Source organism: Primulina tabacum, chromosome 5 (genome assembly GCF_025594145.1).
Source record: "Primulina tabacum isolate GXHZ01 chromosome 5, ASM2559414v2, whole genome shotgun sequence".
Lineage (NCBI taxonomy): Eukaryota > Viridiplantae > Streptophyta > Magnoliopsida > Lamiales > Gesneriaceae > Primulina > Primulina tabacum.
In genome coordinates, this window is record NC_134554.1 from 14,320,850 (window position 1) to 14,382,261 (window position 61,412).

The window sequence follows — 61,412 nt, forward strand, 5'->3', positions numbered from 1 at the left end:
GCTGCTTCGCATGACAGTGACTCCACGGTTTTTTTTTTTTCTCACAATATTTAAATATACTTTTCGTCTCAATTATATAATATATATCTATTTTTTTAATAATTAATAGTTTTTTTTACTAATATATCTGTATTTAATGTATATAATTATATTCAATTTTCATTCCCCAATATCATTAAATAAAGTTGTGTTAAGAATTTTACATGTGTAAAACGGATTAAGACGAAACAAATATATATATATATATATATATATATATATATGTCAAGACAAAAACTCGTGTGAGACGGTCTCACTGTTCGTATTTTGTGAGACGGATCTCTTATTTGGGTCATCCATGAAAAATTATTATTTTTTATGCTAAAAGTATTATTTTTTATTGTGAATATCAGTAGGATTGACCCGTTTCACAGATAATGATTCGTGAGACCGTCTCACAAGAGACATAGTCATAAATAAAACCCGAGTCGTTTAACCATACTCAATATTTCACAAGAAAGACATTACTGTTTAATTCTTGATTGATCAGCCAAAAGTTTGTATTTGTCCTATAATAATTTTGGGCCTTGCCCGTTTATATAAGTATTCTCTACCTCACCTATATCTACTTGTGTATTTGTCAAACTGGACCTTTTTCCATTGGCAATACATCAATAAACCTAGTCTGATACAATGTCATGTCTTTAAATTTCTCCTGTGAATTTAATGTGATGTAAAAAGACATGTATGGGTATATAATTGATATAAAAGACAATCATAAAACTTTAGACATCAGATTAGTCCCCTCACGCATTCTGATAGAAATGACTGAAATTCCGGAAGACAAAAGAGGCAGCATAAGTATTATATTTCTGCACCAAAAACAATGACATACGAGACGGTCCAGACCACAGAATCTGACTCCATTTTTGGTCCATTCCTTTTAAACTGTAGTTATAGTTATTGCCTTCTTTAGACAATGTATAAAGGAAATTTATTGTGAAAGCAACAGTTGTCGTTCGTGGCTCCCAAATTCTGCTTTTATGGTGAACGGATGAATTAAATGAAGATTACCCTTTTTGTAAAAATTTCATATACACTAACTAGCTAAATATGGTGAAATTAAATATATACTTGTAACCGCACATAAGTTGCAGAGTGGGTCGCCAAAAATAAAGAAAGAAATACTGACTTGGACAAGGATGTTTCAAAGCCTGTCATTATTGCATGCAAGTTTTATTTTTTCTCTAGCTTTTAAATGAAAGAATAAAACAAGGACAGTCTGAGAGGGAAAAAAAAACAGTCTTTTCCGACTATACGTATTTTATATGTGTATTTTATCAATCGATTTGTCTCCAAATTCTCAGAGTTTTTATTCTCATATGGACACAGAAAGGTACCTCTAAAGTGAAACATGTGATGTGATGCGTCTACGCAGAAAACAACGTCAGTGAAGACTGCAGTCTCACCTCAATTCCATTCAAACCATTCGGGAGGCATGGAAATAGACTTCTCAATGAGCACGAATGCAGTTTCGAAAAGGACACCTCGAGATAGGGGCACGGCCACACTCTAAATTTTTACATTATACACACACACACGCGCGAAAATACACACGATAGGCCCCACAGCCCACGAGCATGGGCGATAAGTGGATTCGAAGCCACTGGGTAAATATTATATACAAAGGTCGGATGAAAGATTATACAGTTGTAACCGCATCCAAATTCACCAAGAGGAGAAAAAGATTGTATATTATTAATCAGATGAAAAGACTGTGAAATTATATCATATGCATAATTAACTGCAGAATTGATTATTGATAATATATATATATATATATATATATATATATATGGAGAATAAACCATGCGTTTCTTCTATATATCCCAGCTAAGTGCTAAGTGTAGTTGAATGAATATTTTTGGTAAGTAGCCGACAAGCCAAGTGAAAGGTGAAACCAGACAAAAGTAAGAGCATGGCGAAGGGAGACAATTAATTCGGGCAATATGCGTCACTTCCCTAATCGCCTAGTGTCAACCTGCATAGCTATCTATCTATATGCATTTATTGTGAAACATGCCCCAAGTTAGGCCACGCCTCGCTTCCCAACAGAGCTTCCATTTATCGATTCCACGAGCAGCTATTATTAATAATATCATGATTTTAAAAAAAAATTGTACAAGATCTAATGTTAGACAATAATGCTAGCGTTAGGAGATGTTTGCTATATGATCCACTGCTACCGTGGAAGTGTCGCCAAAGTTTGGTAGCGTGGCGTAATGTTTGGTGTTAGTTTTAAGATTTTATAAAAAAAAAGTAATTAGGAAACATTTTGACAAAAACTTGTGTGAGACGGTCTCATGGGTCATATTTTGTGAGACAAATCTATTATTTGGGTCATCTATAAAAAAAATATTACGTTTTATGCTAAAAGTATTACTTTTTATTCTGAATATCGGTAGGATTGAGCCGTCTCGCAGATAAAGATTCGTGAGACCGTCTCACAAGAGACCTATTCAATATTTTTATCGGGAAATCTTAAAAGCGGATTATATATATTTTCATAAGTGGGAGTACATTAATGCAAAAATTATATTTAGTTAGTTAATCTGACCCAAAATCGAAATAGTTAAGTCCGACTCGGCGGATTGACCACTGGTTGAATCTCAGTAAGCTTGTTTTTGTTAATTTCTTGATTTATTTTTTGTTTTTATAGTTATTGATTTAATGTAGGAGAAAGAAATTATCGCGTTGCATTATTTTAAAGCGTTCTAAAATTTATTTTTTGTTGAAATATTCGAAAATATTATATTTATTTATTTTTAAAAGAACCCACCCTCAGGGAAAAGTCCCCTCCAGTAGCCAGATCAGGGTCAATCACGATAGGATTTCACAAATTGTGCTTACTCGAGCAGAACCGTGCTTCCACGTTTGTTGATCTTCACTGATAGCCCGGGGCTCATTTTACGAGCCCCGTTCCATTGGGCCAGGCTCAATCTTGACTCATTGGCATCATCAGCCTATTTCCTATATCCAAAGAGACTTGTAGCCCAAACAATGTGTCCAAGCCTTCTTTGCTCACAGAAATTGATAACAAAGCCTAAAAGTGAAAATACTTCAATTACAAATGAGCATGAAAATTGATTCCAACTGCTTAAGCTTCAGAACAGCAAGCCATGCTCCCGAGCAGAATCAGCAAGGGCCTCAATCCGCCCATGGTAGGGGTAACCACCCCGGTCAAAGGCTACCTTTGTTATTCCTTTTTCAAGACAAGATTTTGCTATAACTTCACCAATTTTTTTGGCAATTTCCTGACATCCCAAACCTTAATGTTAGTGCTTGTATCTTAAGTTAAAAAAAAATGTCATGATAAGGGATAAAACGAATGTAACCAGTGAAGAATGAACCCTGCTTAGAGTAAATATCATGCTCAGAGCCCACCAGATAGTTGCACACAAGGGTTCACGACTCCTGAATCGCCATTTCAGTTCAATAGCTAAAGCTAATTATTTGATCATACATTGACAAGGTGCATCATAAGGACACATTTGCTAGAGCAAGATACTTAAGCTTTTTCTATGTAATTCTCTAGCCATGGTTCCCTTGAACGTTTTTTCCATTTATTTCACTATGGGAGTAATGTCCTTAAGTTGTGTTCTCATATGCAAGTCACTGGCATCAAAATTTAAGAAATATTTACAAGTTGGATAACGATGGAATGAGGAAAGACAGTAATTTGCTAGCCAATGGAACTCTTGAACGGCAATAAATTTCTAAAATCCTTAATTAGATTAGAACATTATAAATATGCAGTGAACATATTTAGCAACACAGCTACTTTATTTTCTGATATGTGGAATTCACTTACAATGGTAGGACCAGAACTGTAGTCAAACTCCTCTGAGACGGGTTTCTGCACAGTAGAGGCAGAAGCAAGAGTATGCATCTTTGAATCGTCGATCACCTGAACATATATGTGCTTGTTGGAGCAAAATACGCATAATCTCGGTCTTTCTGTGGTCCCTTCAACCTGAGTAAAATGTGTATTTGCAAATTTAATAGAGTACAAAAGCTCCAAAATTCAAATAAAAAGTCGATGATCCCTCAAAAACTGCATATAGCTCAACTTATATTTCATATCATACAAGCTTTTTGTACAATGGTATAAATGTATATCTTACCTCAATAACAGGATAATAACATCTTACAAGCTCCAAGAGCGTATTTGCTCGAGAATTTAGCAACTTATATTAAGATCTAACATCTTTTTTCTTCAAAAACTAATCTGAGGAAACTCACAGCTTTAACCATAACAAAAGACGCTCTAAAACATCATTTCAAACCAATTTCCAAAGACTTTAAGTTTGCGTTTGGAACAATTTGATTTGGGTGGAAGAATTTGAAATGGGAAAGGATTTAAAGCATGGATGTCAAATACATCCATCTTGGTTGTCATTGTGCATGCTTGACATTTAAGATGCACAGTTTGTGAAATGATTATCATGGGTTGAGTCCAGGCCTAGTGATTGCTTCTCACTAGTTAGACGTATAAAATGACTATCAACATAAAGTTAACCATGGTTAGGAGCAACAATTGTTTGTATCGTCCTAGGTGAGACAACTATGAAATGTGGCGCCTGGATTTCTGCACAGCTTAAATTCAATAGCATATTTGCTGTTATAGTTATTACCAATAACTTTTGGTGTAATGGCTGATGTTCAATCCTACAGTTAATATCAAAACCAATATCACGTGTTCATAACTTGTAGTTGGACCCGTTGGTCGGAGATGGAATGTTAGTAGCAACAATTGCTTATATGGTTCTGAATGGCACAACTATTGAAATATAGCATGTGGGCTTAAAAACATTTGATTGGTAGTGTTGTTAATAACAATAACTTTTGATATAACATCATGTGCTTGATCCAACATGTTGCATATGGTGACAAGTGATCAGCACTAGTTTGGCAGCATGATACATAGTGAAATTGATTATTTAGAAGCGATAGCAGCAGTAGACTTGAACAGAAACAATATGAGCAAGTACAGCAGCAGAAGGCTAAGACTGCCACAACGTGAAACATACAAAATTTCACGTACAATCAATATATACGCAAAGTTTTCTTCTTTATTCCCATCTCTGGCTGAATAAGGATGAATTATGTAGAAGATCGCCCATGAGAAAACTATCCAAGGAAACAGCAATAAGATATAAGGACCGGTGGACATAATTCTTATCCTAAAGAGCTGGCCACCATTCACCATTACAAACCTTGCATACAACCTAGATAACAATTAGCCAAAATAACAGCACCAGTTCACTCAATTTTGCAAACCTCTGGGCCCTGGGGGTACAGGGAGACTTCTCAAAAGTCGTTTCATATCATTTCTTCACAACATTGCATTTAGGATTCCCATCTTAAACTTTCTTCCTCAATAATGTCACATACCTAGAAATCCTATTCTTATCAATCCTAAAACAAACAAAATAGTCAAGAAAGAAAAGGACAAAAAATTGCCTTCTTCCGGATACGAGAATGGCGAGCAGTTCTATCCTCTGTTCGGGTCGCGGACATGGCTTGAACAATCAGTGGCCGAGGTTGGAGGCTCCATAACGGCACCGAATTTGGGCGACACCCAATGCAAAGCTGCTGCTGTTTGGTACTGGCCAAAGTGGCATGCAGAAACGAGAGCGAGAGTGAAGTGCTGGACATTTCTTATCACTTAGAATTCTATCTCTAACGTTTCCTACAGCCTACAGGTAAAGAAATTCGGCGTTGGCCTCGGGATAAGGAGAGAAGAGCAAGGGAAACAATGTTTTGGTATTTACTCTTCGACCCATGAAGTTATCCATTTTCAGACTACACCCTTTTAAAAGATGAACATTATAATTTGCACCTCCCAAAATAGATTTTAACGTGTACCTCTTCTCCATTAAAACAATAAAATAATATATAATATGTAGTTAAAGTTAATTATCGTATATCTTCCTATAAACATCGTTCGTACGAAGGATGTTATACAATATAACCGTCATTTGATTCAAATATTACAATAATTAGAATTGAAAAAAATATTTTTGTTACTATTATTTTTCAATTTATCATCTCATCTCACGAATCAAACAACGTCACGATGTTTCAAAATAAAACAACATAAGTAAGATATTAATTGAATATTTGAATAGTTGATCAGTTAGAATGGATTTAAAATAATTTATATGATGAAGGATTTGAAATACTTCAAAAACAACTTGAAGTTCAGGGATTTGAAATTAGCTATTCATTAATTAGAATGAGTGGGTTTCTTGTGAGACGGTCTCACGAGAGTTTATATATCAGACGGGTCAACCCTACCGATATTCATAATAAAAAGTAATATTCTTAGCAAAAAAAGTAATATTTTTTTATTAATGATCCAAATAAGATATCTGTCTCACAAAATATGACCTGTGAGACCGTCTCACACAAGTTTTTGTCATTTAGAATTCCCCTACCCCTTATTTCTTTTTGGTTTCTGGAAGGTTTTGGCAATAGATAGACAATCGATGTTCAAAATGTTGATTATCATTCTCTCGATCTCATTTATTTTCTTTCTCCGATACGAGTAGGTCTTTTGTGAGACGGTCTCACGAATATTTATCTGTGAGACGAGTCAACCCTACCGATATTCACAATAAAAAGTAATACTCTTAGTATAAAAAGTAATATTTTTTCATTAATGACGCAAATAAGAGATGTGTCTCACAAAATACGATCCGTGAGATTGTCTTACACAAGTTTTTACCCTCGATACATATTTTCGTGGCTTTTTATATGCCCAACTAATTTTCATCACTTTTAACTAACTTTTCATCATTTTTCAAAATACTCTATTATTGTATTTATTTTATATTATCATAAAATATGAAATTTTATTTTATTTTAACGTAAAGGCCAAATACAATCTCTATTATTTAATTTCAGTTTTGTACATTAAAAAATAATAAATAATAATAAAACTACAGGGGAAGTTGATGAAAAATCCTCAATCAAAACATTTATTTGGGTTCACTCCCTACCCACAAAATTGTGGTAATATGTCATACAAATGTGGTACACTTCATGTGGAAATGTGGTACACTTCATGTGAAAATGTGGTACTAAAAAAGTACCCAGGGACTGAATACAAAAAAAAATCGACGACTGAGGACTGAAGGTCAATTTCCCGAAAACTAAACTGGGTTAACCCGAACCTAGCCCCAATCAAAAGCAATTGTTGACCCACTGGCACAAATGTGAAGGCTACCAGATCAAATAATAAAACGTGAAAATTCCCAACGGTCGAAAAGTAATTGACATAAAGCGAATTGATAACAAAAACCCTTCCCTCCAACGGTCCACTGTCTCAGAGATCTCCCTCCTCTCTTCTTTTATTCTCCAAGAAAAACTGTTTTCACAATCAATTTCTGATCTGGGATTTTACAGAAACACTTGGATTTTGAACTTTTTTATTTTTCGTCCGTATATATTAAATTATTTTTGCTTCTTTACAGAGATCAGACTAAATGGACGTTGCAATAATTGATTGGAAGAATATAGATTCAAGATTTGTGATAGACGAGATGTACGAGCTCATCAATGCTCCAAAATGGATCGATTTCTCGGCCTCCGACGACCCTGTTGATGATGAAGCCTGGTTCTGCCGCCACAGTAAGTTAAAAGAAACGCACAAACACAAACACAAACGAGTCTTTGTAGGTATAGATACAATGCAAGTGTATGTTTAGATGGAGGGTGACGCCCCGGGGTTTTGATTTTCTTGTTTTTCTCTTGCGCTGATATTTTTTTCGTGATCCTTTTTCGCTTATTAATGTGTATATGTATAGGCTGTAATCACCCCAGGACAGCTGAAGATTTCTTTAATGGGAAAGAGGGGACTCCCACTTTGAATTCTAAGGTCTGTTTTGCCTTATATCTCTTGTTCACTGCACCATTTCTGTTTGGTTTTCAAGAAATTTTATGTGATTCGGGCCTTCAAATTTGAAAAACTTGTTTACTATTCGTCGGAAATTTATTTTTAATGAATGTGAACAATTCCTTCGCGGGTAAATTTACCTTGCGATGTTTTTTTCCTGCGTTTGAGCTTGAATTTGATATTTTCAAAAGGAAGATTATGGTTGGAATATAGCGTGCTAATTAGTTTGTTTATATCAAAGTTGTGATAATTACACAAAACATGAAGTTGTTCTCCACATTCGGTTGTTGATTGTGTTACAATCTTGTATGATTTTCTCCTTTACTGTGTTTCCAGCTTCAGAGATCTACTAGAGTTTCTGAGATTCTTCCATTCGGTGAAGAAAAAACGAGGTATCTATGAAACTATTTTAGTTTTGGGCTTAGTGTGGTGGATCTAGGGATCGTCAACCACACAGGATATGAAATCATCTAAAATTTGCAGAGATACGAAGTTGAAGAAAAGGGGGACAAATACAACTTCTGTTTTGTTGTTGGACAAAAAAAATAATAAAATCCTTGAAGATGGTGAAAATCAAAATCCCAATTTCTCACCCCCTCCAACTCACAAAGCTAAACTCAGAAAAGAGGCAATTAAATCAAGCACGGAGAAGAAATCAAGGGATGACACTGCAATGAGAAAAGCCGATCAAATACCAAAGCTGAAAAGTACTTCATCTGCAAGAAATTTGTTCTCTGGTGGGGATATACTGAACAAGGTTGCAGAGTTCTGTAATGAATTGAAGAAACTAGCAACTAAGGTTAGAGAGAATAAAGATATTCAGGACATCGATTCTGGGGTTTTGAATGACAAAGAAAAGGAAAAGAAGCCATTGCTAGAGTTGAGCAGAGAAGACGTGAAAGTAATGGAAACCGGAATGTTCAAGGAAAAGCAGCTAAAGATCAGGTGAATTTTCTCTTCCACTCCAGGGGTGGATTCGACAAAAGAATTCTACGCCTATGCTTCCACACTTTATCTTTTTCTTCTCGACCTCTCCAGATCACAAAGCTTTCATGTCCGAATATATATTAACTTTTGAATCAGCTAGCTGTAAGAATCTTGAATCTATTCTTGCAGAAGAAAAGATGATGCAGAGAACACCCCTATATCCGTGGATGTGAAAAGTAGCAAGCTTAACAAGGATGGTTTACTAAAGATTCGAACTTCACCTCCTACTCCACAGTGTTTCTCTGCAAATCGTGGGACGTTGAAAGCTGAGATGACGCCTAAGACTTTCAGGTCCAAACCCATGGTATGTGCTCCACAATATCCAATTATGGATTGATTTCAAATTTGAAATTCGACAACAGTCTAGAAGCCAAAGAAAAACTAACACATATCGGTTATATTCTAAGTGTGTGTTCTGACCGAATATAGCGTGGCTTAAAAAACAGGGAAGAGGGATTCTGCAAGAGGTTAAGCGAATCAACAAAGAGGGCAACATGGCAGCCGAACATGAGAAGATCAACCCTGAAGGAGAAATTCCAATAGGGGCAGCTGAGAAAGAAGCAAGAACTTTGAATGCTTTCTGGTTCTTAAAGCCTTGCACTCTTTCAAGTCAATGAGTAACATTAAAATAGCTAAATAGAGATTTTTTTATATATAGCCATTCTTTTGTCCTTTTTCCATTTGTTTGAGAATAAATTCGAAACAAAATGTTGTAAAACATTAAAGTTACATAATCATGCTGTACTTGAAAACCAGATTTCAGTAAATAGATGAAAATTAGATTCTTTCCTACCACCAATTACTATCAATTTCTATCAAGATGGTGGAAATCATGAATAACCAATTTGTTTCTGTAAGACCCGGGGGCTTTAAATGGATATTAGCACATTAGCTCGTAACAATAATGAGGGTAGAAGACTTGCCATATTACATAAATATGGAACAGTAATCAACCACGGAGAGAATGCATCTTGAAATTTCTTGGCCAGATGTGATGAATGCCAGAAGAGTTGTAATCATATAGATATGGCAAAGTGATTAATGTATCTCGAAATGAACGCAAAGAATTCCATGGAGCACAAATGCTGCTGAGTGAATTTTGACATTGTATACAACATATCAAATTATCAATCAAAAAACTGGAGAAACAAATGAGAGATGCTCCTCAGATCCGACACACCAGCTCCTTTCTCAATCCAATTTCAGTCAAGATAATTGTTTTGGACACAAAGTAGAGAGCTTATGGGATAAAAGAGGATCAAGGGCTACGCAAAGCTACTTCACTCTTACTTCAGAAAGTCTCAACTCTTGAATAAAGGAATTCGATAATGGAAATACTATAGAGTTCAAGTAACAACAATCGAAAATTGGGTCTACAAACAACGATTCAGATTCCTCCCAAGTTGCCCATCCAATCCATTGAATTGAACCCCCTTCGTGCCACTCGCCACCTCGTTGCAAATCATAGGTCACCACCCCCTGGGAGGAAAGTCTAAGATAGAAGTCCACCAGGGGGTCGCAAAATTTACCAGGTTTTCAAGACTTGAACTTGAACTTGGTTTTTCAGTGATGTCCTTCTAGTGGCTCTAAATTGAAGAAGCTCCAGTGGCCAAAAAAAATGGCAACAAGCTCGTATTTAACAGTAATATATAACACCAAGTGGGGGAAATCCCAAATTGAAACCAGATTCATGAAAAGAAAACGTAATTAGATTTTATTATCCCAAAACACATCAACAATCAGCATCCCACAAGAACACTTCCACGAATCACAATTCCTCAACACTTTGATAGCATCGAAAACAGAGAAGAAAAAACGGGGGCCAATATTCACAAACTCTGTTTCGTAAAACCGGGATTCTAATCCCAGATCGTTCAAAATCAATCTACCTGGAATTGTTACAAAGTATACAGTTCAAGATCCTGGAACAAGCATACCTCAAACGAGGTAAAATTCTAACAGCATGAGAACTCGAGTCCCTCCAGATATCCTCCATCGTCTCCACAAACAGATTCAAGCTTCTGATAGGAGGGATGTACAGGGTCAAAGGCACGGCAGAAAACGCCACAGCGAAGAACAAATGCAGCATCTTTGAACCCAACCGCAGTTGACTAAGTGGGAACGTCAAAGAAACTATCTTTTTTTACAGGAGTACTCTTGATTTGTGTTAGAAACCGACACAGAGGGGTTTTTAGCGGGTGGTCGCTCCTTGATTTTGGAAATTTTGGAGTGGATGATTTAACAAGATAATAACACGCATTTATTAGGATTTATTTATGTGAAGATTTTATTTTATTTTAATTAAAAAATAATAGTAATGTGTGGATAAACTAACCATTTATCAGGATAACGATGGCCCTAGCTGGTAGGTTTACCTGTGAGCTCCAAAACCGCTGCTGCTTTCTGTAAAGTCAGCTGCTGACCAAATTGGGAGTTTTTCCGTTGAGGTCGTCAGATTCTTAAGTAAGAGTCCATAGCGTTCCATTGGCGAGAAAACTGGATATTCATGTCAGAGATAACGGGACAGACATTATTCCATTCGTGCCAGAATACCCAACTCACCGATTAATTATTTACGAGGTCTTCCGGATTATTATATGTTACATCTAGAACATTTATTCTTTTGTGATAGAATCAAATGTTAATTTTTAGATCATCAATATATATATCAAGTTTTATTAAAATGTTATGAACTCACATGATATAATATTCTTTTTCATAAGATATTATGATGACGAGTCAAACAATGTCTTAGTATCTCAACATAAACATGATATTTTATTTGAAAATGATGAGATATGAGATTCAAACATATTTATGAAAAAGTTTAATCAACAATAAAATCGTATTTTAAGAAAACATAATATTCTAATTATTTTTCTAATGTTCGTTCCATAAAGTATATACAAATCTTATTATTTGTTAATTCTGACATAACAGATCCAAAAGATTTGGTGTCATGGTTTTTTTTTATCTATTAATTCAAAATTTTTATTTAGTCCCTTAATGATTTTCGCAATTAAGATATGAGTTTTATTTAAATATAATCAAATCAAATTGTAATACGGAATTATTTCAAATTGTACTATGACTGTCCATAATTTTACAATTATGATACTATCTTTATTTTAATATAAATCAATTTAAATATAAAAAACTGTGTAAGCACGCATTGTGTACAAAAAATGCTAGTATTAATAAATCTATAGAATATAAAATAAATATAGTGATGGGATATATGTGCGTAGGGGGCTACATTTTTATATAAGATTTCAAAATTGCTGTTTAATCTCTCAGTATTTTTCATAATTATGATACGAGACTCATTTTAAAAAAATCGAATCAAATTGTAATATGTAATTAATTTCAAATTGTATTATGACTCATTATTAATTTTTATAATTATGATATTATCTTTATTTTAATAAAAATCAATTTAATTATAAAAAAAATATGTAAGTACACATCGCATGTAAAAATTACTAATATTAATAAATCTATAGGAGATAATATATGTTCGTGGGGTGCTATATTTTTATAAAGTAAAAAACTTATGTGAAACGATCTCATGGGTCATATTTTGTGAGACGGATATCTTATTTGGGTCATCTATGAAAAGATATTATTTTTTATGCTAAGAGTATTACTTTTTATTGTGAATATTGGTAGGGTTAACATGTTTTATAAATAAAGATTCGTGAGATCGTCTCACGAAAAACCTATTTTTTTATATAAAATTTGATGCAATAAACGATCCAATTTTAAAGTGATCTACAAAATGTCGTGTATGGCATAAAATGTATAGATTGGGACACTTGTCCGCCAGAATTCTCCAGTAGAGACTAGATACGTGCCAATCTGGACTTGTGTCATGGCACGTGACTCACGTGCAATTTGGTATTTCAATTACTTTTATTATTTACTTTAAATTCATTCTTCTTTAAAATAATTTGGTAGAAAAACAAATAAAAAAGAAAAGGGTATGGATAAAATATTATAGTTTTATTAGGGCTTATAATGAATTATAATAGATTTTTATAACAATTTGAGTTGATCATTTTCGTAAAATAAGGACGGATACGAGGTAATTGTCATCGGGGCTATTGAGCAATCGCACAAAGGCATCAGAGCCGGTTACCAGTAGAAACATCTTGAAAATAAGTATTATGCAATGCAAAGTGTTACATGTGAGAGTCACCTCTTGAACTCGTGGACAAAGTGTTATATCATGAGAGTCACTTTTTGAACATATATGAGTCTACTAGATTCCTGGTATTATTGAGAACATCACGTTCTAAATGAAGGGTGATTGTGACACCTCATCTCAAATATTAGAGTTTAAAAATGTTTATAATGAGCTACAATGCAATTATATGTTAACTTGTGTTAATCATTTTCGTAAAGTAAAGACGAATACGAAGTAGTTACGTAAACAAGAACGCATATTGAAACCACGGGGCAAAGTATTACATCACATGAGTCTTGAATTTGTAGGAATCATCTCCAGATTCCCGGTGTTGTTGAGGAAATCACATTCTGAATGAGATCATGTGATTGTGATACTTCATCCCAAATATGAAAGTTTAAAAATATTTATAATAAACTATAATATAATTCTTAATAATTTGTGTTAATCAATTTTACTAAGTAAAGACGAATACATAATAGTTTAAGGGAGGTTATGGGCTTTGGTGTGAGAATGGATGAACCGTCGAAAAAATTGTTAATTTTATACCAAAGAAGAATAATCGATCACGGCACATGAACCCGTCATATCTTTTCAGCACGGAGAGTAGATCTTTTTTGAGACGGTCTCACGAATCTTTAACTGTAAGACGAATTAATCCTACCGATATTCACAATAAAAAGTAATACTCTTAACATAAAAAGTAATATTTTTCATGGATGACCGAAATAAAAGATTTGTCTCACTTCATGGATGACCCAAATAAGAGATTTGTCTCATACAGACCGTCTCCCACAAGTTTTTGTCAAAATTTTATATGAAAGTCGAAAAAAAAATCCTAATGTTAACGTCACTTTTTTATACTTTGCATGATAATTTAAATTGACTTTTTAAGTTTGAACGGCGGGCTGCAATTATTCATTGGCTAATTAACTATGGAGAAGTTAGTGTAAAGCACACAGATGTAAAACTCAATATATATTATTTTTTACTCGAAATTTGTAATAAGTTATCAAAGATTTTTTTGGATAGTAAGATTATCTTAAGTGGTAGGTGATAATTAAATCTTTGTGTACAAACTATTCAATGTATTCAAATTTCAAGTCATAAATATACCTAATTTTCGATTTTGGAATATAAACATACATAAGTCAGGATTCTTAAAGATTCAAGAATCATACATGTATTTCGAATTTTATAGGTATAATTTCGAAATTTGATTAATAGATAGTGTAACCATATATTTATGGATATATATTTCGGAAATATATATCAAGAGGATTGAATAAAAGGTATAAGATAAGAAGTTTATGCATGGAAATTTCAAAAATTTCCTGTCAAGTGGACGGATAAAGAGCTTACGATCTACCTGTAAGGTCCTAAAATATATTATCCGGTAATTTGATATAATTAAAATAATTATTTAATTGTAAATTAAATAATTATTTATGCCAAATAAATTTAAATAAGTGTTTTAAAATATGTATTTTAAATTATCGAAATTAAACAATATAAAATACATATAGAATTTAAATAACACACGAGAACAAATAAATACAAATCGAGATAATTGAGCTTGAGTTACTATTTTAAGTAACCAATTAATATTAAATCCATATATATACATACAATACACACACACATACCATTTAAAGAAGAAAGAAGGAGGAAGAGAAGAGGAACCACATCTCTTTCCCCAAACAAATCCTGCAGCTACGGTAGCAGTTGCCGTAAAATCGTCGTATCTCCTCCGTCCGAAGTCAAAAATTAAATTTTTTGAAGGGTTGTGTTCTTAAATCATATGCTTCGATTCAAGCTATAAATTGAAAATTTAGGACAAGGATCCAGCTAGATCGAAGCTGGTGTTCGAGGCTCTGATACGCGCGAATTCTGGTCCAGTTTAGGTGAGCTGTTTCTCTTGTTGCTGCGATTTTTACAGCTAGAAAATTTGTAGAAATAACCTAAATAAATCTTGCATTATTTGTGTTGGCTATCATTGACCACTAAAATCATCAACTTCCAGTTAGTAATGGATTTGATATGAATTTTTTACCAAAATGTGTAAAAACTATATTATGTTTTGGAGTATGGATGGAAACCTGTTGTACTTTGGGCATATGACCTTTGTGTACTCGGATTTTGGAATTTTTATTCAAATGAAAATTGTAGATCAATTAGTTATCTTTGAAATGAAACCAAAATCGTTTAAATCTATAAGAATTGAGAGAGTTATGTGTTTTTTTTGTGAAACTGCTTTGCTATCAGAATCTGTTCGAGAACAGAATTAATATAGTGATTTCAATGAAATTATGGGCTAATGAATGAGAATTTGAATACAATTTCAACTAGACAAATTAGATAATTGAGTTTCTTTCATTTCCAATTATCGGATATTGATTTGAGTCAATATTGAGTGAAATATGAATTTTATGCTATTAAGTACTGAATCTGGAACTGTAACAGAATGTAGTTTTATGGTTTCTGTTTTTGGGCATTTAATCGTGTCGAGATGATCAAACTTCTTGTTAATTTCTTCGGTCAAATTGTGGTATTATTCGACTTATTGTTATGTGTTTTAGGTCGAAAAATTTTAAAGTTGCTCATCGGTCGTCGTTTGTTGGTAAAGATATATTACAGTTCGATAACATACAACGGTAACACTTAAACTATGTTTTAAGCATATTTATGTGTTGTTATTGTTGGTTATGTGATTATGTGAATTGTTTGAGTTGTTAATTGCCTTATTGAGCTATACGTTCAGTTATATGACATTTAGTCTATGTCATACTGTTATGACATATATCTTGAGCTCTATCGTTTTTGTTGACCAGTTACTGTTATTCATTGTTATTCGACACTGGTTGTTGTATAACTCGGGATCAGGGTGTGGCTGATAGGCCTATATTGATACACCTGAAATCGTAGTTAAGATTGATCAATCTCGTTGTTAGTGTAGCCCTCGAGGTGAGCGATGCGATTGTGATATCTAGTTCTGATTGTTTGTGTCATTACTGTTATATGTTACAGCTCCATGGAGGCCGAGTTGGCATAGCCTGACATACCTTACATACTTGGCATGGCAGTTTAGCTGCATGCCGATTCATCTCCCCTGTGTGTTGCTCGAGCATTATTCTTGTTGATCGTATCATTCGTTTGGCTCCGTTTATCCCGTTGATATTGAGTCATATTCATACATTTCACATTTCATCTACATATATGTTTATGCATGATTTATGTTATTATTATGTTTGTTGAACTATTTCATACCAGAATCCTAACCTCAGTTATTTACTGGGGCTACTGTGGTTGCTTTTGGGCACCATGGTAGATATCCGAAGTGGTTTTGCAGCACCAGGCGGAGGTTCCGCTGGCGAACCTCGTGGTTGAGGTTGGATTGTTTGGTTTTTGTTTGTTAGAGTCTCCCAGCTAGCTATATTTATATATTTTGAGTTGTGGTCATTTTATATCGCGTTTTATTTGTAACGCCCCAGATTTAACGACTGTCCTAACTGTACCAAGAAGAGTCTTAGCAGCGTGCTTATGTACTCACTCACACGCACCTTGAGAAACTTCCCAGGAGTTCATCCATCCCAAAATTGCCCCAAGTCAAGCACGCTTAACTTTGGGGTTCTTATGTGATGAGGTACCGAAAAAAAGATGCACCACCTTCTTGATATGAGTAGTACATATCAAATATTTTAAGCCATCTTCAACTGTACAGTCTCATACCTAAACTGTTTCGGAACCCTCTCCTTCCGGTGTAAAAATGGTTCATCCATGTTCCCTCCACCTAGAAGCCTGCCAGGAGCCGCTCATTGTCCGTGTCACCTCATGGCACCGGCGATCACCCCCCGCCCTCTTCGGCCCCGGGCCTCACATGCCCACTAGCTTCCGCTTGGTTCATCCCCAAACCACACCGTAATCAGAGAGGTCAGCTCTGATACCATTTGTAACGTTCCAGATTTGACGACTGTTCTCACTATACCAAGACGAGTCTTTCCAACGTGCTTATGTCATCACTCACACGCACCCTGGGAAACTTCCCAGGAGGTCACCCATCCAAAAATTGCCCCAAGTCAAGCACGCTTAACTTTAGAGTTCTTATGAAATGAGCTACCGAAAATAAGATGCACCTTCTTGATATGAGTAATACATATCAAATCTTTTAAGCCATCTTCAACTGTACAGTTTCATACCTGAACAGTTTCGGAACCATCTCCTTCTAGTTTAAGAACGGTTCATCCATGTTCCCTCCACCTAGAAGCCTTCCAGGAGCCGCTCATTGTCCGTGCCACCTCATGGCACCGGCGATCACCCCCCGCCCTCTTCGGCCCCGGACCTCACATTATTAATCGGGGAGATGCCTCGTGTATCTGTGTAAGCATTGGGGTTGATAGTTGCTTGTTTGGATTTAAGTCGCATTGTTTGGAAGCCTTGTTGGCGTAGCTGAACTGTTGTTTGTGATATTTATGTTTAGTGCCTGGTCGGTACTTGCATTGTTTGTTTATTAATATCGTAGCGTCGTCTTTGAGTCATTTTTCTTTTACATGTATTTAAAATTTTTAGTATGTCCTATTTATAGGTATGTCCATTTTAAAGTATTTTAAACCATTTTTTCGCTGTAGATTTAAATAAATCATTATTATTTGATAATTAAACGTAATTTAAGTTATTGGACCTCGCATTACCCAAAAATCAAGTATTGGATTACAATCTATTCCAAATTTGAACTTGAATTCAAAGTTTAAAAGTATGGATAATACGTGATCTGGATAGCATCTAAACTCATATAAATAGAACAACACCCCCATTGAAAACACACTCATCTCAAGCTCTTCAATATTCGAGTTTTGTTCTCTAATATTTTCGAAAATCCTCTCCCAAGTGCTACTGTTATCAAAGTGTTGTCCACGTTCGGAAAATTATTTCTATTGCTCCAATACTCAGAATCCAATCTCCATCATTTAGAATACACTATTATATGTCCGTAATAACATATCCAAAATCAGTAAACTCCAACGGTTAGCTTTTCGTATATAGCCTCCGCAATAAACATGCTCAAATTTTAGATGAGAATAATACACCTATTGTTTTTCGTCTATAACATGTTAAAACGACTATCAAACCTGATCTATACTGTTCACAATTTATTTGACTAACTTGTGGATGTACCGTGCAAGTTTATGCCCGATCCAACTGTTCAATAAGTCTCAAAGGATTGTGCAAAGTGACTTATTTTCCGACCAAAGTGAGACTGCGTTTTTGAAATGTCATTTGCATGATTCTTCTGTGGGTTTCGAGTTCTTCAAGCAAAACTAAGGTATGTGGATTTTTGTATATAATTTGACACTCTTGTTCATTTAAGTCGGCTTATGTTTTCAAATAATTCGTATATAAATTGTTTCAGGTTTTGTAAGTTTCGTTCAAGCATGAGTTTAAGTACCCTATTTTTTGGCACTGCGAAGATTCAACTGAATATGGGTGGAAATCTCAACACAAGATTATGGCCCTTACACGCGGGATTGTAGTCGTTATATGTTCTCGTCCCTTTAGAGAAGTAAAAATTAGAAATTGATATCAGTAAACTATGGAAAGTAGAGAAATCTCAGTGCCTAGGTCAAGTTATGCTAACATTTATGATTATGATATATTATACGAAATATGTTATTCATGAGATGTTATTTTTAAAACCATATGTATTTTTCATGTATGTGTTCAAACGGCTCTCAGTTGATGAGCGATGATCATATTACTCACCTCTTACTGTCCCTCCCAAAAGGTTGCACAGACAATGAGTGGCTCCTGGCAGGCTTCTATGCGAAGGAAACGTGAATGTACTGATATGACACCAGAATGAATTGCAATTTAGGATGTCTTAAAAAAATTGATAGATATTATTCATATCATCAATGTGCATCTTCTTTTTGGGAGTTCACCACATAAGAACTCCAAATTTAAGCGTACTTGACTTTGGGTAAGTTTGATATGAGTTACCCCTGAAAAATTTCATAAGATACGTGTGAATGAAGATCTAAAAACGTTGAAAAGATTCGTCTTAATACAATAGTGACCATTGTTGAATTTGAGGTGTTACAATTAGTCCTTGAATTGGATATATAGCAAATAATGTTATAGTGTTTTCATCCTTATCTGAATGCTTGTGTTGAACTGATAATTAATTATATCCTGGTTGAAACGTACCAGTCAGAGACGGATGTAATCTAGGGTTGTACTGGGCTGTAGGCCAGCCCTCGCTAATATTTGCGACGGTTTTAGTAAAACCGCCGCCGATGCGGATCGGCGACGGTTTTAATTACACCATCGCTACTAGTGACGGTTTATTCAAACAGTCGCTATTAGCGACTGTTTTTTGAAAAACCGTCGCTATTAACCGTCGTACATCAATGTCTTAGTCCAATCAAGTCCCGTCCATTTACAAGGATGAGACCAAATTTATCATCTGATCCGCCCCACCTTAATTCTACAAAATTTCTCTCCCAAGTCCCAAGCCCTTTAGCGACAGAATAGAATTGCGGACTCCCGAAGAAATCGAATTGCTCATCGGCAAGGCAACAATCCAGGTAAGAATCGGCTATATATTTTTTATTTTGTTTTTTATAGCTTCTCTGTGTGTGATTTGTGGTTTCTTGATTGTTTGTTGTTGAGTTGTTGATTGACTATTACTTGTTTATTTGTTTAATAATTATTTTATTCTTGTTTAGGATTATAAATTGAACTATTTCAAAATGCAATATCAATCTGCTGCAAAGAAAGGAAAAACATTGATATCCTCTTTCTTTAAGAAGAGAGATAGTTAAGCTAGTGAAGATACTTCAATTCCTACGGTCCTTACAATGTAACATCAATCCAGTGAAAGTTTTCTATTTCCCAATATCCAAATTCCTTCATGTTCCTCTCCTAGAGACGATCATCAGTCTTCGTCTACTTTTATTGAACGAGATCCGGGAAAAAGAAAACAGATATGTGAATATCATGTTAATGTACGAGATGAGATAAGACGTTCATATCTAAATATGGGGCCTTATCAACCAGATATGTTGGAGTATCCAAGTACAAAATTTGGAAGCCAGAATCGTCGTTTTCAGAAAAAATGGTTTCAGAAATTTTATTGGTTGGAGTATTCGCCTTCAACAAATAAGGCATATTGTTTCTATTGTTTTCTTTTCTTGAATGATGTTAATCCATCTAATATCTCGGCATTGGTCAATGAAGGATTTGACAATTGGAAAAGGGTAGACCAAGGAAAAACATGTGCTTTTCTTGCCCATATTGGTTCTGCAGCTTCTTCACCTCATACTATGTGTGAGAGAAGGGCTGAAAATTTGATGAGGCCCTCACAACATATTGATAAAGTGATGCATGCACAATCTAAAGAGGAAAAAGAGAAAAATCGTCTGCGTTTGAGCACCTCAATTGTAGATGTTCGTTGGCTAGCACTTCAAGGTTGTGCTTTTAGAGGTAACGATGAATCTCTATCTTCATCTAATCGTGGAAATTTTCTTGAATTGGTGAAGGCTTTTGCAAAAATGAATATAGAAATTGATGAAGTTGTGCTTGAGAATGCTCCAAAAAATGCCCAATATATCGCTCCAGAAATTCAGAAAGAGATTTTACATATTATGGCCAATAGAGTACGACAGATGGTTCGTGAAGAAGTTGGAGATAAATACTTCTGTATTCTTGTTGATGAAGCCCGAGATATATCTAAACGAGAGCAAATGGCCATTATATTGAGGTTTGTGAACAATCATGGGATTTTGACAGAAAGATTTTTTGCCATCAAAAGTGTTAGTGACACTACCTCAATGAATTTGAAAAATGAGATATCAAATGTTCTTGTTCATCATGATCTCCATGTTAAGAAAATCAGAGGCCAAGGATATGATGGTGCTAGCAATATACGTGGAGCGTGGAATGGACTTCAAGCATTATTTCTCAAAGATTGTCCCTATGCATACTATGTCCACTGTTTTGCACATCGTTTACAACTGACATTGGTTTCTGCAGCTAAGGATGTCAGTGTTATTTGGGAATTCTTTTCTCATTTGGACAATATTGTTAATATTGTCACTTCTTCTACTAAGCGCATTGCTGAATTACATACTGCACAAAGAAATGAAATTGAGTATATATTGTCAATTGGAGAACGTGATTCTGGAAGTGGTGCAAACCAGATTGGTAATTTGCAACGAGCAGGAGCTACTCGTTGGAGTTCTCACTATGATTCGGTAAAAATCTTGATAGGTATGTACACTGCAACTTGCAAAGTTTTTGAAGTTCTCAGTGATTATTCTCCAAATGGAAGAGTTAAGGCTGAAGTTCGGGGGATTTACAGAAACATGGCAAGCTTTGAATTTGTGTTTATTTTGCACTTAATGCATAAAATTATGAGAACAACAGATACTCTTTGTCAAATTCTTCAAAGAAAATCTCAAGACATTTTGACTGCTATCACATTTGCCACTACTACCAAAACTTGCCTTCAAGAATTTAGAGAATGTGGGTGGAATGAATTTCTTCAGGAAGTTAAAGTTTTTTGCTCAAGAAATGAAATTGATGTACCTGACCTTGATTGTCTATATAAGATTGGACGTTCATGTCGGCAAACTACAATAGAACATCATTACCACTTTGATGTTTTTAATGCAGCAATAGATTTCATTTTGATGGAGTTAAATACTCGGTCTAATGAGTCATCGGTGGAACTTCTTTCTCTTAGTACAGCTTTAGATCATAAAAATTCATTTGACTCATTTAACAGTGATGATATTTGCAAGCTTGCGAAGAAGTTTTATCCTGGAGATTTCACATATCAAGAAATTGTTGCTTTGGAGTATGAATTGATACATTATAAACTTGATGTGATGCAGAATTTAAAGGTTTCTACACTTGTTGAGTTGTGTCAGCAATTGACCGAGAGTGGACGGTCAAGTGTTTATGTTATGTTGACTAGATTGATTCATCTTGTTTTGACATTACCTGTGTCTACTGCCACTACTGAGCGGGCTTTTTTAGCAATGAAGCATGTGAAGACGGCACTTCGCAATAAAATGGAGGATGACTTTCTTGCCGATTGTTTGACACTCTATATTGAACGAGATTTAGCTAAACATATTGATGTAAATTCTATTATTGATGAATTTTATATTTTAAAATCTCGTATGGCACAACTTCGTTGAACGATATAATGTAAATTTTTTTTTAATAATATATAACTTATCATATTGACTTCAAGCCCCCCCAACTTTTATTCCTGGATCCGTCCCTGGTACCAGTCAGTACTCATGGTTTACTTTTACACAACAAGGACGTAATTCTTCGGAAAACATATAGCATCCCAATTCATTACAAAGATTAGAGATTAGAAGATCTAATCTTTGTTATGTATATTTTTACGCAAGAGCTATATTTTAGTCGGTGAAATATACATATATAAGCGCTCATTTGTGCATGTGTTACGCGTAAAACATATTATTTTTGTAATATGATCGATCCTTCGTATATAACGTCTATGTGTTGAAACTAAAAAATATTTTTTTTAAAAAAATTGAAATGAAAATGTGAGAATGAGTAGACGCGAAAGGGCATAGCATAGTGAGAAAATTAAAAATTGGGAAGTTAATGGGAAGAAAGAATTGGAAAGTTAAAGGAAGAAGACTTGTCTGGGTAACTTGAATAATTTTCATCTCCATGTTGAAGGACAATTTGTGGATCATCGTTCAAAACAATTTTTATTTAAGCCCTCTTCTTTTATATATACTTAGTAAATTATGGTGTATGTAAAATAATAATAACAAAAACAATAACAATAATAATAATAATAATTTATATAATATTTTTAAAATTTTATTAAATACTTAATTTTATGTTTAATTTAATAATAATTGATAAAAATTAGTGAGAGATCATGGTACAATTTGATATGCATAATATTGAAAATAAGTTACAACGACAATTTTGAGAAAAAAGTTGGTGTAGTTTTTTAAATTTTATTAAATGATTAATTTTATGTTTAATTTAATAATAATTGATAGAAGTTAGAGTGTGATCATATTGTAATTTAAAATGAATAATACTGAAAATAAATTACAATAAAAATTTTGAGAAAAAATATTAGTACAAAGACAATAGTGTCCTGTGAAAGATTTTATATATCAATTATGTCGGCGTGAAAATTTAGGTGCTTTTGATCAAGTCAGCTTCACAAGCTGGACACTCTTGTAAATATCAATCTGAAATTCCCTCCTGGGGCCTGAAGACAAGTGGCACATGGTTATCCATGAATGCTCAAATTAATAAATTCAAGTGGAATTCAGCGTAACATAATATCCAAAAACTAAGATTACATTTTCAATACTTTAAATTATAATAAGATGGATCCAATTCCCACATTTCTCTAATTTTTACACCTTAGTTATAATCTTTCGATTCATGCATAGCCATAGGGGGCCAAATTCGTTTTTCACATGGCAATTGGCAAATATGTGAGTGGTTAAAATAATGTTTGTATATTTTGATATCGCTCAATTTCATTTGCTTTTGTGGTAGCTAGGTATAATTTTGAAACTTAAAGAGTATCTATAGGAGAATAATGTCACGCCCCAAGCTCGGATCTACGTCTACGTGACTGTACAATGGGCCCCTATAGCAACTACTTCGTATTCGTATTCGTTTTACGAAAATGATTAACCCAAGTTGCTATAGAAGTGTTAACCCAAGTTGTTATAGAAGTGCATTATAAACTTACTATAAGTTTAAATTTTTAATTTTTAAGATATGGGACAATAACAAATAATATATGCTTTCTGCGATCCTAATATGAAGAATATCTGGTCTCGACTAAAAATAAGAGAAAGGATATTTATCATATTTTAGCCGACAGAAAAAGCACAGTAAAAAGTTAAAAAAACCATACCTATCTGTGGTGACACAAGCAAAGTGTGTGTGGCTATAAATCGAGTGAACCTTGGTTGGATTGTTTGGTCTTGGAAATTACATTTTATCAAAATGAAAATATCGCCGAAGGAAATATTTCCAAGTAATCCATTAAATATCCTTTCCTTAACTCGGCAACCACGCTCGCTTTACTCCGCCACCCATGATCGGCTGCTGTGCTCTGTCCCACGGAGGCGAGGCGCCGTCAGAAGATTTCCTCAACTCTCTCTTGAAACTATGGCAGCTCTTCCTTTTTCATGGTAATTTTGTTATTTATTTCTTTACGTCGATTTTTGGGATATTAAATGATTTTTTTCTCCGAATTTGTGAAGCATTTCATGTCATTGTAAACCATTATCTTATTCATTTTTATGCTTTGGTGGGTCTCTGAAAAATGAAAAAGGAGAGGTGACGAGGTTCCAGAATTTTTCAGCAGGAAAAATTGAGTCGTAAATTTAATTTTCTTAAAAATCATGTATTCAATAATTTATTCTAAAAAAAAAAAAAAGTCTACAAGGAGAATGATTTACGGGTCATCTTATAAAATAGAAAATTTTAGATAATGAACATTGTATTCTTAATATTATTACATATTAAGAAAGATCTTGGATTTAAAGTGTCAAACCAAGTAGAGTTGGCATAACAATTGTTCATCGGGGAAGAGGTTACACTTATCAAATATAAGACTCCAATTTGAATTCAATTCAGAGCTCAAATAATAATAAAAATTTGCTCAATGGTGGTTCAAATTAGAGCTCCAATTCGAATTATATTAGCAAGCCGAAACTAAAAAAAAAAAAAATCTAATATATGATATATATATATATACATGTATGTATATATACATACATATATGTGTTATATTAGTTAAATATTAAAACCCAAGTACAAAAACTTAAAATTTTTGGCTCAATTTGACCAGAAGAAAATTCCAAACCGACTCGATTTGTAACACACCCCATGATATTACATTTTAAATTGGGCAAAACAATCAACATAAATAAATATATATATATATATATATAGGTCTCTTGTGAGACGGTCTCACAAATCTTTATCTGTGAGACGTGTCAACCATACCGATATTCACAATAAAAAGTAATATTTTTTCATTAATGACCCAAATAAGAGATTCGTCTCACAAAATACGACCCGTGAGACCGTTTCACTCAAGCTTTTGCCTATATATAATAATGACATGTACCTAAATGTCATATATATATATATATATGTTAGCATATATAAAAGAAAGTGGATAGATATTCTTCTATCTTTTAAAAATTTTAGAAAATAACATAAATCAGTGTCAATATATATATATATATATATATATATATATATATATATGTAAGCATAATAACATAAATCAGTGTCAATAGAAAATTTTAGACAACCGAGTCATCGGAACCTCCGTAAGAAATTAGTTAGCACAAGGGACACACAATGATATATATTTTCAAGCCACGATTTTATTAGTTTTAACATAGATGAATTTAAAATTAGAAAGGACAAATCTTAAAAAAAAATAATAATGATATTAAATATTTTATGAGGTTGTAAAGAACCTATATTGATCGAGTAAATCTCATATGAGACTGTGTGAAAAATCTATATCCGTAAAATGAGTTGACTTGGTTCATACTTTGCGTGAGAAGTTATATTTTTGAGATAAAAAATATATTAATTTTGAATGAGTCGAGTAGGATTGGAGATTCATATTATTAAATTAACTTGTGAGTTGGTTTCACATGAATTTTTGTTATTGATTAATATGTTAAATGAATGTTGTATGTATATCGTTCAACTATAAAACAAATATTAGGATGATAAAGTTCTAATTATTTAAATTTATTATAAATAATATTGAGTTATAAATTGAATAAAGTTTTAGCTAAATATAATATATATCCACAACAACAAATACCGTATTTGAATGGTAAATGTCTATATTATTAGTAGTCCGAGGTGACCATTCTACGTTCAACTACCTGCCTTTTCCATATTCATCGTTAGAAGCCTCAGCTCTATATATATTTATTGAAGCTCACACATCTAAACCCTGCTAATATACATACACACTTTAAATCGTATCCTATATAATAAATTTTATTTGATTGTTGGAAGATCACCTAGCAGGAGGGTTAGAGCGATGGAAAATCTTGAAAACTTCGTGAGTTCGGTCAAAGACATGGTGGTTTCCCACGGCAACACCCATGGTTCGAATGCGGAAGAAGAAAGGTTCAAAAAACTGATCAAAGCAAAGGAAAAGACTGCCAAGATACATGTTTACGTCCAAGATGCTTTAGGAGGATTGAATCCGACGGTGTGGGAGGTGGCTCGGTCCATCCAGACCGTGAATTCGCCGACGACTTTTGGCCAGGTACGGGTTGTAGATGATCTGATGACAGCCGGACCTGACCGTGATTCAGAGAAGTTGGGTCGAACACAGGGGCTAATTACGTCTTCGGACATGAGCGAATCGGCCCTAACTATGAACCTGAACTTCTATTTCACCGGAGGCGAGCATAAAGGCAGTAGTATTTGTATTGGTGGACGAAATCCGATAAATAACAAGGACCGTGAGCTGCCTATCATCGGGGGGACTGGTGTTTTTAAGATGGCGAGGGGCTACACGATTGTGAATACTTGCTCTTTCGATGCCATCTCAAATTATGGTGTTCTCGAGTACACATTTTATGTTGCTTATCCGGATCACTGCGCTGTTGAAGGGAAATAGCAAAGGATCGTTAACCATGAGTTTGAACGTGGGGTAAACTTTTTTTTTCTTTTGTTTTTATTTGTACTTTTTTATTTTTGTAATAGGTAAATGCCATGTAGAATAACCAAGGCAATTTGGCGTGCAAGTTGGATGTACCACAACTTTTTCTTTTTTCTTTTGTTGGTGTTTGTCTGTTTCCCTCGACTTTTTGATGTATTGTCCGTATGAAAGTTTGAATTATTTTGCTTTTTTTCTTATTTTTTTTCCTATTCATTGAAAGCAGTTAGAATACTCATCTTCTTCGTCAAAATGGGTTCTTCAAATTCTTGCATCCCCAAAATTACATGGTAAAAACTTGTGTGAGACTGTTTCACGGGTCGTATTTTGTGAGACGGATCTCTTATTTGGGTTATCCATGAAAAAATATTACTTTTTATGTTAAGAGTATTACTTTTTATTGTAAATATCGGTAGGGTTGACCAGTCTCACGTATAAAGATTCGTGAGACCGTATCACAAAAGACATACTCAAACTACATAAATTGATATTAATATTAATTTGGAATAATGCTAAGCAATTTTTTTTCAGGTTTTTGTCTGTTAAGTTGGATTAGTTTAAATGTAACAACTTTTCATTAACCTTGTCAAATTGTTTGGTTGAGTTGAGTTGAGCTATCACGTAAGGTCTATGAGTTTAACAGATGCGTGTGAAAATTGTTGTTCGATATAATTAAACAATAGCCGTACGTATTAAATCAATGAAATTTGAGAAAATAACATTGGTCAATTTATTTTAAATTTCATCTAAATTCCACATGACATCAGTGTAATACGTACATGAGTCTCTGCTATATAGTCTATTCTTGATGTATCTTGCTTTTAGTCTATAAAGATTTCCTGTTAGTGAAATCTTTTTAACCATATATTAATTTTACAGTACTTTAATTCCCACCGTGACAAATCTTTTATAAAAGAAATCATGGGAATATAATTTGAAATCAAATGGTTTCAGTTCCCTCCAGTATAGCTTCTTTTTTTTATGCCGCAATGCAGACTAAATAAATATTTGGATTAATGCAATAGTTTGCAAATCATGTCAGTTAAATAAAACACATTAGACAAGACATATGTGACAAACTCGTTCGAGAAAATATTGATAAAAAGTCGATCTTCTTGATCAAATATTGATCTATTTGTCGAACACCCTCGTAAAACTTTATCTAGAATTCTCACTCCAGTAAGATGTGGTTCAAGAGATTGGGTCATAAAATGCGTGCAAGGGATATATACACAAGACATCTCATTCTTCGGCAATTGGATGAATTAATTTCGTCTGTTAAAGTCAAACGAGGCAGATTATTATTTAAGTCGTGATTAGCTGTTTAATCATGTCTAGTTAAAACGTGTAGTGTAAGGTTACATTTGAAAAAAATATCTTAAATAATTTATAACGTGTTTAAACGAATCTTTCTGGAAAGAGAGTTTAAATAAAATAAATTTTAGTATAAAGAAAAGGTTTGATCAAACATATGCGAAACAAGTCACCCGAGAAAAGAAAATCGTAACAAAAAATGAGTTTAAAACATAAGAACGATTATATAGTTTGTGGTTATTTTGAGTAAATCAAATATAATCCTTCTTACACCTTAAATTTTTAAATGATTCAATAAGCACTCATTAACTTTAGTTGTAACTGGATGAATAAATTTGAAATCTACATATTTCGATTATATTTTTAGTGTGAAATCTATATATAATTGATGAATTTGAAATTCGTCGTAACTAATATATACATGGAAGATGTGAATTTGAAAATCCATCGTAACTAACACGAAACATTAAATAAACGTGAAATATGTGTATTTGAAGTTTATAATCTTCTTTATCTGAACTACAAAAATATATTTGAAATCATCCATCAATCCAAACACAACTTTATTATTTAAAATTATTTTTAAAAAAAATTTATCAACACTTTGATTGCATATTATGAGTTTCTAAATATTTTATATGGCATTTTAAACCACTTATGAATTGAACGCAAATATTTTTTTGTTTTCTCGGAACTTAAATATGATTTACAGTAGTTTTGGGTATTTTATATCAGCAAACTCGTATGATACAGTCTCACGAATTAATTTTATAAGACAGATCTTCAATCCGAAATAATTCATGTTAAAAAAATATTCACTTTAAAATAGATTGGATTGATGAATTTCACTTAAAAGGTTGAAGTTCGTAACAATAAAGTGTGTGTTTTTTCTCTCTTGATCAGAGATTATTTTTCTAAATTAAACTTATGAAATATGTATTTTCAATGATTTTTCATGCGAGACATATCTTATACAATAAATATGACTAACATTGTCACACTAACAACAGACTTAAAATTAAGAGTAGGTCTCTTGTGAGACGGTCTCACGAATGTTTATATGTGATACGGGTCAACTCTATCGATATTCACAATAAAAAGTAATACTCTTAGCATAAAAAAAATATATGGATGACCCAAATAAGAGATCCGTCTCACAAAATACGACTCGTGAGACCGTCTCACACAAATTTTTGCCTAAAACTAATATAGCTAATCTCATAAATGACATCATTACTGATACGATCTCATGCATTATGTGAAATGATACGTTAAAAACTCAATTATATTACTCAAAAAAATAGTTTTTGGTTGTTCATTACGGTTGTACAAAATTGCAACGTCACGGGTACAAACCAAATGAAATTCGAAATTAACTATGTTATTGTCGATGTATTTGTCTCAAATGAATCTGCTTTCTTTGAACTCTATTTATGTATATACAAACAAATTTTTGAGTTTAAAATCACTAAACAATTTATCAGAAAACAAATCGTCTTTCATAAAAAGGAATTCAATCATTAGCATAACTTTTCTCAATTAAATAACAATTTTATCAGAAAACCAATCGTCTCAATCATTAGCATAACTTTTCTCAATTAAATAACATATATGTTTACTCTTTTGATTCTTGAGAAAGAAGATAGACAGGATAGCGACTTGTAATGCCAATAACTAATATTTTTTTCGGGGCCACCTCCTAGGCATTGACACTAGGCGATTGATTCATTTGAAATTTCATTGAAACTACTTAAACATAAATAATATATCATTTGAATCAGGTTTGAATTTCATTGAAACTACTTAAACATAAATAACATATTTGTGAAATATTTAAATTAATTAAACAAGACTTATGATTAGCCCGTAATTGGATCAAATAAACCCATGTATTGTGGCTTGGAAACTAGTGTTTTTAAAATTTTTAATTTTTTTTATTTCTTGTATTCTTTAAGAAATATTTCTTATTTTTAAATTCTAAAATTTTATTTTTATTATATATATATATATATATGATTATTTGGATTTTGAATTTTGTTTAAAATATTATTTTAACAGTGTTAACCCTTATTTTGATTTATTTTATATAGTTATATTTGATTATATGTATATAGTTTATATATTAGTTGGATAAATACATTTTTTTATTATTTATATAGACATTTAATAACTGTAAATTTTAAAAAATATTATTTATTATATTATATTATTATTTTATATAATATAACAGTTTTCCGGTCTGACTAGTTCAATATTGTTTCAAAGTAGAGGCATGCATGCCTAATTTAACATCGTTTCCCAGCACCAACTGGTTTAGATTCCTTAAATGTGGTTTGTCCCTCCCATACTTGATATATGGTTATTAGAGTTTACAGCATAATAGAAAAATCAACTATTGGGTTGGCAGTCGTAGCAACAAGATAGATTGACGTTTCGATCACCGGTCCGGTTATGAAATTTGTTTGGAAACTAATAACCCATAGAGGACCCTACTCGATCTGACACGAATTACTTCTGACCAAATAATTATTTTACTCAAAATGTCTACCATAAATCTGATTTGATGAGGTTAAATGATAAATGTAAGCCCAACACATGTTAGTCATCTCACAATAATGCCCTGAGCGGAAAATTTGTAAAACCGACAAGCTCGACGCCCTATAAAACTGATATAGCTTGGAAAATACAAAATTCCAATCAGCTCGGCACCTTAGAAATCAGCATAGCTTGAAAATACAAAAGTTCGACCAATTTGGCACCCAATAAGCTCAACACAACTTGACAAATAAAAACGTCTGATCAGCTCAGCACATCATAAGCTCAACAAAACTTGGAAAATATAGAAGTCCGAGAAGCTTGGAACATCATAAGTCCAACACATCTTAGAAAATACATAAGTCCGACCAACTCGACACATTATAAGCCAAACAAAGTTTGGCAAATACATAACAGTTTGGAAAAGACATAAACCTAACACAACTTGAAAATTAAAAAATGTTTACTAGCTCGACACTTCACAAGCCCAACACAACTTGCCAATTACAAGTTCAATACATAGCAAAAAATTTTAACATTTCATTTTTTTACCAGAGTAGATACCTTGCCCGAATGATAGTTTCAACACTCGGTGAAATTTTGACATTTTATTTCTTATTCGGGAAAAAAACCATCTCGGATTATGTTTTTCTTATTGTTTGGATATGTATTCTACATGAATGCAAGGTTCAATACTTAATGAAAATTTTTATACATTATTTGTTACTCGGGTAAATAAGATGCTCGTGTAAAAAGAACAATTGTACAAAGAAAAGTGCATTTGTTTAAAACAAAAGAGCCAAGCTATTACAAACAGAAAAACATGAAAAGGAAAAGAAAAAGAAAAGAAAATCAAGGACCCACATCGGAAACCTTGCGCTCCTCGGGAATATCCTCGAGGACCTTCTCGACATTTAGAAAAAAAGTCGGGTGCTCGGATTCATGATACCCTGAGCCAAGCATCCTTAGAAGCCCTGCTCGAAGTACTCCAAAGTGTTGTCTAAGCATAGAGCCGCGAACTCATTGAACTTGATAAAATCGTATTTCTTTCTAGTCCAAAGAGTCTCGTTCTCCTGCCGTTGGCTCTGTTAGAGTAGATGTCCTGTAAACCAACTGTTGGTTAGGGAATTCATTGACTCGATTGTAATAAATAATCTTTATTTTAATATAATTCATTATTTCATCGTTTGTTATTTCTTTATCTATATACTCATGTGATCAATTTAGATAAAGACCTTGATTATATTTTAATACAAATGAATCGTAACTCGATGTTAAAACTCATTCGTAAACACTGTATAATCTAAATTCGTTCCTAGTCGATTCAGCTGCCTAAAACATGGATAAAGATCGCTTGAGCTCGAGACTAGCATATGTGATGTTGTGTACCGCGTTTTTTGGTAAGGGCATAGATGTGGGGACCCTGATGCTAACTCATTCTTTTCAATCATCATTGGGATTAAATGAATTAATTAAATAAACTGGGTCGTAAAATTATTTTAAAAAAATGTTGAACACCTTATAATCAAGTGTACAAACTTCTATAACAAGTTAGGTCATATCTCATTCAAATTACAAGATCAAGTTTATTATCTACAACATGATCAACAGTACAAGTCTTGTACAAAAGAAAGTCATAACTAACGATTGTTTATCAACTACATATAATGAGTTGAACAACAGCTCTACTTCTAAGCTCGGATCACCACTCTAATCTCGATCTATCAAGCTCTTCTCGACCCTGATCATGTCCCACTTGTTGTCATTCACACATACAAACACAACAACAGTCGGATAACTCCGGTGAGAAATATATTCTCAGTATAAACAACGTATACATGCATTTCATATAAACATATACAAAAGCATATAACATATGTAAAACAATATGCATCGTAGTCTACGAAAGCATAAATCGATATAAAGCAATAAATCAAACTCTGTAACTCTTACTCTTTGACTCGACTCTTATCTAGGGATCCCGGTTAAATAAGAACGTAACAAATCTCCCACCTACTCTCCCATCTAGATGGTGGTCCGTTCTTATTCTCAGACATTGGCCCTCTATATCGAATCTCTACAATAGGAGTCGATCTACTCCTAAGCACATCGATATAAACCAACGTCCAGTGACTTGGCACCTCTGCCAAAGACTCAATACATGCTTTGCTATAACTCAATAGACCAAGCATATCAATCTCAAGAATTGCAATCATATCAAAGCAATAACAATAAAGTATGTGGTTTTGGGAAACTCAAGCTATCTCTCACTCGAGTTGTATCTTCCCGATTTAACAGTTGATTTATACTTTTCTTTTCGTAGATCAGTCTGGTCGACGAAATCAAATATCAATCTGGCTCTGTTCAGTCTTCGAAGCCTTTAATACCAACTCTGGAATCAATATTCGAGAAGTACAATATCAATATACAACTCAAAGCAATACTGGGTATGATCAGAACTTAATCTAATTCTGTTTCAACGGAATAACAGCACAATCTCAATATATTCATCATCTCAATATCAATAGTTATCAATCTCAACTCATATTCAATAACAAATACAAGCTAGAATTCTCAAAATCTGCATAGTCTCAATCAACATAAGATGGAAATTGATAACAATTTCATACGGTGTCCGTTTTTCGATCCGGTTTCGATTATACAATTACCACAATTTCAGGAACACATAATATAGATCAAATCATGATTCCCCCAGTAATATATTTTCGAACCATGCTGAAAGAAATCAAACTTACATACTTTTGAAGTTCTTGACGAGAGGAGCACGAAACTAAACTCGGATTGAAATTCTGACAGGCAGATCTCGCAAAATCACAATTCTTGAATATGACACCTTGAAGCTTTCTCCTATGGAATATAACAGAATAAAATCTCGGGCATTACAATAGAAATGTACAAACATGCAGATAGGTAGCCATATGATGATTATACCAAACTGCCCTCCCTAGGACTTTCCAAATGGTTATCATTCATCGAGAGAATAAGTCTGTGGTTATGATTGTACACCATTAGTACTTACGATCCGGAACAACACTGATGCTTTATATGCTATGGTTGTGCTTTGACTTGTTTACCGACTCCAGAAAGATTATCATGTGACGAAATTGGGTACAGTTGCGACACATGTAGGAGCCAGTGCATTGTAGTCGGGAATTCACCGCTCACCCACGAGCGTAGATATCCTATGTGATATAATGATAATAGTGCGTGTAATACCTGGCCAGAGTATGAGATGTACGTTAGAGAAGAGTTCTCGAAATTGTACATGCGATGCCACTATTTATTCTCAAATATGTGTCACATATTTGTCGAATTCTTATGCAACCCTCGATGAACCAGTGGTTGCAGATTCGATCGGGATATATGAGATGAAGGGACCGTACTGTACATTAATCGCAACACATTGGTTCTTGCATGTACTATCAGTGATGCCTAGAGAATCATGAGATGATACTACTAGACGCTCTTGCCATGATTCGATAGATTTAATCAGAAATATGATTTCTAACATTCTCATGATTAATTGTTGATACATAAAATGAAGCAAATTAGGGTAAGCTCGAATAAAAGATTATGTCCTGAATCACAAAAAATTGTGAACCCACACAAGTACTGGATCATTTGTTCCCGTTGAGAGAAAAAAATAAATTCAAGTAGTTGAATTTATATAAAATTATGATATTGTAAATTCAAGGAGTTGAATTTATGATAATTAAATTTTGAGAAAATAAATTCAAGGAGTTGAATTTATGAGATAGTAAATTCAAAAATTTGAATTTATGAATTTATCACATTTGGAGAGAGTAAATTCAAGGAGTTGAATTTGTAAGATTTTGGAATTTAATTTAAACTCAAAAGTTGAGTTTATTAAATATTAAATTAAATATATTAGAAAGTATGTTTAATGAGCTTGTAGAAGTACAAGTCCAACATACTAAATAATTAAAGTTCTTAATGAATTTTGATTAATTAATTAAACTAGTTGGACTAGTCCAATTAATGAATCAAACCCATTAATATGAATTAAGATGCCTAAATATTATATTATGATAATTAGGTCATGAAGGCTTTATTTAAGTAAGAGATTTAAACCTTAGCCTCTACACAACCACAATTTTCGAAAAAAGGCCTCCTCTCTCTCCTCAAGAATTTGGCCATCCTCTTTGAAAAAGGAGTTGAGCCGTCTTACGGTTTTTGCTCTCCAATGTTGAAAGTTCTTCCAAATATTCTAGTGCTATTTGGAAGAGAAACTAATCTTCTAGTCGTGAACCTGATTCGAAGATTGAAGAAAGGAGCCTCGAAGAACGTACGTGAGATTTACAACAAGAGCTACGTTCGCTTATACCGACGTAGTTGGAGCCAAGTGAAAAATTCACTAAAGGTATATGTTAAACACTCTACATATGTTTATTTAATTCAAACCATGTGAATACTCAAACAATATTTTGAATGTCAAAATTTTAAAACTTCCGCTGCGTTTGAGCATGAGAGAACACGAATCACAACAGGCTCTGCAGCTGGAACTCCAAACTAAGAGCCTCCCCGGCTAGTCGAGCCCTCTCCCGCTCTGCCAGCACAGACTGCTCCAGAACCTCTTCTAGCTCGTGAGGAGAGAGGCATTCTCCTTGATTGCCCGAGCCTCCGTGGCCTGAAGTTGTTGCATCAACTCTCCGTGTCGGGCCCAGACATCATCTGAGTTCTTTTGAAGTGTCTAAGCGGCTGTCTGGGCTTACTTGGCACGGAGAGAGTGCTATCTAAATGCAAAACATTGGACCTGTGAAATAGGATACAAAATTATCATAATATAGGTTGCGAATCGACTGTAACGTGATATCAATTTATATGGAATTTTGTTCGGTATGTTTGTTTTTCATATTTTTGGTTCTCCGTATTATCGAAATTAAATTTTAATCCAATTCAACCTTTTGGAATTATATCTGAAATGTCGACGTGACATGACATTATAGGTGAACGTCACTTTGAAAAAAAAAAAACAACAATAAAAAAAATAATGGACAGGCATAAATAATCAAAATAGAGGAGCAAAACATACATAGATCAAATTGCAATTTTTCTGAATTTATATATTAATCGTCTGTGGTGTAGTGTCGTCTGATTATCTGTACATTCTGTACGTGGCATCTGCTCAAAATAATATTTTTGAAACTCCCATCATTTGTGGAAATTTTTTATAAAAAATTTATGAAACCCGTGGGTCAGTTTGAAGCCCAAAAAATATAGGGCCAAAAAAGTAAAGCCCGTATGAACCGAGAGGGTTCAACATATTAGGCCTCAAATATAGGAAAAAAGATGGCCTCTCTTTAAATAAAACAAAAGTTCTAACTTTATCCTGAGTTTTCTAAAAATATGCATTTGGCGTCTTACGAGCTCCAATATGTTAGTTCAAATCAAACTGTTAAAACATTTTTAGATAAAAATAAGTTGATGAAAAGAGAAAAAATATATGGTATGGGAACACAAATAAATCATTATTATGGGTATTTTTGATTATTTCAAATATATTAGGTTTTTTGTGGGACAATATCACGAATCTTTATTCGATATAGACGATCAACTCTGCTCATATTTAAAATAAAAAAATAATGCTTTTGACATAAAAGTAATACTTTTTCATCGGCGGCTCAATTAGAATATATGTATCACAAAATTGATTCATGAGACCGTCTCACTTGAGTTTTATGTGTTTTAAATTAACACAAACAGTTTTAGAAAATAATTACTTTTTCACATCTTACATTATCACGAAATATAAGATCGTTTATTAATAGAAAAATTAATAAATACATTTAGACATCTTATAGTATCCCATAAGTTGGATCTTAATTAGTATTTGGCAATTAATATGGGGTGGCCAATTATTATAGGAGTGAGGTTATTTATGCTATATTTAATGTTATATATACCTCACTTTATCAATTAATTTTATATGAAAAGTGGAATTTAAATTATATTAAAATTATTTTATCTGGGGAATAAATGAGCTCCTCTCACGATGAAGGCATGGTTACCATGATCTTGACCAAAAAAAAAATTGAAAAGGATATTTGGTTAAATTGTTATTTTTAAAAATCTCGTCAAAAGTAAGGAATTAGAAAACATGAATTCTAGATGTGTGCGTTGCCTTTTCTCAAGGGCTACTTGGATTCCAATATACGACCGAGTGATTATCAGTGAGACGATTTTATGTATCCATATAAATAAAACGTGTTAACCTGGTAGATAGATACTTAGATTGAATAATAATACTTTTGATACTTAAAAAAAATTCATGGTTCACATAATTGGTCCGTAAGACAATCTCATAAAAGTTCTGTCTACATAAAAACTAGATTAAAAAAAGTGAAATATAGATTTTACTAGTGCAATTTTTCTAAAATACTAAAAAATAAATGGATGAAATTTATATTGCAATAGAACTTATAAAAAAAATTCATATATTTTTAATTAGTAGATGTGACTACCCTAATGGTGGGATCTTATTCCACGTTAATTAATTAAGTGCCAGTTGAAATAAAACACAAGTAGAAATATTCATAAAGAAAAATTTAAAGTTTTTTTTTTAAAAGTTTATCGATGGTGGTAAACAATATATTATTAAATAAAGCTTAATATTTAATATCTTTCCCACTCACATCTATATCATATAGAGTATAATAAAGTTTAATTAAATAAAATTAATATTTCCCATCAAATTTTGTGTTGGAGTTTTTTATTTTTTTGTTTTAAGTACGCTTTATGTTTCATAAATTTAGTGTTCTTGAGAGACTGATATATATATTTTTTTAATTTAAATTGCAGATTGGTGGAATTCATCAGTTCAAATTAGGTGAAAGGAGAGTGGACGTGACTGGCGTCACAACGAAAATACTAAGCTGCAATGCTTCGATGGATTTCACTATCGAAAATAAGTCGAGGCTTTTCGGCCTTCACATCCATTCTCCAATTACTAAAATATTTTTTGGCCATTTCCCTTCTGCAATGTCACAAGTACCACATATATTTTCCCTACTAGAGAAAATTGAATTTTATTATTTTGGTAATCTGTATTATCAAATTTTAGTTCAGTTTGCAATTTTTTTAATTGAATTTTATTATTTTGGTAATCTATATTATCAAATTTTAGTTCAGTTTGTAATTTTTTTTAAAAAAAATTGTAGCCAAATTTGTTGACATGATACTGTTATGTCACGACATGATGCTGATATGTGCAGTTCCACATCAGCAATCCCGATAAAAAATTGAAATTGACAAAAATAAAAAATTAATACTAAAACTAAAATATGACAACACATATTATGAAAATCGCAATAAGGTTCTATGTTCACTTGTCCATGTGCATTTGTATGCCAGTGGCGGAGCCACATGTATTATACCCCAATTTTTTTAAAAAAAATTTATATGTATATTTTGTATAATTTTGGATTAACATTATATTAGTCCGGGTAAATCAATTTAAAATATTAAAAGATTATAGAGTTTAAAATTCTAGCTCGGACAGAGTCATATTCCTGACTCCGCTACTGTTGTAGGCTGCAACATTATTTATAGATGACAAATTTATGAAGATTGGAGCAATTTCTTACTTTTACTCGACAAATAGCTAATAGGAAATTGGTTGTTGGGATCATTAGTTAGTAACTAGTCTTGTCATGCTAAATAAATTAGGTGCGGGATAGGCGTGAAGTGTTGCAAATCCGACGTGCCCCATAAACGCAGAAGTTGTATAAAAAAAAAAAATTCAATTTGGTTGGAGCCACCAAGTATTACGAAATTATATGTGATTTGTCTGACGTTCGATTGGTGGAATTCCACAATACATTTTACTGCCACAAACTAAATCGTACATATGTTGTCCGCCCATATAAAAATATATACTTGTTTCTTAAAAAAATCGATTCAAATACCGTCTTCCAAGCTGTATAAGGTATGATATAGTTATTTGTACTCGATTTTAACTCGTATCAATTATCAAAATTTCAATATGTCACGAATCAGGTGCAAATGAGTCGAGATTTTAAAATTTGGACTTTTGGAATTCAAAAATATTACAAAAGATTTTTTTCCTCCACGCCAATACATCAGAAGCACAATCTTTTGCACTTTAATGTTGTCGTTTCCGTAGTACGGAAGGGTAAAAAAACAGGGAGGAAAAATGGTACTTAAAGGGTTGATTGGAAGTCGAGAATCACATTGGAGCATGCTTCGAATTGAGAGAGAAAAAAGAGCTGTATTTCATTGGACTCCGTACTTTCGCACGTAACATAGAGAGGTTAGTATTTTGTAAGTCCTACCCATTGATTTGAATTATTGGAACTTTTTTCTCTTACACGATATTAATTGACGCACATATCACTTTCTGAGTCAATCAATTGGTTTTCAAGATTCAAGTTAATCCGCTTATGGATTCGATCTCTTTTTGTTTATGTTATCTTAGCTTTGAGTCTGCAACACACGACTTGTCCAGTGTGGATTTATCTGATTAACGTAATTTCCAGGCTATTCTGTTGACCTTTTTGGTTTTACCAAGAGCACACTAAAAATAACGACCTGCGAGTCCTCAATGTATTAAAAAAAAGGAGAGAGAGAGAATTATTTGGCTTCCTTTTTCCAACGGAAAATTGAAGCTGTACTTGTTTGTTTTTGTGTTTTGAAGCTTTACTACAATGATTTCAAAATCAGGTTAATTGAAAGAAAATTAAAAGTCACCAATTGAAGAAAAGGAATTGATTAGTGGATTACCTTTTCTATTTGGTGAATGATTTAAAACCAAATTGCTGAAAAATTAAGTAGAGATATTGTTTCAAAAAGGAACGGTTAAGCTAAAGATTGGAATACACAAGGGAAATCCACTTCACTCCTTAATGTAACGGATAGGTACTGTTCCAAAATGAAATGCCCGAAATATTTATTTATTAACTTGGAATTTTTTTTTAAAAAAAAATATATTTAAACCAAATACAATTTAACAAGTTTTAGCGCGTAAATCTAAACGTCAAAACGACTTCGGTTTTTTTTTAATTAAAAAAAACACTTAAAAACTATATTGATCTAAGTTTTTTTAAGCTACAACTTTTGTATCCAAACTCGCCTTTGTTTTGATATTTTCCTTTTTGTTTTAACATCATACGTAAATTATAAGTTAGATTGCGGAGTACAACTATCTTGCAACTGCTACATCTGCGAGTACTTCTTTTTTTCCTTTGATCTTGGACATCCCTTTTTACGAATCTTGTCCTAAGTCAGTATACGATGCTGGAGTCTGAGTGAATTTATCTATCTATTTTTAGAAAAGTGACTTTAATTATGTACCTTTTTTCTTTCCTTTTTTGAGGAAAATAACTGTGAATCGGTGGATCTGTTAGTCACTCGAGATTTTTTCCCTTCCCTTTAATCATATCTAGACGACTATATTTTCAAAAGGTATAGTTGCATTTCTAAGTATAATATCGCAATTTTTTTAGTGTGCACTGAGTAAACCTTTTCACTAACGCATTGTGTACGATGGTAGACCAAATGAGTCACTTGCGAGGTCTTAGAAAGCACGAAGAGGCTGATTGAAAAAATATTTCAAATATTTTGGGAGGAAAATGAGGCAAGGGTTGTTTGCCGGTAAATCTATGAGGCTAATATTCTATTGGGAGAAAATTTTTAGATTATTTAAAAGTCAATACGAAAATTTTAATATCTTATTTAATGATATATAACTAAAACACAGACGCTTTATCGAGCATTAAATACGTACACTTAACGAAATCGATAATGGGTTTTGCTTTTGGTCATATCGATCTTTTTATTTTATCTGTACTTTGTTCCTAATTCCGCTTTATAATTGACACTTAAATTAACCTTTTTAAGAATATCAACTGTTTTCTCTTCATTAACCGGCCTGTATGTAATAATTGATTTTCGATGTATTATATATAAGTTGCATATTGCACTGAGCAATCTTAATCAGAATTCTCGAAGTTAGATTATTCATCCTCGACTTTACTGATGTGCTTCACACACATACAGGTGTTTGTTTATATATATATATCATATATATATATATATATATCTCTGTGTGTGTGTGTATAATGTAAGTATGTATGTCGGATGTCTTTGACCTAATATCTTCCACGACAAATATCGATATTTTTCTTTCCTTCCTTTTTTTGATATCAAATGGCGTCTGAGGTCACATATATAACATTGAACAGTCGTTTTAAGCAGTGGAGCTCAAAAAATATTGGACTCTTGCAACATTTGCTTTGCTATCTCCGGAACTCATGGCTGAGGATACTGATACGCTTCCACCACCGGGAAGAAACTGGAAAATACCCTTTTTGGTTTTCTTCAAAGATGCCAAGTAAAGTTTTATGTATCTTATGTAAAGACTTGGCTAACGTACCACACTAAATCAAATGCTTTTTAAAACGTTTGATCATCTATTTTGTGATGTCAGGTTTGTTTTCAAAAGGGATGATATCGGGATGGAGATTATAAGTATCGCGCTCCCTGCTGCACTGGCATTAGCTGCTGATCCGATTGCATCGTTGATCGACACGGCGTTTATGGGCCATTTAGGTAACTTTTGTCGCCTGCATTGATCAGTAAATCGTGGAAAGATAAGGAATATGTGCTTAGAAGAGAGGAGGAGGCATTTAGGTGTCTGTCATATGCATTAGTTATAACTTATATGTTATTAGTTGTTAGAGGCGTACGTACGGGTCATAAAAAATGAATGAGGCTATATTTATTTCGCAGGTCCAGTGGAAATAGCTGCCGTAGGAGTCTCCATAGCTATTTTCAATCAAGCTTCCAAGATTACCATATTCCCACTTGTTAGTATCACTACTTCATTTGTTGCGGAGGAGGACACCATTCGAAAGATCGCGGATACACAAGAACAGAAGGGAAACGACGGCCTGGAAAAGGGTTCTATAAGCGATGCGAATTCGAAGACAATCATGCCACTCGGACAAGATGACATGCTAGAAAACATAAAGACCATGGATGAAACAATTCATCTAGACTTGGAAAATGGTATAAATTTTCGTGGTCCTCTTCGTTCACATCAGGGGGGTTTGACTGAAACTGAAAAAAAACTTGTGATTTACGTACGGTAAAAAATAAGCAACTTTTTAGCAAAATTTTCACCCTTTGCACAGATTTTGAAATGACAGCACGGAAGTCTGTTGATGCTCCTAGCATCGGTTCAAATAAAGGGAAAACGAAAGTCGAACGTCGGCACATCCCTTCTGCATCGACTGCACTAGCTCTTGGTTGCGTTCTTGGACTTCTTCAGACCATATTCCTTATTTGTTTGGCCGAACCACTCTTAAGTGTAATGGGAGTGAAATCTGTGAGTATTGCAAGACTTTTTCACACTTAAATTTCACATTAAAATGGAAAAACATGACATCATAATTTGATCCAGGGATCTCCTATGCTACCCCCTGCGCAAAAGTATTTAATTATAAGATCACTTGGGGCACCTGCAGTTCTCCTCTCTTTAGCCATGCAAGGAGTCTTTCGAGGTTTCAAGGACACCAAAACTCCTCTATATGCCATTGGTAAGACTCTATTTTTGTATGTGAGCGAAATCAAAATTTTAAGTTTTGGTAAACCCATTGCTCCCCTACTAAATTACTTTAATCGATCGATCGCTATTTTATCAATTATTCACTTGTGTAATGGCAATTATATCGTGGTTGAACTTTATTACTACAACAGTTGCCGGAGACTTGACAAATATAATTTTGGACCCCATATTCATATTTGCTTGTCGGCTTGGTGTTAGTGGTGCAGCCATTGCTCATGTTCTTTCACAGTAAGTTCGTAATTAAAACATTTTCTATTATGATGAACATCTACTTGATGTATAAAATTATATAAAACCAATTGGTATGACGTAAAATTTGAAATGTTCATTCAAATATTTTTCAGGTACTTAATCTCCTTCATACTCTTGTTCAAACTAATGAAACAAGTGGATCTGCTACCTCCAAGTCTGAAGGATTTGCATTTGAGCAAATTTCTCAAGAATGGCAAGTACTTCGCACTCTGCCTGCAGTTTCTATAGAAATCATTTGCAAAAATCATGAGTAAAATCAGAAGTTTAGACGGAGACATGGCGACGATACCTACGGAACAAACCTAATAAAAAAGACTCTGGAAAGCAGGCAAAAATGCCCATTAGCCAACTTAGAGAGTCGATGGTCTCTACTCGTTACCTATTATCTCTAAACCGACACGAAGTGTAGCTCACATATTAGATGATCCTTGATTTTAACATGCCTTACATGATATATTACTTACTTCTTTTACCATATTTCTTGGCCGAACATTTCCCCAATAACAGGCTTTCTTTTACTGGCAAGAGTCATTGCTGTGACAATATGCGTGACTTTAGCAGCATCAATGGCTGCAAGACTTGGTGCTACATCTATGGCTGCATTTCAAATATGCCTGCAGGTTTGGATGACTTCTTCACTTCTTGCCGATGGCTTAGCTGTGGCTGGACAGGTATCTACACTTACAAATCAATTATGAATTACAATTAGCCCCGCCAAACTTTTAAAACAAGAGCCTTGTAATTTGACATTTCACGTCTGTAGGCAATTCTTGCTTGTGCATTTGCTGAGAAAGATCATCAGAAAGCAACAGTGGCAGCGGCCAGAGTATTGCAGGTATGGTTCAACTATCCATAAACAGAACATTGTTATAAACAGAGGGCAAAACATAAACCATTTTGTTGATAATTTCATGTTTTCCAGATGGGATTTGTACTAGGACTAGGACTTGCTCTCTTTGTTGGACTTGGTCTCGGATTCGGATCAGGAATATTTACCAAGGACAAGAGCGTCATTCACATTATTGCCATAGGCATCCCGGTATATATCACTCATCAAACATTTGCACAATGTTCTTCATTCTCTTCTCAAAATAGTAAAACTCTTATCTTGTTTATGAACAGTTTGTAGCAGCTACACAGCCTATAAATTCGTTAGCGTTTGTTTTCGACGGCATAAACTTTGGAGCATCTGATTTTGCATATTCTGCATACTCTATGGTAACTTAGTTCTACATCATAAAATATGAAATGAAACAGAGCAAATTCTCTATTAATTATATGACTTGTTTTTCTGTATAAAAATAATAATTGGTATGCAGGTTGTGGTGTCCATAATAAGCATTGCATCATTGTTTGTTCTGTCAAAAACTGATGGATTTATAGGAATATGGTATGCTCTAACCATTTACATGGCACTCAGAACATTTGCTGGTATTTGGAGGTAATTGTTTTTATCTGTGGTCCTGTTATCTATATCATTACAAAAAATAATTTTAAAAATGATTTTTTTTTAGTAAATTCAAAAAATAAAAAAGTGCGAAATAAATTGAATAGCTTTCAGTTTTTATTAGTTAAATTTTATATTTGCAGGATGGGAACAAGAACAGGACCGTGGAAATTTCTCAGGAGTCGGTGGCTCCCTTAGGATGAATATTATGTATTATAATGTTTTTTTTAGGAATGTAATGTTGTTATGTATAATAAAACTGAACTAGAGATGCCTATTTATTATGAATTTTGGAAAATAAAATCTTTCTTTTTAATTTATTCGTAAATTGCATGTAACTCGAATTCATAACTTAAAAGTAAAACCCAAAAATATCACAACTTTTTTCTCTTTTTATTATACAACCCCGTAGTTCTTCTTCTTTTTTTTTTTTTTTAATTCAATTCTATTCATAAACCACCACTGAAATAAAATTACAAAACGAACACGCGTTTAGCGATTTGGGCCGCGAGAGTATAATGCGTGTTTCTCTCTCCTCGTTGATTCACGACACTGGCATTTATAGTGTCCATCACATATGATCTAATTTTTCCATCAATCGAACAGCAAAAAATTATCTATTACATTTATGGGTAAATATTTTATTGGTGAAAACTATTTGAAATTGATATGGTAAATGTTTTTACATAATTTTATCCTAAAACAAACCTATAAAATTCGCAACCACTCTTCAAGGGAAACGAGTCACCATCAATGTGCAGGCCATTATCACAAAATTGTCTCATATCCGTCCAAGAAAACATCCCACATAACTTCGATTTCATAGACAAGTCAAATATAGTTGTCGTTGTTTACATGGGGATTTCATAAAAACCATTTCCTCGTTCACATCAAAACTTTTCGTACGACTTGATATCCATAAACTAAAAAGAAGAATGGGAGTCCGTATATATCTCTATTATTTAAAGGAAGAGCAAGGTGTTAAAATTATTTTGTTCATGTCTTGCAGAATGCTAATGGTAATGCTACAATGCGTTGATTGTACCGACATAATATAACAATCCCAGAAGTCTCACCAAATAGTAAATATCAATAGGGATAACAACCAACTATAAGCTGAGAAACAAAAAATTACAATTATGACTTTCAATAAATGGAATAAAGAGTAGAAATACATGACAAGGATAACCTTAAGATTATCGAATACAAAGGAACATTGTCCAAACTGGACTGAGGTTTTCTTCAGTACACAGCCCAGGTAACAAATTGAAAACTCATGTAATAATCAACAAATGATTAGTGCAGAATACATCTTTCAAAAAATAATAAAAATTCATCATGCCCATCGAACTCCAAAGCTTTAGAATCGATGTGGTTACCATTAGACTTGTGCGCTACACCGTTGAAAAAAGAGGGGATTGGTTTTTTTTTTTTAATTAATATACTTCCTAAAATGGGATTTGTTGTCTCAACTGAATGAATTCTTGATCCTGTTTACTAGGCTACAAGCTGATCGTGTTGCATCTGCTACAGCCAGGCTCTTATAACTGAATGATCAAATTGAATCGATTTCAGAATTTGATTTCAAACACTCACCGGATGTCACGGGAGAACCAGATATGGAGCTGCAACAGGCTTTTCCATCATCTCAGGTGGTGATTCTTTGACAAGAGACTGCACCCATGACAAGTCGGGTTCCTCCCCGTCGTTGCCGAGTTCAAAAGAAGATGATCTCTTCAGATAAACATGATTGTTTCCACTTAAGGACGACCAATCAGATTTTTCATTGGGAGATCCCCTTTTAGACAAAGCAGCCACAGGAGATCCAACGGTGGGGGCACGGTTGGATCCAAGATCTCGGGAGCTGAGGCTACGCATCTGTAGCTGCTGCTTCTCACGATGTGAAAAAGCTGAGACTCGGGCACTCATCGGTGATGCAGATTCCAAGTTTCTCGGGGACTGAACACCAAGAGAAGCCTGCAATAGAGGGTGTTCAATATTTCTAGGAGAGAATGCGTTAGTATTAACAGGTGATAAAATGTTCTGCTCCTGTTGAAACTGATTAAGAACAGCTGATTTGTGGGTGGGAGAAAAAACACCATAAGTAGCTGCCTGGTCAGAAGAAAATCTAGGGGATAGCGCAAGCTCAGCCATAAAGAGATCTTCAAGATTTGAAGGAGTGAGAGATGATTTAGATCTCGCAGACCGATTCAACAAAGCAGAATTGGGATGTGGCTGCGTAAAACATGCTAAATCATTCATAACAAGTTTCTGCAAATCAAAATCCTGTAACATATTATATTCCTCAAGTGGAATATCTCGGGCACTAAGAGAAGATCTTAGGCGACTGGACTGCAGACAGCTACCAGATAGATTAAGGGTCGGGACATTTGGCTGAGGCCAAGGTGCAGATGAATGAGACATTCCATTTGCTGTAGGGGACATGCTCTGATTAAACACAGGAGACATCACGGAATGTGATGATGGCGAACCAGGTAAAAGGCTTAAAGCTGTGGCCATGTCCATGAAACTAGCAGCAGAGGCAGTAGACATGGGTGAAGGAACACCAGATCCAGTAGAGCCATACAAAGGACGAAGCTCCTCTTGAGTGTGCGCAAAAAAACACACCTGTCTGGCACAGCTAGTGCCATCTTTACACAGTCTAGTTCGATACTGAGCAGGATGCAGCCAACATTCAAATACACCATGTGCATACTCACACATGTCTCCTCGCCGACAAGAACCCTTCCGAAAATCAGGACAAGGAACACAACTGTAATGAAACTTCCAAGGATCCCTTCTGCGAGCATTTTCTCCAGGGTGGACAAAAGGACATTCGGTCCAATCATGAGAATAGGCTCTTGAACAAGGCCTGACCTTGAATGAGAACATGCGGAACTCGTCAGTTGAATAGATACTATCCCGAATGTCGGGCAGAGATGGATCCACTGGATATTGTTTCTTCTCAGACACGTAATTAGCAGGAATATCGCTGGATTTTAAGGCTGTAGGAGTATATATATAGTTGGACGGCGATGATGGAGAAACGCTCTCTTGGTTTGACGATAAAATAGGTGAGGATCCATTCGAACTACATACAGAGACACCACTGTTGCCTTCGCCAACTGATCCATCAGAAATATTGTTCAAGAGCAATTCCTCGAGAGCAGCCCTGGCACCAAGAAGCTTTGGAGGGGCAACAACCACATCAACAGGGCGGCAGCCATCTATATCCTCAACGTTGGGATCAGCACCAGCAGATAATAGTAGTTTCACAACATCAAATGCATGGATAGAGCCTCCATAAGCAGCACAATGAAGAGCAGTCCACTTGTTTTTACCGCAAGATTTGTTCAAATCAACCTCTGGCAAAGCAACTATCAACTTCAACACATCCACACTACCATACGTAGCTGCTACCATCAGCAGTGTTCTTTCTTCCTCGCTAATTTGCTTTGAACCTTTCTTCCGAACAAACCAAGGCCCGGTTTCATCAACTGCCGACAAATCGAACTCGATGTACCTCTTGAAGGATTCGAGGTCATTGTTTGCAGCAAATTCAAGTACACTGGAAAAGGAATCTTCAGTCTCCACAGATAGATTACTCATGTCCTGCATTTTATTCAATTCAAAATCAGCAGCCATTTGGGTCGTAGAAGAACTTGAATCTGATTGCTCCTGCCCACTGCACATAGTCCAATCAACTACTGAACAACCAAGATCTATCTGAATCAAATGAAAATAAACAGATATCAATGGCCCCCAACCCCAAAGAGTAAATATAATCCACTGATTTGAAATAGAGGTGCGAGATTTCTTATTATGTTATCGGTCATAATTTTTTCATTCCAAATGGTATCATATTATGTTCCACATGAATGAGAACGACAACTCTTTCTGAGATAACGTAATAGCCATACATCATACATATATACATCTGAATCAGAAAATTTTGTAATTTTGGTGATAAACAGCTCTGTCCGTATTGAAAAATAAGTGGTAAACACCATACAAAAACATCATGTAAAGTACTTGTCATGTTGTGATAAAGTAGGTATGAACCAAATTAACAAAAAAGTTGAACAGCTAAAGTAAAGAAAACTTGATAGATATACAAAGCAGGAAACAAAAGGGTCTACTCCAATCCGGTTGCATGGAATGAGGGCATCTCCAACCGTCCTCCATAATGGAGGAATCCTCCATTATGGAGGATGAAATCTTATCCAACCGTACTCTATTTGTTTCCTCCATTTTAGAGTATGCAACGGTGATCCTCTATTTATGGAGTATCACTGTTCATATAGAGGATTGAAGAGGATTGAAAAGGGGTGAAAAATAATTACAAAATAGATATTTTAAAAATTGCCATATAGTCCTTTTGAAAATTAATAAGCGAATTACATTTAGTTGTGACATGTTTAGCGAATTAATTAAGTTTAGTTAAATAATATATTATGAAATTAATTAATTATATGTGTGTATTTGTTCGAAAATGAAATAAATTAAAAAAAATTATTTGGTAATATTTAGAGGATATGAGTTGAAAATGAAATAAATTAAAGAAATAGAGTATTTGGTAATATCTAGAGGATATGGGTTGGAGAAGGTGTTTGAAAATAGAGATCATGGATCTCTATTTTGGAGGATAGAGGATGAAAAATAGAGGATATGGATTGAAGATGGCCTAACAAAATCACACTCGTGACGACCCAAGAATTTAAGGCTAGGTGCTATTTTTACGTCTTCAAAATAGTAACCAATCTTGAAGAATCCCTCTTTATTTATAAATTCAGAAAAATCATAGAACAGAGAAGCAAACCATTATTGTATCACAACCAAACACATGCAAAATACGGCACATTAAGCATCTTACTTCGAAACATTAAACTACGTTTAAAACCGAACATATTTTACTTTTTCCACCAAAAATATCCCATGAAAATCGAATCTTCGGTCCTAAATACATTCGAACCTAATATACACACCACCGATTCATTTAAACAATGATTACGGAGCTATCCATACAGCTCAGCGACATCAAAAGATTTAATTCGGAACAAAGGTCGTCAAATCATTGAAAATACAAGTAGCGAAATAGATTTCAAAATTAACAGTGCACTTTCAGGCAGCAGAATTTATAGGAAAATAAAACATTTTGGTAAACGGGAGAATCTATATCCGGGCGAACTGAATAAATGGTTTATCACATCAAACAGGAAATCGGAGTCAACCCTACTCAACAAATCAGCTGAACACCAAAAAAAGAATAAAATAAATGAGCAAGCCCAGCACATAAAACTCACCGATGATCCCAAAAACAGAGCTTTAACCAAGATCTACTGACGGGGTCGTTTCAATCAACCTGTTTATCGATCTATTTGTTGATGAGGAAAAAAATAACGATAAAAAACACAAATCAAAGAAAGCCGAAGTTTCAAGACATGCGATCTTCATTGCACAGATTTGCAACTCAAAAATACAGCAGGGGAAGTCTTTTCCAACGTACCCATGGATAGATACAGTGCGAGTTATGTATGTATATGCGGGAAAAAGGAGAAAATATAGAGAGAAAGCGACAGGAGGGGAGGCCTGCAATGCAGAGTAGTGTGAGAAAGCGATGCTTTTAGGCGTAGAGAGGAGCGGTTTTGAAATCGAAATGTAATCGAAATTGAAATTGAAACTGAAATGAAATTGAAATGCAGAATGATGTTGAAATTCACGCGAAATGTGAGTCAAATATGGGGGAGGTGAGAAATGTGGGGCCGGAAAGCAAGGAAAATTGGATTAGGAGGGTTAGAGCATAAGGCTTTGTTTGGTTGCTCTTCCTTCGATTACAATCCTATTTAATTTAAATATTTTTTCCCATATTTTCAATATTAACATTCTAAAAACGCCCATAAAATTTGTAAAAATTGCTTGAAACTTGTTTTAGTATTTAAAAATAATTAAAAACTGGTTATGAGTTTTTTATTTACAAAATTATGCTTTTTTTAATATAGGCAAACACTATAAAATGGTTTGATTAATTAAAATTTTGCGCTTTAAGTTTCACGAGATATATATAATTAATTATTATTAACTTTGTATCATCGCTATATTATCCTCTTTGGCTCCGTTTGGTACGTGTGATGAGATAAGTAAATGATTAGTAATTAGAGTGATTAAAAAATGAGATATATAGATTAATAGTATGGTGGATAAATAACATGGTGTTTGGTATAATTTTAAAATGATGGATTAATTTTGTAAATTTTATTGAAATGACCAAAATGCCCCAAGTATTAATTAAATATATATATTCTTAAAATAATTGGATAGAAAATCAAATATTTATAATTATAATTTACATTTATTAAAATTAATTTAAATATATTTATTAGAAATAAATTTGTAAATATGTATTTACTTTAATAATTAAATAGTAATAATATTTTGAATGTTAATGTTAAATAAAGTTTAGTAATAATTACAATATTATTGTTTTTTAAAATAATTATAAATATTTTTAAAATGATTTGATAGATAATTAAATATTTATAATTATAATTCACATTTATTAAAATTCATTTAAATATATTTATTAGAAATATATTTGAAAATATTACGGTAATCATTAAACAAAATAAATTAGAATTTAATAAATATTTATTTTCATAAAAGAATTAATTAACAAGATTAAAAATTTATAAAAATTTAATTTAAGATAGATTTGCATTACAATTTATTTTCTTTAAAATGATTGAAAATAATAAAAATATATGAAATTAATTTATAAAAAAAATATAATAAAAATTTAAATATTATATTAATTTATCATTATCACTATTCAAGAATTATACATTAATCTAACTTTGAGGAGAGATATTTAATCACACAAATAATATAAATAGTGAGGGCTTTCAATCATAATCAAGGGCCTCCATACTAAATTAAAAATGAACCAAGCATGAGATAAGGGATGATTATTTAATAATCATTCCCTTATCATGGCTATCAAACATATCATTTTAACCATGTAAACAAATTGATGTGTGGCATGACATCCATTTCATTTGCTTTCCATTTCCAATTGTTAATATTATTCCTATTTTATAGTATCATTTAATTTCGTGTTTAATAGTTATAAAATGAATTTGAATAATCTTCAACTATATAAAGCATTATTTTACATGTTTATATGAAATGCATAATAAAATATTAGCCACTATGCACACAATAAGTGTATACAAAATAGTAAAATAATTCCCTTGAGAATACCCTCTATATAGGTATCTTACGAGAATGTCTCACGAATCTTAATATGTGAGACGGGTCAATCCTACCGATATTCACAATAAAAAATAATACTTTTAGCATAAAAAATAATATTTTTTCATGGATAACCCAAATAAAAGATTCGACCCACAAAATTGATATGTGATACCGTCTCATAAGAGTTTTTATGAGGTTGGGATCGAAAAAATTATAATATGCTATGGAAATCATTAATATTACATAGATACATATACAACCAAATTAATCCAAACAATACCTTCTTGTTGGAGTTGGTCAAGTCAAAAATGATGGAGGAGGGGTCCCGGATTTGAGTTGAACTTTAAAATTTTGAACAATTGGGTGTTGGAGTCCGCAATGACGCGAAGTGGAAGGTACGAACTGCAGGCATTAGTCAATTTTGGTTAATTACGAATATCTTGTTTGGGAAAAAAGGAAGGACAAAGAATTTATAAAAAAATTCGCTTAAAATTATTATATATATAATTTTTTTAAAAAAATCAATTTTAGTGTTCTATGTATTAAAATGTTACATTTTCGGTTGTGTATATTTATTGAATCAATTATGATTTTATAACTATATTTTAATAATTAATTTTACTCATTTTTTTAGAAAGTGTGTAATTATATTATTAATATTATTGTAAATATTTTATAAATACATGATTAAAAAAATTCGTGACATTCATGTATGTTTAATATTGTAATCATTAAATTTTAACAATAGTAACTTAATCATATTATTTTATTAAAAAGAACTCAAGTTATTTTTAATAACAGAATTAAAAGATAGTAATTAATTCAATAAAAAATACAAAATTAAAAATATCATACCTCAATATTAAAATTAAAATTTTATCTTAATTACGATTTAATTAACAAAATGAGTTCGTGTAATAGAACACATTTGGAATTGAAATCACAGAACGATTTTGAATAATTAATCCCTGACTTGGTGATATATTATGAACCGTATATAGATGTAAATTGTAATTTTGGTCGTCACCAATCGTACATATCTTCGTATTCATCAATAAAATAATATTCATATATTGGAGATGAACGAAAATACTCACCAATGGCTTATTTGTACCCTCGAGTCGTCTACCTCCAATTATCCAATTGGAATATTACTAAACAATTTTACCTAGTATATTTTCCCGGGGTCCCTTAACTTTTCTCTTTCCGCAAATAAGCCCTCTCCTGTAGGTTACATGAACATCTCCACTTAATTTATTTATTTTTTAATCATCCATTTTTCCACTTTCGGATTCCTTCGAATTTATTTTTTTTCGAAATATTTATGCGATCCCGAAGGGGTATTTTTTTATACTATATGATAGGATACTCTCAATTAATGTTTCATTTCTAAAAATAGGAAAAAAAAATCTAAAAATATTCATGACAATTTACTGTACTTTTTAAAATATAATAATACAATTATTTCTCATATGATAATAAACTGAATATCAAATAATGATTGTATTTTGTTATTTGAATTGGATCTAGTTCAATATTTTCAAACATGAAACATACACAACACAAAATCTCCCTTGCTTTGAATGTAATAAATAATTCGATGAATCGAAAAAATATATATTTATTTTTATTTCGAAGCTCGAGACATACACGACAACGTAGTAGGACAGCAGTATTTTGCATGCCATTTCTCGTACTTCCGTTGGTCGCTCAATTTTTTTATAATCATTATATAAATGATACACCTTCGTGCGGGTTCCTGAAGTCGGCTTGCCCGGAAATTAAGACTAAAAAAATCGGAGAAAACGGAGAGAGACAAAGAACTAGTAGTTTAAATTAAGAAAATATGATAAAAATATGCAAATATGCGTTAGATTGATATATAACATAACAAAGTAAACTTTCATTAAAAATGGCCCATCTCCTCTCCGATATTTTCGAATAAAAAAACAAGTCACAAGTCTGAAGTTAATTTATCATGCATCTACCTAAAAAAATATGAGTACATGGATAAACCAAGAACCATCTTATTTAAAGAACAACATTAGCATACAATTTATCAGCCTTTCGTTTGGTACTTAACATCTCCTCCGACGCATGATTTCACCAAGTTCTTCAAACCCTTTTTAGGTGTTCTTTTCTCCGTTGAACTCGTCTCCATCTCTTCTTCCATCATCAAACATATCTGTAACCACCGACATCAATTTTTTTTAATGAAATTAATACTGTTTGATAAGATTATTCCATGTTTTTAATAATTTTTCCACCATTATAAGGAAAAACTCAAAAAAAAAAAAAATCTATCTATCAGAGAAAACAGTACTTGTTCGATTTTAAGTTTTAATCCATTACATATTCAATATTTGTTCCCCGTACTAAAATTTGATTAATTTTCGACTATTTTAATGTAATGCCAAAAAATGATCACATGACATTAGAAAAATTAAGTATAAAATTTCGACTTATCAGATACCACGACAACAACAAGACTAAAATAGTTGAAAATTAAAAATCAATTAACCAAAACCAAATTTGGAAACTGAATTGTTCAAAATTTTCAAAATTGATGGAGTCAATTAAAAAAAAATCATTTTCCCTCTAAATATATCTATTACTATTATTAAGAATATGTATTATAGAGACAAAAAAGTGTCTTGATCTGTCTTTTAATCTTCCAATTTTACCCTTATGTTATATTATTATTACACTTTTGGTTTATTTCTATTTTTAATTTCAAAAAACACTTTGTTTTTTTTAATTACAACAATTCAAATAACACTTTAGTCCCTTAGTCCCTTAATAATTTGTCAAATTTCATTTTAATCTCTTGATAATTATAAAAAAAATTTATACGCGGTGCACGTGCAAAGTAACTAGTACAGTAAAAAACTCTTGTGCTAACTTCATTTTACATGAATATAATTGATTTTGTACTAAAAAAAATGAATGGCAGCGTCAAAATTCAAAGGCCCCTTCAAAATTCTAGTTTCCAACACACACAAGTATAGCACTCGCAAATGACATGTTTACGGCACCATATAGTACTCCATGGCTCATGAAATGTTAATTAGTGTCCTTACCTTGAAGAGACGATCCTCCGCGCGAACTAATCGTTCCATTAACGTTCCTTTTTGTTCGACTTCCATGATCACCTCGTCCAACGGACGACAATGGCTTTCTGGGGAGAACTCAACCGACGATGGCTGGCCATCGCTCGAACGAGTGGATGCACTCGAGCTCTTTGGAGAATGACTAATACTCCGAATGCCTTCCAATTGTTTTAGCTGAAAAAATTTAGAATACACGTATAAGATTCTTTCTCTAAATTTACTAAGATCCTATCACATTAGCCCCATGTTCTTCTCCATTTATTAAAATGGCAAAGAGCTGGAGGAGCCCTTGACTAAAATGACTTCTGTTTAACCTAGTCTGTGAAAACTTGTCAGGCCAAACTTAGCCCATGCGATGTTTCATTTTCTAGCAATTCTCTTTCGTCCGGGCATTTTCAGGTTGGTATTATTTTTCAAAATTCTCTATTTTGAATCTTAATTTCTAAATCATTAACGACGAGACCGTCAAGTTTCGAATCCCATCACTTCCTATACCACAACCAACTTCTTGGATAAAGAAAATGAAAATAAACGATTAAAGACTTATTGGCTCTTTCAATTGAAGATAGATTTTAGGAAGAAGTGAACATGATCAGGATTAACAAGAACAAAGTTAAACATTTTCATGTGCAGAGTGATTGAAAAAGATGAATTTTATATGGTACTTACGATATCATCTAGGCGATTAAGGCGAGAAAGCATTGGTTCTTCCGCAGCAGTCATTTTTTATTTGATTGTTTCCTCGATAGACTCTATTACACTTATCTGCGACTTTCTTGCAAATATCACAATCGCTATTTATAATGTGATATTTTTGTAATAAAAATATTACAAGTGATACGTGTCAAAAAAATTTAGGGAACGCGTAGAACAAAATTGCATATTGGGCACCGCCACTTTTCCCAAGGTGATGGGCTCTAGGGCGTGGATATCGTCCTCTTCTATGCATAATATTATGTTTCTAGTTATTTCATTTTTATAATAAACAATAATGAATGGATTTGATTATATTCATGTGAGAATCATCATATCATAAATTTTAAAATATGGAAAGAATATTAAAAAATGGAAAAAACAAAAGTATAATATTTACATCGACAAATTTGGGAGGAAAAAAATGGTGTCTTTGTTTCTATATAACAGAGATGGTAGAGATATATTATACTTTTATTGCATAATATTTTACGTTTATAAGAGATATATATTGCCAAGTACACCACCATTTCGTTGTGATAGAGCACGTGAATAATCATTTTACGCTGAGTAGGTCTCTTGTGAGACAGTTTCACGAATATTTATCTGTGAGACGGGTCAACTCTACCAATATTCACAATAAAAAGTAATACTCTTAGCATAAAAATTAATACTTTTTAATGGATGACCCAAAATAAGATATATGTTTCACAAAATACCTCCCGTGAGATCGTCTCATACAAGTTTTTGTCTTTTACGCAAATTTTGTGCAACAAAAAACGCGAAAAATATGAACATTTTGTTCTTATATTTAGTTTATATATGCCATTTATCATAATTTAATAAATTAGCGTAGCATATTGATTTATTAAATTTATTAAATTGGATATTAGCGATAATTATGTTTATTTGAATTTGTGCAACCAAAAAAAAAAAAAAAAAACCACATGCTTCAGTATTGTAATTTGCAAATCACAATACTTTACAATTTTAATTATATAGCAGAATAAAACAGATGAGAAAAACCAATAACTTGGAGAAAACCCTAACCTTCTTTAACCTCTCCTTTCTTCAAATCAAAATATAATCAAAATCCATGGATTTAAATCCATTCTTCCCAATGCTTAAATAATTGTTACAAATAAAAAAATATTTATCGTTGGACATTTGTTATTTTAAATTGAATTAAAATATGTTTAGTCGAAAAATTAATTTTTTAAAGAGTTTCAATCAAAGGTAATTTAGGAAGAAAATAACAGATTTCACATAATGAGTTCAGTTTTAAAAACTTTGACAAGTTGGAAAGAATCATTCATCCGACAGAAATATAAATGAGAAGAAAAAACAAAAGCATCTAAAAAATGAGCAATTCCATTTGCTGATTTTCACATGTGGTTGAGGCTAAGAATACTTGAGGTCTGCATTATTAAGTCCCTTATCTCTGAAGCACATGCTCCCATGTAGCCGAGTTCTTCACTTGAATCGGCGATTGTTTGCAACGTCAAAAGAGAAATAATCATAACGTGAACATTATGGAATCATTTCTCACAAACTAACTTCAGACCACCTCGTATCGCAATTAACTCCCCATGAACAACCAACATAGGTTTACAAAGGTTCTGTCCAAAGGCAAGCAACTTATTACCATCATGATTCTGCACCACCCCACCCACAGTGTAAGAATGTGAATCCTCATTGTAGCTTGCATCAACATCTAGCTGTAGTTGCCCAACCGACGGTTAAATCCAAAATTCTAGGGAATATGCCATTTTCCTCCCACCGTCGACTTTCATACAGTTTAATGACCGTTGATATTCCTGAAGGTAGTTACTACTCCAAAGAACTCCTTGATGTACCACCTTCACATTACATTTATAACAAGTGCACAACCTTTGACACCAAAAACCCATCCCCTCATAGCAAATCCCTCTTGTGAATCTTTTCCATCATCCACCAAATCACTTCCAATGTATCCTGTTGTTGTATGACCTTAAACATATACTTGAATTCGCTCTCCTTCCAATGAGCTTTGGTAGGAGGATGCCTAAATAATGCCTGAGTGGTTGAGCCACCACAGTGGTGACAAAAAGGGCAGAAATCTGGTATCGGGACATGATGCACCAACAGGTTCCTGTCAGTAGGGATTATGTCATGGGCAACTCTCCACCAAAAAATTCTGACTTTAGGAGGGATTGTAAAGGACCAAAGAAACTTCCACCACTTCATCTAATTTTGTAATGATTCAATGTGTATTAAATAAATTCTTCAATTCAAATTTGTTTAGAATTAATTATTTTTTTGTGAATTAACATAGAATCAGGGATTGAAATTTGATCACTCAGTTTTCCAATGCTTCAATGAGTCGATCCTAAATTTGATTAAAATTCATTAAATTTTTTCTTAATTAATCGATAATTATTGTTTTGCAATTCGATTATATGTATTAAATATCGAGGAATTATTCTTGCCATTGTTTACATTTTTTTTAAAATTAATTAATCGAGAATTGGGGATTGCAATTTGATTGCTCGGTTTTCAAATGCTTCAATGTGTCTAGCCTAAATCTGATTAGAATTCATTACATTATTTTTTTAATTAATCGAGAATCTCGGTTTAGAATTCAGGTATACTGTTTTCCAATGCTTTAATGTATATTTAAAGTGAAGAATTCTTCCAGCCATTGTTTACATTTTTTTGTTTATTAACCGAGAATCGAGGATTGGAACTCTATTACACATTTTTCGTAGCTTCGTTATCCGAGTCATTATTAAACATACTAATAAACATATATAATTAAATTTGATAACAACAATTACACAGAGAAAATCAAATATTAAGAATAACTTAATATCAACGTAAACAGAATACTAATTTCACTCTTAAATGTTAAAACAACCATATCAAATTCATAATCAAGCACGATAATACGATAAACCAAATAAAATTTCCACTTGATCACCACTGAAAACCCAACTGCTCTAGCCACAGTCCTAGACGTCCGAATAATCCAATCTAAGACATGTCCCGTGGAATAGGGCGTCCAAGATGAAAACAAGGAGATGCACGACAATCACCCAATATGATAATGTACAAATATAAAACCGATACGATGCATGCAAATGCAATATATTAGGATATCAATGATTAAGTCTAGAATCTCATGCTCAGTCTAGAGACGCTTGAATGTATAGTCTCTGATTCATCGTAGATATGTTTTGTCTCTCACACTCATCATCAAAACGTGGACCTACAATGTCCAGGACCATCAAAGCCCGTGAGTCCTGTCGGACACTGTAGCTCTCAATACCCAACCATCCACAATACAAAACAGTGCTGAGCGGCCTAAACGAACGATGTATATCTCAAAAGATATCAAGCCCAATGTGATATGTCACGCATAATATGTCAAAGTAGTAAAACAAGTATCATGCAACATATAAGTGTGTACACTAAGCTTGGATATCACAGTCAATACATCACGCAACTCACTAAAACACTTTGAAAGAAATTTCACTCGTCTGAACCTAGACAATAACAACATATTGAAATCGCTATCATGTCAGATCCCGAATGAGTAAACATGCTTCAAAATTCTTCATAATGATCCTTAAATCAGTTTTGAAGGCTTCTGGATTATACCCGTGTTTGTCGTCAGCCCGTTGATGACGTCTCGATCTGCATATCCCAGTTCACTGGCGAGTTGAATCTACTTCCGAAGCTTCTCGGCACTAAAATGGCGCCCTAGAAACTGTGTAAAACCTAATGTATATGGCTAAAACTTGAGGGAGTGAAGATGAAGAATAACGATGTAGGAAACAAATGAAATTTACTTTGTTTATAGGCTGTCTGCGGACTAGATCAGAAGATCCAAACTTAATTTTATATGACATGTGTCATAATATCATTCGGCTAGTTGGATTTCTCGGGATAATGTAATTTGAATAGATTGGGTTGTCCGTTCTAAATTCGATGGATCTCAACATGATGATCCTCAATTAATCACTTCTTTAATATTGCTTAAATAACAACTTTTTAACCATATCTTAACTAGTACTTCATTCTAATAAGAATTTGGGTCATTACATATCCAATGCTTCAATGTGTCAAGCCTAAATTTAATTTGAATTCATTACATTTTTTGTTAATTAATTGAGAATCTTGGTTTGCAATTCGTATATACAGTTTTCCAATGTTTTAATGTGTATTAAAGATTGAAGAACTCTTCTAGCCATTGTTTACATTTTTTGATACTTAATTGGGAATTGGGGACTAGAATAACATTGATTTCCAATGTTTCAACGTGCCTAACCTAAATTTGATTAGAATTCATTACTCAATTAAGAAAGAATCTTGGTTTTGAATTCTATTATACAGATTTCCAATGCTTTAATGTGTCTTAAAGATCGAAAAAATTCTTCTAGTTTTGATTGTTTACACAGCTGTTACTGCTTTTCAAATAAGATAATTTTAGCGTCAAATCTGAAAGTTAGATGGTTGGATTCAAATACCTATTTTATGTAAAGTCCACGGAAGAGTTTACGGTATCTGTCAATGACGAGGGTCCTTTGGTTGATATAATTTGTGATAAGGTAGTGTGCAATCAGAAGACAATAGATGTTGCATGAGACGCCTGCAAAAAAACCTGCACATCTCAGTAAACCGGACCACCCCAACCCCACCACCAAAAGGCTGTATTTTCTCTTCACCCCAATTCCGCTTTGGCAAGTTCTCCTCTGTGGGTGATGTGCATCTTCACTCTCTCCTATTACAACTAAATCGCGGCGCCACTTGAAAAGATGAAGTGTTTAATTGACACCGCCCGAGACATCGCAAAAGGAATCCGAGAATCGGGCCTCACACTTGGTGATTGAGTTGTCTTTGTAATCCCACTGATGGAGCTCATTTTGAAAAGACTTGATACACATAGCTACCTACTGACCATTGATAAACATAAAATGGAAAACAAGACGAACAGTGTAAAACAAATTATAACTGAATCTATTCTTTATAACACCTAGCTACCTAATGTCCATTGATAAACATGGAATGAACAATGCAAAACATATTACAACTGAATCTAAAGCAGGATTGACAAGTATCCTCACCTTTCAGATATGCTTGAACCCAAAAACCGATCAACATATATGGAAATCAGTGGCCAGAGTCACAAATTCAGAAAATTACACACGATTCTTATTTTGATCGAGAGTTTAGCTTCTAACACAAATTGTTGTCTACATATCAAATAAGCTAAACAACAAAATAAATTCGGGCATATAAAATTTCATATGTTCCGAAAATCATGAAAAATTCCAATCAAATACACCCAAGCATAAACCAATTACAAAACATAAAAAAATCCTATAATTTCCACGTGTTCATCCAACCAAAATACCAATAGAATTGACACAATACCAGCGAAGAGGACCGATGCCGCGTACACCGGGTGCCCTCTCTCCCAATAACTAGGTGTGTTCTATGATGTGTGAATAAAAGAGACACAAAGCACAGAGATGAAGATCTAGGAAATAAGGACGATTAATAAAAAATTCTCTTTCTTATATAGCATACAGATAGTACTGGCTCATTATATATAACGAGTTTAATTTTTTATAATCAAAATTCGTTAAGTATTTTGGTTGCATAGTGTCACGGACTTGACCCTTTCTAAGTTCATGTGTGGCCATTTCCCCTCGACTATGTCCTTTCGAGTAACTTGCAAAGCAACCTTAAAAAAATGATTCTGGATGTTAAGTGTACGAAAAAAAAAATGAGATGGAGAAATTGCCGAGAGATGAAGTGAACAATTGGTTGATTTGAAGAACGAATTGTTGGTTTAAAATCAGCTCCTATAACTCTATATACATAAGTTCCTCGTGTTCTAGGATTTTGCACACTATTCTATACAATGGAGTATACTAGAACTTGCTACAGATTTACATCCTATAATGTACAAAATTGTTGTAGAATTGTCTAGGCCATCATCCATGTCTACACATTCTTCTTGATTGCTCCGAAAGTTTCTAGACCTTTTATTTTCCACAACATTCTAGATCTTTCACATAGATCTAGAATGTTCAAGTATCGTCTACAACATTTTACTCTCTTCAACATGAAACTAGAACATTTATGTCTCATTCACAATCTTCTAGATCCTTCTGAACAAATTTAGAACCTTCGCGACTTGTCTAAAATGTTCTAGGTCATTCTGCACGGACCTAGATCCTTCAAGCTCATTCTCAACTTCTCTAGAATATTCCATTGCCTTCGAGGGTATGCTAGAGTACTCAAGAAGGTTCCGGATGCTGCTAAACTTCTCTAACAGCTTCCTCCTCCAACT

The 61,412-nt window shown here is 33.3% G+C and overlaps 7 protein-coding genes across 12 annotated transcripts; 4 read left to right on the forward strand and 3 right to left on the reverse strand.

Annotated features, from left to right (window-relative positions):
• Positions 1-3,025: 3,025 nt before the first annotated feature.
• On the reverse strand, positions 3,026-5,769 carry LOC142546891 (large ribosomal subunit protein uL18c-like). Its single transcript, XM_075654852.1, has 3 exons — positions 5,503-5,769; positions 3,851-4,012; positions 3,026-3,293 (listed from the first exon to the last, which is right to left on the reverse strand). Exons 1-3 carry the CDS (start codon positions 5,695-5,697, stop codon positions 3,144-3,146), a joined length of 507 nt encoding a protein of 168 aa, XP_075510967.1. The 5' UTR covers positions 5,698-5,769; the 3' UTR covers positions 3,026-3,143.
• A 1,579-nt stretch (positions 5,770-7,348) lies between these two features.
• Positions 7,349-9,733, forward strand: LOC142546890 (uncharacterized). The gene is made up of 6 exons (XM_075654850.1): positions 7,349-7,674; positions 7,851-7,921; positions 8,276-8,331; positions 8,423-8,884; positions 9,056-9,230; positions 9,373-9,733. Exons 1-6 carry the CDS (start codon positions 7,530-7,532, stop codon positions 9,541-9,543), a joined length of 1,080 nt encoding a protein of 359 aa, XP_075510965.1. The 5' UTR covers positions 7,349-7,529; the 3' UTR covers positions 9,544-9,733.
• Positions 9,734-20,431: 10,698 nt separating this feature from the next.
• On the forward strand, positions 20,432-22,312 carry LOC142544155 (uncharacterized). Its single transcript, XM_075651224.1, has one exon. The coding sequence runs from the start codon at positions 20,432-20,434 to the stop codon at positions 22,310-22,312; it is 1,881 nt and encodes a 626-aa protein (XP_075507339.1).
• A 1,736-nt stretch (positions 22,313-24,048) lies between these two features.
• On the forward strand, positions 24,049-27,042 carry LOC142546892 (dirigent protein 21-like). Its single transcript, XM_075654853.1, has 2 exons — positions 24,049-24,328; positions 26,205-27,042. The coding sequence occupies exons 1-2, from the start codon at positions 24,141-24,143 to the stop codon at positions 26,803-26,805; spliced, it is 789 nt and encodes a 262-aa protein (XP_075510968.1). The 5' UTR covers positions 24,049-24,140; the 3' UTR covers positions 26,806-27,042.
• An 11,818-nt stretch (positions 27,043-38,860) lies between these two features.
• LOC142546893 (protein DETOXIFICATION 43-like) lies at positions 38,861-44,334 on the forward strand. 6 transcript variants are annotated; one of them, XM_075654859.1, is made up of 14 exons: positions 38,861-39,008; positions 40,935-41,083; positions 41,180-41,301; positions 41,482-41,772; positions 41,901-42,079; positions 42,155-42,290; positions 42,451-42,547; positions 42,664-42,764; positions 43,079-43,242; positions 43,335-43,406; positions 43,494-43,610; positions 43,694-43,789; positions 43,891-44,012; positions 44,162-44,334. In XM_075654859.1, exons 2-14 carry the CDS (start codon positions 41,004-41,006, stop codon positions 44,214-44,216), a joined length of 1,632 nt encoding a protein of 543 aa, XP_075510974.1. In that variant the 5' UTR covers positions 38,861-39,008; positions 40,935-41,003; the 3' UTR covers positions 44,217-44,334. The 6 variants fall into 6 exon arrangements, with proteins under 6 accessions (XP_075510974.1, XP_075510969.1, XP_075510970.1 ...); XM_075654854.1 differs by having other exon boundaries at positions 41,482-41,760; positions 41,886-42,079; XM_075654855.1 differs by having other exon boundaries at positions 38,862-39,019; positions 41,482-41,760; positions 41,886-42,079.
• A 667-nt stretch (positions 44,335-45,001) lies between these two features.
• Positions 45,002-49,628, reverse strand: LOC142546895 (zinc finger CCCH domain-containing protein 30-like). Its single transcript, XM_075654860.1, has 2 exons — positions 49,322-49,628; positions 45,002-47,744 (listed from the first exon to the last, which is right to left on the reverse strand). Exon 2 carries the CDS (start codon positions 47,709-47,711, stop codon positions 45,621-45,623), a length of 2,091 nt encoding a protein of 696 aa, XP_075510975.1. The 5' UTR covers positions 47,712-47,744; positions 49,322-49,628; the 3' UTR covers positions 45,002-45,620.
• A 3,533-nt stretch (positions 49,629-53,161) lies between these two features.
• LOC142544839 (uncharacterized) lies at positions 53,162-55,178 on the reverse strand. The gene is made up of 3 exons (XM_075651874.1): positions 55,049-55,178; positions 54,350-54,553; positions 53,162-53,454 (listed from the first exon to the last, which is right to left on the reverse strand). The coding sequence occupies exons 1-3, from the start codon at positions 55,100-55,102 to the stop codon at positions 53,329-53,331; spliced, it is 384 nt and encodes a 127-aa protein (XP_075507989.1). The 5' UTR covers positions 55,103-55,178; the 3' UTR covers positions 53,162-53,328.
• Between the last annotated feature and the right edge of the window lie 6,234 nt (positions 55,179-61,412).

Bases quoted from the DNA above. Each gene is read 5' to 3' on its own strand.
- LOC142546895 (XM_075654860.1), bottom strand. From the start codon at position 47,711: ATGTGCAGTGGGCAGGAGCAATCAGATTCAAGTTCTTCTACGACCCAA.
- LOC142546890 (XM_075654850.1), top strand. From the start codon at position 7,530: ATGGACGTTGCAATAATTGATTGGAAGAATATAGATTCAAGATTTGTG. The intron at 7,675-7,850 runs GTAAGTTAAAAG...GTATATGTATAG, and splicing joins AGCCTGGTTCTGCCGCCACA to GCTGTAATCACCCCAGGACA. The intron at 9,231-9,372 runs GTATGTGCTCCA...CTTAAAAAACAG, and splicing joins CTTTCAGGTCCAAACCCATG to GGAAGAGGGATTCTGCAAGA.
- LOC142544155 (XM_075651224.1), top strand. From the start codon at position 20,432: ATGTGTGAGAGAAGGGCTGAAAATTTGATGAGGCCCTCACAACATATT.
- LOC142546893 (XM_075654854.1), top strand. From the start codon at position 41,004: ATGGCTGAGGATACTGATACGCTTCCACCACCGGGAAGAAACTGGAAA. The intron at 43,611-43,693 runs GTATATATCACT...GTTTATGAACAG, and splicing joins TTATTGCCATAGGCATCCCG to TTTGTAGCAGCTACACAGCC. The intron at 44,013-44,161 runs GTAATTGTTTTT...TTATATTTGCAG, and splicing joins ACATTTGCTGGTATTTGGAG to GATGGGAACAAGAACAGGAC.
- LOC142546892 (XM_075654853.1), top strand. From the start codon at position 24,141: ATGAAAATATCGCCGAAGGAAATATTTCCAAGTAATCCATTAAATATC. The intron at 24,329-26,204 runs GTAATTTTGTTA...ATCACCTAGCAG, and splicing joins GCAGCTCTTCCTTTTTCATG to GAGGGTTAGAGCGATGGAAA.
- LOC142544839 (XM_075651874.1), bottom strand. From the start codon at position 55,102: ATGACTGCTGCGGAAGAACCAATGCTTTCTCGCCTTAATCGCCTAGAT. The intron at 54,554-55,048 runs GTAAGTACCATA...AAATTTTTTCAG, and splicing joins TTAATCGCCTAGATGATATC to CTAAAACAATTGGAAGGCAT. The intron at 53,455-54,349 runs GTAAGGACACTA...CGGTGGTTACAG, and splicing joins CGGAGGATCGTCTCTTCAAG to ATATGTTTGATGATGGAAGA.
- LOC142546891 (XM_075654852.1), bottom strand. From the start codon at position 5,697: ATGTCCAGCACTTCACTCTCGCTCTCGTTTCTGCATGCCACTTTGGCC. The intron at 4,013-5,502 runs GCAATTTTTTGT...CATTTTACTCAG, and splicing joins ATTCTCGTATCCGGAAGAAG to GTTGAAGGGACCACAGAAAG. The intron at 3,294-3,850 runs GTAAGTGAATTC...TTGGGATGTCAG, and splicing joins ACAGTTCTGGTCCTACCATT to GAAATTGCCAAAAAAATTGG.